Below are 62,202 nucleotides of genomic sequence, written 5' to 3'. Positions count from 1 at the left end.
CTCGGTGGTGTTGTCCTTGATTACCTTTATGCCTTCCTGTGACATCGGGTGGTGTAAGTGTCCTGGAGGGCAGGTAGTTTGCCCCGGTAATGCGTTGTGCAGACCTCACTACCCCTCTGGAGAGCCTTACGGTTGTGGCGAGCAGTTGCCGTACCAGGCGGTGAACAGCCCGACAGGATGCTCTCGATTGTGCATCTGTAGAAGTTTGTGAGTGCTTTTGGTGACAAGCCGAATTTCTTCAGCCTCCTGAGGTTAAAGAGGCGCTGCTGCGCCTTCTTCACAACGCTGTCTGTGTGGTGGACCAATTCAGTTTGTCCGTGATGTGTACACTGAGGAACTTAAAACTTTCCACCTTCTCCACTACTGCCCGTCGATGTGGATAGGGTGCTCCCTCTGCTGTTTCTGAAGTCCACAATCATCTCCTTTGTTTTGTTGACGTTGAGTGTGAGGTTATTTCCTGACACCACACTCCCGAGGCCCTCACCTCCTCCCTGTAGCCGTCTCGTCGTTGTTGGTAATCAAGCCTACCACTGTAGTGTTGTCCGCAAACTTGATGATTGAGTTGGAGGCGTGCATGGCCACGCAGTCGTGGGTGAACAGGGAGTACAGGAGAGGGCTCAGAACGCACCCTTGGGGGCCCCAGTGTTGAGGATCAGCGGGTGGAGATGTTGTTACCTACCCTGACCACCTGGGGCGGCCTGTCAGGAAGTCCAGGACCCAGTTGCACAGGCGGGGTCGAGACCCAGGGTCTCCGAGCTTATGACGAGTTTGGAGGTACTATGGTGTTAAATGCTGAGCTGTAGTCGATGAACAGCATTCTCACATAGGTATTCCTCTTGTCCAGATGGTTAGGCAGTGTGCAGTGTGGTTGCGATTGCGTCGTCTGTGGACCTATTGGGTCAGTAAACAAATTGGAGTGGGTCTAGGGTGTCAGGTAGGTGGAGGTGATATGTCCTTTACTAGTCTCTCAAAGCACTCATGATGACGGAAGTGAGTTCTACGGGGTAGTCGTTTAGCTCAGTTACCTTAGCTTTCTGGAACAGGAACAATGTGGCCCTCTTGAAGCATGTGGGAACAGCAGACTGGGATAAGGATTGATTGAATATGCCTTAAACACACCAGCCAGCTGGTCTGCGCATGCTCTGAGGACGCGGCTGGGAATGCCGTCTGGGCCGCAGCCCTGCGAGGGTAACACGTTTAAATGTTTTACTCACCTCGGCTGCAGTGAAGGAGAGCCCGCAGGTTTTGGTAGCGGGCCGTGTCAGTGGCACTGTATTGTCCTCAAAGCGAGCAAAAAGTTATTTAGTCTGTCTGGGAGCAAGACATCCTGGTCCGCGACGGCTGTTTCTTTTTGTAATCCGTGATTGACTGTAGACCCTGCCACATACCTCTTGTGTCTGAGCTGTTGAATTGCGACTCTACTTTGTTTCTATACTGGGACTTAGCATGTTTCATTGCCTTGCGGAGGGAATAGCTACACTGTTTGTATTCGGTCATGTTTCCGGTCACCTTGCCCTGAAATGAAGTAACTAATCAGCCCGGATTACTTAAAAAAAAAATGTCTTCGGGATTACAGTTAAATGTATTAAAAACATCTGATCATATTTAGGATTACTTCATCTAACATCAATAGGAACATTTTATTTTGTCAGCATTGCTGTCATGTCACGCACCCTAAAGACTTCTCACATGCTCTCAACTCGGCAAGAATCTACTGTCCTGGTGATGGCTTCTTTTGTATTCCAATTGAATGAATGAATGAATGAGTAGGTAAGGCTGCCATACCATTTACACCTGGCCCACTGGTCAATCAGACAGTTGTATGGACTCCATAGAGTTGCTGCTTGATGCTTAGTTTGTAGCCTATTTACAGTGTATTTTCACTCTGTCTCTGAGTAGTGGGAGAGAAAATGCTTTCTGATTGCTCAACATTTCAAACACTGTGTTGAACACATGCTGTTAATGTTGAAAAGAAGAGGGTACCAAGCTTTCTGTTGGTCAACATTTTATTTATCAGCTTATATTCGAGCGAAGGGGACTCAAGTCAGCCATTCATGGTGAGTGCATAAGCTACATTAAATGAAATGTTAAATAGGCCTATCAATTACAACGCAAACTATCAGCAATAATTAGACTATATTTAGAGTTGGCGAACTAACAACTTCCTCAGGTGCTGAATTAGTCCCAAATGAATTATCTTATGTGATATTAGTGTCCAAAAAGATGTAGGAAAATGAATCTCTATATCTTTCATTTGATAGGCTTATTGTGAAACCATCTAAGTATCATCATTCCTGCTTGGACATGTTTATTAGTTTACATTTTTTTTAATGAAATCATACAATTTTAGTAGTCTAGTACACTTAGAATTGAATGGGTTTTGATATGATCATTAGACTACAATTTCTTTCTATTTTCTGACCCCGCAATACAATTGTGGCATGACCAAATCATAGGCTTGTGCCACCAATTGAAAATGTTAGGAAAAAGTAAATATGGAGCCCTGTGTACGCTCTCACACATAGAATATACAATATGTAAATTATAAGAGCCGTATTTCACACTAGTCCCCAAATTGAAAATAGTAATGTTACTAAATGGAATAATTAGTTACATGTTTTTAAAAACCTAAAAAAAAAGATGCCTGGGTGTTATAAATTAAAGTAATTCTAAAGTAATCTGATTACGATACTCATTTTGAGTAATCAAAAGGATTATGTTACAGATTACTTAATTTTTTATGTAACTGTAATCAGTAACAGATTCCATTTTTCAGGAAACTGCCCAAGCCTGCGCATAGTCCACTAAATTATCCTAATTGCACACAGAACTGAACCAGCGCCTCTGCAGAATGTATATTGTGGCAACCCCGAGATATCGTAGAGCAATGGGAGATTGAGCTGGTGCCGTGCGTTTACACAGATCTTATAATTCACATATTATATATTCGGGTGAGAGCATACACAGGGCTCCATACTAACTTGAACTAATTAGCATGTCCAAGCAGGAATGCATGATACTTTGACGTGCAACCTTAACCAGTGATTGTCATACATGTTTGGTTTGACAATAGGCCTACAATTCAAAATAGGGTTCCAGAATTTTCCGATTTTTTTTCAATATAGAGATTAATTTGCCTACATCTTTTTGGGCACTAATATCACATAATATAATTTATGCAGGACTAATTGACCATTGAGGAAGTTGTTAGTTTGCCAACTCTAAATATAAAGAGTTTCATTAAAAAACGCTATAGATTTTCTGAAATTATTAAAGAGATTGGTGTGTTTTTTCAATATCTAGACGTCTAGTCATGACATCACTTGATGGTTTCATTTCAGAGACAAATAATCATGTTTTTTTGCTAAATTCTATTATCCGCCTCATTCTCAGAGAAATAAGTAGTACTGCTAGATTTTATACAGTCAAATGTAACAAATAACTACATTTTTAATAAATAACTGTACAAATGATACATGTCTAATCATGTGACAATTTAAAAAAAAAAATTAAAACGATTTAATACAGTAATATGAGATCTGTATTTGGCATTTTAGTAATTTAGCAGATGCTCTTATGCAGAGTGACTTACAGTAAGTTCGTTCATCTGAAGATAGCTAGTTGAGACAACCACATAACCCTAACATTACATGTACAGTACCTTTGGAAAGTATTCAGACCCCTTGACTTTTTCCACATTTTTTACCTTATTATAAAATATAAAAAATATTTTTTTACATCATCAATCTACACACAATACCCCATAATGACAAAGCAAAAACAGGTTTAGACATTTTTGCAAATGTATACATAAGTATTCAGACCCTTTGATATGAGACTCGAAACTGAGATCAGGTGCATCCTGTTTCCATTGATCATCCCTGAGATGTTTCTACAACATGATTGGAGTCTACCTGTGGTAAATGAAATTGATTGGGCATGATTTGAAAAGGCAAACACTTGTCTATATGAGGTCCCACACAGTAGACAGTGCACGTCAGAGCAAAAACCAGGCCATGAGGTCGAAGGAATTGTCCGGAGAGCTCCGAGACAGGATTGTGTCGAGGCACAGATCTGGGTAAGGGTACTAAAATATTTCTGCAGCATTGAAGGTTCTCAAGAACACAGTGGCCTCCATCACTCCCCGGCCAAACTGAGCAATTATTTGAGTAGGGCCTTGGTAAGAACCCGATGGTCACTCTGATAGAACTCCAGAGTTCCTCTGTGGAAATGGGAGAACCTTCGAAAAGGACAACCATCTCTGCATCACTCCACCAATCAGGCCTTTACGGAAGCCACTCCTCAGTAAATGACACATGACAGCCTGCTTGGAGTTTGCCAAAAGGCACCTGAAGACTCTCAGTCCATGACAAACAAGATTCTCTGGTCTGATGAAACCAAGATGGAACTCTTTGGCCTGAATGCCAAGCGTCACGTCTGGAGGAAACCTGGCACCATCCCTACTGTGAAGCATGGTGGTGGCAGCATCATGCTGTGGGGATGTTTTTCAGCGGCAGGGACTGGGAGACTAGTCCGGATCGAGGGAAAGATGAACGGAGCAAAGTACAGAGAGATCCTTGATGAAAACTTGCTCCAGAGCGCTCCTATGCACACAGCCAAGACAACGCTGGAGTGGCTTCGGGACAAGTCTCTGAATGTCCTTGAGTGGCCCAGCCAGAGCACGGACTTGAACCAGATCGAACATCTCTGGAGAGACCTGAACAGCTGTGCAGCGACGCTCCCCATCCAACCTGACAGAGCTTGAGAGGATCTGCAGAGAAGAATGGGAGAAGCTCAAGAAGACTCGATGCTGTAATCGCTGCCAAAGGTGCTTCAACAAGGTACTGAGTAAAGGGTCTGAATACTTATGTAAATGATGATATGATTATGGAGAGTATGATTATGGAGAGGCTAACTTACTTCCTGGAGAGCAGGGGGCTAGTATCGCCACATCAGAGTGGGTTCAGGAAAGGGAGGGGAACTATGTACCTAGTGCTCTGCTTAGAAGCAGAGGTCAGGAAGGTCCAGGTGAAGGAGACGGTTGTGGCTGTTTTTTTCTCTGTGTAGAAGGCATATGATATGATGTGGAAGGAGGGGTTGCTAATCAAGCTTGAGCTTATATACAGGATACGAACATTACATTTACATTTGAGTAATTTAGCAGACACTCTTATCCAGAGCGGCTTACAGGAGCAATTAGGGTTAAGTGCCTTGCTCAAGAGCAGAACGGAAGGTCTATCCAGGTGAGGGTGGGGAAGTCTAACAGGTATGTATTTGGTGGATAACAGTACACCGCAGGGGAGCATTGGTGAAGCAGTCTAAGGCACTACATCTCAGTGTTAGAGGCGTCACTACAGACCTGGTTCGATTCCAGGCCGTATCACAACCAGCTGTGATTGGGAGTCTCACAATTGGCCCAGCGTCGTCCGGGGTAGGCCGTCATTGTAAATACGAATTTGTTATTGTGTGTGTGTGTGTGTGTGTGTGTGTGTAACCTTTATTTAACTGGGCAAGTCAGTTAAGAACAAATTCTTATTTACAATGACGGCCAAACCCGGACGACGCTGGGCCAATTGTGCGCCGCCCTATGGGACTCCCAATCCTGGCTGGTTGTGATACAGACTGGATTCGAATCAGGGAGTCTGTAGTGACGCCTCAAGCACTGAGATGCAGTGCCTTAGACCGCTGCGCCACTCGGGAGCCCAACTGACTTACCTAATTAAATAAAAAATACTATTTACTCCCTGTAATGTAGGATAGGTCGATGCGTTGCACATGTCACCAAGTACAGTTGTCAGTTGTAACAGGATGTTATTTGGTTTTCGTATGGGAAGTCGAGGTGTGAGGTTGGGGGAAGGTGTGAGAAGGTCAGAGAGGAAGGGGCGTGAACGGGTGGGGGTGTACACTGCACGATAGTTGCAGTTATGAGGGTGGTGAGATGTAGGGTGAGGGTAAAAAGGGGTACACAGATGGCGGAGGTGTGAGTTTTACAGGGGGACAGGGATGGGGGAGGGGTGAAGAGGACACCTGGCTAGGGGTGCTTTGGAGGGGATAAGATTGTGTGTGGAAGTGGAATAAGAAACATTTATAAGAGTGTACAGGTATGGGGCTTTTGGTTTGGGGTAAGGGTGAGAGTTCAGGCAGTAAGACTGGGGAGATGCGTACCTTGTCTGTGTCTGTCTCGTGGATGAGGTGCTTAGCCTCATTGTAAGTATGGTCAATCTCTCCTGGCAGGATCCACTGAGCTACCTCATGGTTATCCAGGAAACCATCCTGACAACACAACACGCATAGAGAGCTGTTACAAACCATCCTGACAACACAACAGACACAAACCTGTTAACTTAGTATGTCCACAGAAAGAGGGGTGTGTGTGTGTGTGTAAGTATTGACATAGCTGGTCTGAGGGGTAGGGTACCTTAAGTATACTGACTTAAAAAGTGATGTTATAATGATGTTATAGTAATGTATAAGGAGAGGATGTTAAGGTGATCCAGTAGCAGCAGACTAGTGTACCTTGTTATTGTCTCTAAACTCTGTGAAGTGTTTTTTCTCCATCAGCACCCAGTCTGGTTGGTTCACTCTCTCCATTCTCAGGTGTGAACATGTCCCCTGTGGTGGAAAGAACAGGTTACAGCTTATACAGTAGGTGTTGTAATTCTAAAGTCTATTCCAGGGGTTATGAGCTAGTTCAGGTGTACAACAAAATTGTGAAATGTCTTGGGGGTCACCGAGGAGAGGTTTGAAAACCACTGGTCCATTCGCTGGGGAGAAAATCACTTTCAAAATCATGCCTACTGTGCACCTCTGGGTTATCTTCTGTTTGTGTATGCATACTAGCACTTTTCATTTAACATATACAGTTGGTTGTGGACCCAAGAATATCACTCATAAATCAGTAATAAAAAAAATTAAATATTTGTTGTTCTCATAAAATGTATAAAGAACCAGATATTATGTTTGGTTGATGACATATTGTATGTTATCTGTTTGGAAAGGGTAGTAGGTTGAAGGAGAGACTAACCAATGTATTCGTCAAGGGTGATCTTTCCATCACCGTTCTTGTCAATGTCTTCTACTGTCTTCTACTAAGTGAAACAGAAAAAAAAATAGCTGTTTAGAAGTGGGCTGGAGAAAAAAAGTGCACCACCTGGATGTTCCTCAGAATTTGATTGATCCTGTGACTATTGACTGATCCCAGTCCTCTGACTGACCTGTATGACAACGGTCTTCATGTGGTCATACTCCTCAGGGAGAAGGAAGGCAGTGAACTCGACCTTGGTGGCGATGCCGTCCCCGTCGTGGTCAGCTGTCCTAAAGCGCCTTTCGTCTCTAGTCAGCATGGCCTTGTAGCTAGCCTTGTCATCCACGTCGTCAAACTACTCATCTGCAAGGGAGCGGAGGACATTCTCAGTCAAGACATGGCTTTGTAAAGCAAAGATCAGGGTCTGTATGTATCAAGCGTCTCAGAGTAGAAGTGCTGATCTAAGATCAGGTCCCCCCTGTCCATGTAATGTTACTTATTATGATCTAATAGGCTAAACTGATCGCTCCTACTCTGTGACGCTTTATTCATACTGGCCCAGAACTACACTGTCAGTGTAAATACTCTTGGGTTGTGTACTGCAGTCAAAGTCAAAGTCTAGCCTACTAAAACCTTTTGAATCAGAGTTTATCAGTGATATGTGTCACTAATTTACCCTCTCTACTACAGATTATCTCTACTTTTAACTCCAAAGGGAAAAATGTGTTAACATGTTCTGTTTTCCACCTGTGTTTGTTTCTTTGTATCAAGGATAAAAGACATGGATATTGTGGTAACCCCTTCCCCTGCCTTTGTATTAACAACACGAACCTAAGATGACACCACTATCAAATAGCTGTATAGACACTACTATACTGTCATGTTGAGCTCTCTCCTCTCATTCCCATCTCATTCTTGGATTGTGTTTGTAGCTCATGATCAATCTCTCCTCATATCACGTGGTAATTATATCAAATTAGACCCTACATAAATAGTATCTTGGTTTGATCCACTGGTGCAGTTCCCCACGGCTCACGAAACCATCCTTGTCTGTGTCGATGCGATCTACGATCTTCCTGCCAAAGGGACAGAACAAGCCAACTAAGCATACTACCAACAGAAGCGAACTAGCCACCTTTCAGAGCCTAGTTCCTCTCTAGGTTTCTTCCTAGGTTCCTTCCTTTCTAGGGAGTTTTTCCTAGTAACTATGCTTCAAGATCTGCATTGCTTGCTCTTTAGGGTTTAGGCTTGGTTTCTGTATAAGGTAATTTCCATGTAAAAGGACCCATGAGCACCAACATAAAGTTCATAGGAGCATATCAAATTGGGTATCAAATTAATGCTAAGAGTATATTTTTGAGAAATGCAGTGAAAATGCAAAATGCAGTGCTCACAGGCAACTACACACAAACAAGATCCCACAAAAACCAGTGGGGAAATGGCTGCCTAAATATGATCCCCAATCAGAGACAACGATAAACAGCTGACTCTGATTGGGAACCATACCAGGCCAACATAGACATACAATAACCTAGATAACCCACCCTAGTCACACCCCGACCTAACCAACATAGAGAATAAAAGGCTCTCTATGGTCAGGGCGTGACAGGAGCACCGATTGGTGTCACCTTGTTAGTCAGTATGTGTTACATCTTTGCTGGCTTGTCTATCTCGTAAATTAGAAGGTGTTTCACCTGTGCTGGCCCAAGTGATATTTAAGAGTGGCTGGCCCAGTGCTTCAGTTGAGATGTGCAGTGTCAAAACCTTTAGTTGGCGCTCCCTATTTGATGTCTAGAAAAACATTCCTTTGTCTGATCTTCCCTGTTTTTGTTTTGCTAAACTTTTTGGTTTGCTTTCTGTCTTTAAGTTTGGTGGGGTTTTTTCATTTGTATGCCTCTGTCACGACTTCTTCCGAAGTCGGTCCCTCTCCTTGTTCGGGCGGTGTTCGGGCGGTCGACGTCACCGATCTTCTAGCCATCACTGATTCATTTTTCATTTTTCCACTGGTTTTGTCTTGTCTTCCTTCACACCTGGTTCCAATCCCATCAATTACATGTTGTGTATTTAACCCTCTGTTTCCCCTCATGTCCTTGTTGGAGATTGTATGTTAGTGCTAGTATGTGTTGGTGCGCGACGGGTTTTGTACCCATTTTATTATTTTTTGTATATTTAGTTTTTTGGAGTTTGTGAGTTCTTATTAAATGACTCCGTTTATACCAAGTTCGTTCTCCTGCACCTGACTTCCCTGCCACCAACACGCACACCTTACAGCCTCTTACTTGGCAAATTTAGTGGGTACTCATGGTGGGTGTCTTTTAGGTCCCAGTTTTTGTTGCTATGCAATTTTCAGTGGACACCCCCATGAGTGTCTTTTATAACCCCTCCTAAAACCCCACCTGTTTAGTTTGTTGTCAGTGAGTCTTTGTTAGATCCGCCTTTCTTTTTAAGCAACATTTTTGGTTTTCTTTCTGGGAACGTAACACATGTTACACCCAAATTCAGTCTTGTTTGGGGCAGAGCTCGTTAAAATAATAGTTGAATAATACCCAAATACGCTAAGGAGGATATTGCATATTTATACCTTTGTGTGAATATTTAGGATACATCACCATGAAGAGAATGACATTCATATCCAAAATTATAAATTTCTGTGTAGTACAGATCAAGGACCCATGATGAAATTATGTTACCGCAAAAAAATACCGCAAAAATTCCGTTACTGGGTGTAAATCCACTTCGCTTACTGTAGTATAATAACCAAAATAGATTTTTTTCAAAGTCAATGTCCCATGTATTAGCCGACACCCCAACCGTTCTGCAGACTTCATTGAATCTTAATTTGGAACAGATATTTACGTTTTTTGAAAGCGTGGAAATAAAAAACTGAGGGAGATTTTACAAAAATTCTTACTGTGTACTTGCTGATGTAAAAAGGGCTTTATAAAATACATTTGATTGATTGAACAAGTCAAGGTTAACAGTATGCTAAGACAGAGGCAGGGGGTGAGATGTCTTCACGTAAACACAATGACTGTAGTCAAACGGAAGAGTGCAAGCGTAGGTGGTTGGAGGAGGGAGAAGAGCAGGGAATGAATGTGTAGAAAGAGAGAAAAAGGATTGAAAGTAAAACAAAAATGATTGAGGATGTAATGTTGACTTAGCCAGATGGGTAGGGCTAGGGATACAGAATTAGTGTATGAAATAATGCACCACAAGGGAATGAGAATGAAAGAAAGAAAGGGAGGGGTGTCTATTGGAATAGGATGAAGTTGTTCATAGACTCTGATTTCAGGTCAGTTGCATTCTCCTCCTAATAGTTATGGATAGGAGTTTAGAGAAGGCAAACTGATCCTAGATATGCGCCTGGGGGTAACTTCTAACCTAGAGCACTGAGAGTGGGGCTGCATCCCAAATGGCACCCTATTTCATACATTGTTCACTCTTTTTGACCAGAGTCCTATGGGCCCAGGTCAAAGGCTGTACATAGGGAATATGAAGCTGGGTCTAAAGAAATACATAACATAAGAAATATTGGCCCTGGTCAAAAGTAGTGCATATTGGCCATTTGAGACGCTGCCAGCCTGGGTGTTGTGTAACATAATGTACCCAAGTTTGTCTTTGCTTTCCTTGGGGTTCAGCTGGTCGAAGGTCTTGGCTTCCTCTTTGTCCAGGAAGGCTTCGTGGTCATAATGGAAACCAGTGGAGTCGTCATGGGCATGGTCACTCAGGTCACTATGGCGATGGACACGCTTCTCTTTAGCGGGCACAGCTACCGCCACACCGAGGATGAGAATGAGGGATGGTAGTGACTGCCGCAGCATCTTCTGTCCTGAGAAAGAGAGAGAGACGCTACAGCTCACTGAACAGAACTTAGCCTACAAACAGACAGAGATGATACTTGCCAGATGATATGGGACTCACTCAAAATAATACATTATTGGTTTATACAATGTTTATTTAATGCAACTTTGATAAATATGGGCATAAAAAAGTTGGTCAAACTTCTTCACCCTATTTATAGGCTACTGTCTTGAGTCCAGACTTGAATTAGAATAACTCAGTCAATGTCTGTTGTCTTAAGTCTTCTGAATAATGAACACAACAATGAATTACATCAATGCCTGTAAATGAAAAAAAGGATGCAGTTAGGTAGCCTACATATTTTATGTCAATGAGTCTAGGCTACTCTTAATTGGGTCGGCAGGTAACCTAGTAGTTAGAGCGTTGGGCCAGTAACCGAAAGGTTGCTAGATCGAATCCCCGAGCTGACAACGTAAAAATCTGTCGTTCTAACTGAACAAGGCAGTTAACCCACTGTTAACCCTCTAGGCTGTCATTGTAAATAAGAATTTGTTCTTAACCGACTTGCCTAGTTAAATAAATACAAATACTCCAATAACGAACTGTACACATTTTTATTTTATACAACCGAAATCCCTCAATTCGTTTACTGGAGCATATGCATGAATAATAATAATACAAAAACGTACCAATTTTTAGCAACACGTCTCAATCACGGTTGTTTCTGGGATTGTAAAGATCTACATGCCTCTTTAAATTCTACAATAAAGGAGGCGGTGCCACGCTTGCTCAGTCGACCATTGCCAAACACGATGACAAGAAACGTAACCAATAGAAACGAGGAAATGGGATTAACGGAGCGGAGACTGATTTCGATTGGCTTTGAAGCGCCATGTTGACACGCGAATGCGCACGGTGCAAACCTCCATACCATAGCGCGATTTTTGTTAAAAATCTTGAAATACTCACTATCAATATTTCAAGATTTTTAACAAAGTTTTCATCAGCAATGTAAAGGGACACCGAGGTTTATAAACATATGGCAATGAATGACAGGCATCATTGTTTGGTCAAACCCAATGCAATTTACATCCATTCATATGAAAACAGAGAGGGTGGAAAACCCCACCACTGTAGCCTTTCCCACTGTAAAGTCCGAAAATGAAGTCCATAATAATATCGGAAAGACAGACTAACGTGATATTTAATAGAAACGAAGTTAGTCTGCATTCAGCTTTGGGGGAAACATTTAATTTTAGAGAGGGTTATTTGATTAAATAATGTATGCTTACGTTGTTCTGGAAACCTAACACTTGAGGGCAGACTTGGATGCCTTTTGAGCAGAACAATCTAAAAAACCAAAGCAGATATTTTTTTCAGCAAAATCCTCCCTTTTCCGTTTCCGGACTTCTTCCTTCCTAGCACATACAGTTGAAGTGGGAAGTTTACATACACCTTAGCCAAATATATTTCAACTCAGTTTTTCACAATTCCTGACATTTAATCCTAGTAAAAATTCCCTGCCTTAGGTCAGTTAGGATCACCACTTTATTTTAAGAATGTGAAATGTCAGAATAATAGTAGAGAGAATGATTTATTTCAGCTTTTATTTTTTTCATCACATTCCCAGTGGGTCAGAAGTTTACATACAGTCAATTAGTATTTGGTAGCATTGCCTTTAAATTGTTTAACTTGGGTCAAACGTTTCAGGTAGCCTTCCACAAGCTTCCCACAATAAATTGGGTGAATTTTGGCCCATTCCTCCTGACAGAGCTGGTGTAACTGAGTCAGGTTTGTAGGCCTCCTTGCTCGCACACACTTTTTCAGTTACTGGCCCAACACTCTAACCATTTGGCTACCTGCGGTCATTTAAAATGAATTCCTTCCTCCCTCCCTCGCCCCTTGCCCTGCAAGTGTAAACTCGTCAGACGTCATTATAATTGTCCACTTAATTTGAGGGCTGAGGGGAGAGTGTGTGTCTTAAGTGTCTGGAATGCAGCCTATTGTTGTTAAGCCCTTTCAGACAAACCACATGATCAAAATCACATCACTTCATTGGTGTGACATCATAGGCTGTATTCCAAACACTTAAAATACACATCCTATCCCCTCAGCCCTCAAATTAAGTGGGGACTTCTGATGACGTATCATGACATCTGACGAGTATACACTTGCAGGAAAAATGGCGAGGGAGGAAGGAATGATATTTAAATAGACCGCCCTTGCCCGGAAATTCGTCACTCGTTCATCCTGCAATGATTGTGTTTTTAGCCACAGGTAGCTTGTGGGTGCTTTATATGCGCTACAGTCAATTATGATTACACGGAACGCAAACCGGCTGCGCGCGTGCGCCATCGTGCATACATTTATGTTGTCCCCCTACACCAAACGCAATCACGACACGCAGGTTAAAATATCAAAACAAACTCTGAACCAATTACATTAATTTGAGGACAGGTCGAAAAGCATTAAACATTTATGGCAATTTAGCTAGCACTTGCTAGCTAATTTGTCCTACTTAGCTAGCTTGCTGTTGCTAGCTAATTTGTCCTGGGATATAAACATTGAGTTGTTATTTTACCTGAAATGCACAAGGTCCTCTACTCCGACAATTAATCCACACATAAAACGGTCAACCGAATCGTTTCTAGTCATCTCTCCTCCTTCCAGGCTTTTTCATCTTTGAATTTATATGGTGATTGGCATCTAAACTTTCATAGTATTACTACGACGACCGGCAACACAGTTCGTCTTTCAATCACCCATGTGGGTATAACCAATGAGGAGATGGCACGTGGGTACCTGCTTCTATAAACCAATGAGGAGATGGGAGAGGCAGGACTTGCAGAGCGATCTGCGTCAGAAATAGAAAGGACTTCTATTTTAGCCCTTGGCAACGCAAACGCTCTTTGACACGCGTGAGCAGTGTGGGTGCAATAATTGAATAACATAGATTTCTAAATGTATTTTGCAACGCTCGTGCACACAACACGAGCGGTGTAGTCAGGGTATTAGGATGGCATGTCTACTTACATTAACTATATAATTATTAATATACACCTACTGTATGATAGCTAGCAAATTAATTAGCTAACTAACGTTAGCCAGTCTATCTGGAACTTCTGAAGAAGGAAAATATTTTATTTCGACAATTTCCAAAAGCTAACCAAAGAACAAACATCATTACTTTTACGAGACATGTTTGTGCATTAGTAGCACCATTTCTAACTTATTTACATTCATTTTTACTTACACTTGTATGTTGACTCCATATTAACGTTAAGGTTTTAAGTTTTGGCCAACTTTTCTTAGCGGATATCCAATCATCGCGAATTGAATTATGGGGCGTTTCAGGCCCCGTAGTGAACATAATTGGACACTCGCAAACTCCATTAAAAACGAGGGTTACGTGGCAAACCTCCATTGCTTGGCTAATCATTTGGACCAATGGCAAATACGGCCGCGGGGTTTCCCCCAAGGGCATAGGGCTGAGGGTTTAGGTCCGAGGGCTGTCTACTTTGAGTTTGAAACGCAGCCATAGAGGGGGACAGAGCAAGCTTCAAACAGGAAGCTCACCTGCAAAGCACATGATAATAAGATTGGTCACATAGGTTGTTTTCTATTTTGATGTTAAGGTTATAAAATGATCATAAATAATGCACTGTGCCACATTGTGATGTAAATGTGCATACTATGCCGGCCTACCGAGTGGCGTAGTGGTCTAAGGCACTGCATCGCAGTCCTAGCTATGCCACTAGAGATTCTGGGTTTGAGTCCAGGCTCTGTCGCAACCGGCCGCGACTGGGAGGCCCATGGGGCGACGCACAATTGGCCCAGCGTCGTTCGGGTTAGTTAGGGAAGGGTTTGGTCGGCAGGGATAGCTTTGTCTCATCACGCACTAGCGACTCCTGTGGCGTGCCAGGTGCAGTGCACGCTGATACGGTTACCAGGTGTACGGTGTTTCCTCCGACATATTGGTGCGGCTGGCTTCCGGGATGGATGGGGCATTGTGTCAAGAAGCAGTGTGACTTGGTTGGGTTGTGTTTCAGAGGACGCATGGCTCTCGACCTTCGCCTCTCCCGAGTCCGTTTGGGAGTTGCAGCGATGAGACAAAACTGTAACTACTACCAATTGGATACCACGAAATTGGGGAGAAAAAAAGGGGGTGAAAATACAAAAAAATTATACAAAAAAAAAAAAAAAGTGCATACTATGGTCTAGTAGTGCCTCAAAATATATAAAAAACGTTTTGTTTCAATTTTCAGTATTTTTTTAGCTGTCCTGCTTTACCAACCAGCTAAAGTAGGACAGCATGGAGTAGCTAAAGTGGGACAGTTTTATAGGATTTTCCAATGGAGGAATGAGATCCAGTTTACATTAGGGACCCCCTGTAGGTTGGGCAGGGCTCTGGTACTTGTAGTACTATGTCCTGTAAATGTTTTCTTGTAATATTGTTATTAGTACTGTTATTTGAGTGAATTCTGTAAAAGTGGGACACATTTTGCATTTACGTCTTCTGTACTCTTCAGAGATCTATCCAACATATTAGCCCAATACATTATACATTTCTGAAATTCTCAGATGTTTCCAAATCACACACAATTGAATTGAATTGTTATTGGGGTACAATTGGGACTATAATAATGGTGTCCCAGTTTATTTAGCCTTCTGTCCCAGTCTACCAAATGCGAACCGAAAATATGCTTTTGACTCAGTGTACACAAAGGGGTTTGTCATGCCTACTGTGAATATGAGAACAATTAGATTTCTTTTGTGATTAGGAAACTTCTTGAGGATGTATTGGACTAATATGTTGGATAGATGTCTACAGAGGTTACAGCAGACGGAAATGCAAAAAAATTCCCACTTATTCCGAATTGACCCTACTTAATTGTGTTATTTAGTCCTACTTCATTTTATTATTTACGTAATTGTGTTATTTACAAAATTTGTCCTTTCATGAATTGTTCTCATTAACTCATGGAATTTAAAGACTTTCTCACAACATTCTGGGAATGGAACCGATTTGCTATCTTAGTTAACAGGAATCCATTAGTTCTCAGTGTTGGACTCCTCAGACAGGACAATGGTTGACAGCAGGTGTTGCTGTTATTGGATAGTTATACACAGGATGCTGTTGAACAACACAGTTGAGACTTTCTCATCCACTCCTCTAACCACACCTTTTTATTATGTCCTCTCTCTCGCTCACTCGCTCTCTCTCTCTCTCTTTCTATCTAATTCAAACTTGCTTTCGCTGTTTCTTTCTCCTTTCTTTTACTATCTCCCTTTTCACACATACCCTGTCTGCCACTTTTTCCCTCCGCTCGGTTTCATTTCTCTCTTCTCTCTTTCCCTTTCCCTTTCCGTCTCTCTCTTCCTCTCTTTCTTTTTTCCTCTCCTCTCTCGCTCCTCTCTTCCCTCGCCTAAGGCGGTGTGTCTAGTTCCATGGAGCAATTGAAGGTGACAGGGGCAGTGAGAGAGGAGGGGAGAGGGAGGGATGGAGGGAGGACGTGCCACACTATAGCCTGGGGGCACACAACAGCAAAGAGATGGAGAGAGGAGGAAGAGAGAGASWGGAAAGAAGGAAAGACAAAAGCAAGGAAGAGGAGGGGAACAGTGAATTGAGTGGGGGATATTTGACATAAAGTGAGAGAGATGGATATAGAAATGAATATTTCATAATTAATGTAGCCCCTCCCCTTTTATGGAAATTCACAGAGTAACAGAATCACGAAGGGAAAAGGACACACACACACACACAGACACACACCCGCATGCACACGTAAGCTTGTGTGTTTTGTTTTAAAGGCTTGATATTAATTTGTCCCGGCATGGTTGCTATGGTGACCTCCATTCCCCTCCCCCCAGCAGTGAAAAAGAGAGAGAGGGAAAGAGAGCGAGAGAGAGAGGGTGACAGGGATGAACTAACAAGAGACTGAAAAAATGTGCCCTAAAGCTGCACGAATATTCAAGTAACACACATACACACAGGCATACACATAGACAGTACTCACACTCAGGGCCGGCTCTAGCCTTTTTTGGTCCCCCTCACCTCACAAGCAAAAGTGATTAACAAAATCAACAGGGGCCCCCTGGAGGTCAGGGCCCCTGGGCACATGTACTGTGTGACCGGTCAGTATTCGGCCATGATTACTACAAGTTTAGATAGCTGGCAAGACAAATTTACAAATATAACAATTGTTAGCTGATTGAGTGACTGTCAATGACTGACATAACAAGAAAAAACTAGCTGATGCACAAACACATTTCAAACTTGCACCTTGTATATTCTACTATTCTTACTCTCAACAGTAAATTGAGACCACGACTGAATTTCAAAAAAACACTATATATACACAAAAGTATGTGGACACCCCTTCAAATTAGTGGATTTGGCTATTTCAGCCACACCTTTTGCTGACAGGTGTATAAAATCGAGCACACAGCCATGCAATCTCCATAGACAAACATTGGCAGTAGAATGGCATTACTGAAGAGCTCAGTAACATTCAACGTGACACCGTCATAGGATGCCACCTTACCAACAAGTCAGTTCGTCAAATTTCGGCCCTGCTAGAGCTGCCCCGGTCAACTGTAAGTGCTGTTATTGTGAAGTGGAAACGTCTAGGAGCAACAACAACTCAGCCATGAAGTGGTAGGCCGATTCTGTGCTTCCAGCCTGTTGGCAACAGTTTGAGGAAGGTCCTTTCCTGTTTCAGCATGACAATTCCCCCGTGCACAAAGCGAGGTCCATACAGAAATGGTTTGTCGAGTTGTGTGGAAGAACTTGACTGGCCTGCACACAGGCCTAACCTCAACCCCATCAAATACCTTTGGGATTAATTGGAACGCCGACTGCGAGCCAGGCCTAATCGCCCAACATCAGTGCCCGACCTCATTAATGCTCTTGTGGCTGAAGGGAATCAAGTCCCCGCAGCAATGTTCCAACATCTAGTGGAAAGCCTTCCCAGGAGAGTGGAGGCTGTTATAGCCGCAAAGGAGGGACCAACTAATTAATGCCCATGATTTTGAAATTAGTTCGACGAGCAGGTGTGAGTACTGCCAAATTCTCTAAAACGACGTTTTACGCTTATGGTTGAGAAATGAACATTAAATCCTCTGGCAACAGCTCTGGTGGAAATTCCTGCAGTCAGCATGCCAATTGCACGCTCCCTCAAAACTTGAGACATCTGTGGCATTGTGTTGTATGACAAAACTGCACATTTTAGAGTGGCCTTTTATTGTCCCGAGCACAAGGTGCACCTGTGTAATGATCATGCTGTTTAATCAGCTTCTTGATATGCCATACCTGTCAGGTGGATGGATTATCTTGGCAAAGGAGAAATGCTCACTAACAGGGATGTAAACAAATGCACAATGAGAGAAATAAGCTTTTTGTGAGTATGGTAATATTTTATTTCAGCTCATGAAACCATCACTTTCCATGTTGTGTTTATATTTGGGGGGATTGGGGCTCTAAGTGACTGCTTATGACTGGAGCCTGCCCTGCACACACTTGTGCATACAGGTATACACAGAAGATACAGTGTACATGTATGCCCATAAACGCACTCACACAAAGACGGCATGCATAGAAACATCTAAAACACATTTCCAGAGATATCTTCTAGTCTTCCTTCATTGTTTTTGGAAAACAAAATCCCTTATTTTTTCTGTCATCTATCTCTTACCTCAGATTATTCTCTGTAGCCAGTGACAGAGAGAGAATGACAGAGAGAGAGGGAGGTTGAGATGGGAAGGAAAGAAGGGAAGGAGGGAGCGAGAGAGCGCAGAGTTTTGTCAACCGGAAATAAAACATGTTGGCACCCTCCTTCTCCACCTCCCCCCTTCTCCCGTCTCTCTCTCCCAGTCATACTTAGGTCGTCTTGTTTTTTCTATAGTCTTCATAACAACAACATGCTCTTCCTCATTCCATTCTCTCTCTGTCTTCTATAAGTAGTTGTTCTTGAAGTAGTTGTGCACTTCTGTTAAGGTTGTATTTCAATTCAATCAATTCAGGTCATTAGAAAATTCCAATTCAAGACGTGAAAACTCATCCTTATTGAAAGTAAATTAGGCACTTCTGACGATACGTAAAAGCTTATTAAAAGAGCAGTGATACTATCAAGAGCAGTGTGCGGGATCCTTCTTTTTTCGGCACTTCCTGAATTAAAATGGAATTGACCCCAACCTTGTGTGTTACGAAAAACAAACAATCCAGTCTACCTCCCCCAAAAATATCTGTTTGTAGTGTGTTTTTAGAATATCAGGCAAAAGATGCTGTATTATGACTGTAAAACATAGTGAGCTCTCTAACTCACTGAATAAGACTAAAGATGGATAAAGGGGATTTGAGTAATATTGTTCTCCTGAATACATCTCCACTATATTCTATTGTATTACAGATATATTACCCTACAGGACTCAACATACGTTTGCTCAAACTGTAGATGCATTCTCTCTTCTCATTGTTGTACTGTCAAGGGCTCTCTAGTTCTCTGGGCTAATCCAATGAAATATGCAAATGGGGTGTCACGAGTGACAAAGTGCAGTCAGAGAGAAACCAAGCCAAACATGCCGTAGCACGCGTATTTGGCAGCTTGTACTGTGTAGGGTGTGTGTATGTGGGGAGGGGCCTCACGTCGTAGTCCGTAAGGATAGCAACTGACCAAGTTGGTGTGTGAGGGTGTCACTGGTGTGTGTGTGTGCGTGTAAAAAATAATCAAAGTACTGTGTATGAAAGTGTATACCTCAAAGTGTTTGTACTATTGCTATAACTGTGTGTTCTTAGAATGCGACCCTTTCTTTCTTATTTGCACATGAAAATGTATGCAGTTTCTCCAGAAAGAGCCAGAACTGGGCCAGTGGTCTCTCTCTCTCCCTGTCCTCTGTATCCGAAAGGTCAGAGTTTCTCTCTACAGTCCAAACCCTTTGGAACACTATAAGGCCAAACACATTTCAGTTTTAAAGCTTTACCTTTTTATGAATGTCTTATACACCTGTATTAAATAGGTTGCTATTCATAGACCGTTTATATATCATTTGTTATATATATCTATTTATTAACAAGTAAATACCGGTACCTGCCAAAAAATATTCAGTACAAGGACATGTAACCTTATAGATCATGAGTAATATGGCTTTTACATAAAATGGGTACACTATTGAATAATGTTTAGAAGCCATCCTTCAAATAAAGTGTTACTAGGCCTTGTTTTAAAATTGATATAGGTGATCGTCATCCTCCCTTCATCCTTCACCCTCCCTTCGCGTTTCTTCCATTCTCTCCATACCTTTACCACCCTCCCTCCCTCCTTCCTCTCGTCTCTCTCTCTCTGTCTTTCTCTCGCTCTCTCTCTCCATCACCCCTTTTCCTGGCATTAAGTCCAGACCTGACACTGACACTGAGTCTGTGTGTCATCCCTCTCTTCCTCCCTCCTCCTCCTTCTCTCTCCCTCTCTCTCTCCCTCTCTATCCATCGCTCCGAGGACCAGAGTGCCTGCAGACTTGTTTCTCTCTCCCTGGCCCACTCCCCCCTCCCTCGCCTCCTCTTTTTCGCTCTGTCTAACTCTCTTCATCTCTACTCTGGCTCGCCTCCCTGCGCTCTCTTTCTCTTTGCACACACGGTCAACAAAAGCGAGGTCAGAAGAGAGGGATGAGGGTATAACGAAAGAGAGGAAGAGAGAAACCTTGGAAACAGTGGAGAGACAAGAGAAACGCAAGTTTGGAAAACCATCGGCATCCTCTCTCTTGAGTAGGTGAGTGTCCTTTCACTAAACTTGCCAACCAACACTAATGTTGCGGGAGAGAGACAGACACAGACAGAGACCGAATAAGAGAACAAGACAAATTTGGACGAAACATAAAGGAACTATTTATGACAGACAGTGAGAGATAGCAAAAGTACCAACTAGACTAGAGAGGGTGAAACCACACGGAACCAAGATAACTTGATCTTTGACTCAACATAGAGATACGGAAAGGCACTGTGAGCCAAATAGGTAGAGATACACCCCGCTATAGCAAGATTTATGAATATATGGCCAGAGAACTAGCTCTCACTCGCTGATGTTTCAGGGTTTCTCCTCTTCTTCTGTAATGTATAACCTTTACCCACTTTACTTTGTATGTATTCAAGCTAAAGGTCTGCTAATAATGATGTATGAAATCTGCCTGTCCGGTGTCTTATGCTTTTAACCGGTATGGCTCTGTGCTGGTTATGATACCTGGTTGTAGTCATTGTTGGGAGTCCATCAATGCACAGCACACTCACAACTTTTGGATAAAAGGCAGGATTTATTTCTACTAATTGTCTCATCCCCATTTATTTCAGTCTTAATCATAATAATTGACTAATGGATCAATGAATCAACTGTAAAATGAAGTGTATAGTGTTAGAGCATATTTTGCCCCACAACATGATAATGTGTGTCCAGTGTTGTGAGTTGTTAGTCTCTTCCATCGTTACTGTATTTGGGTCTATTATTGCGTGTTTTTCCAAAGTCCATTGAGTCTTGTGTTTAGTTTTTCTATTTCTCTTTCATCATGTGTCATTAGAGTATAGTTACAGTGTTAACGACAGTGTTGTGAGTATTTCTGCTCCAATTCTATGTATACCGGTATCACTATCACACATAGTCAGTGTGTATTGTTGTATGTACTTTTGTCCCTTCTTTCAGTGTACCATATTAATGTGAAGTTAGGTTTAAGGTTAGAGTAATGTCGTGTTGTGAGTATTTTTATCCCCCCCCCCCTTCTCTGTGTATTACAAGGTGTAGCCAGTGTTGTGTGTAATTCTGATCCCCTGTATCACTTGTATAGCTTTCGTGTTGTGCATACATATTTCCTCTCCCCTTCTGTCTGTGTGTGCATCATAGTCAGAGTGTGTATAATTATGTGTGTAATGTTGTGAGTATTTTGGTCCCTACATTGTGACTGTGTATCATTAGTGTAGTTAGTGTCTGGGGTTGTGTTCTGCCTGTGTGGTTAATGGTAGCTGACAGTGGTACTCTCTCCTCTCATGCGTGTGTGTATAGTCAGTGTCAGAGTGGAGGGGATGTAGCTCCTAATTACTGAGTGTGTTTGTAATGAACTCCCCGTGTGTTGCCGTGGGAGGCTAATGCACAAGTGTGTGTGTGTCTCTCTTTCTCTCCAAATGTACACTACAGTTCAAAAGTTTGGGGTCACTTAGAAATGTCCATGTTTTTGAAAGAAAAGTGCACAACTGAGCAAGAGGATAAGTACATTAGAGTGTGTAGTTTGAGAAACAGATGCCTTACAAGTCCTCAACGGGAAGCTTCATTAAATAGTACCCACAAAACACCAGTCTCAAAGTCAACAATGAAGAGGCGACTCTGGGATGCTGGCCTTCTAGGTAGAGTTGCAAAGAAAAATCCATATCTCATACTGGCTAATAAAAAGAAAAGATTAAGATGGGCAAAAGAACACAGACACTGGACAGAGGAACTCTGCCTAGATGGCCAGCATCCCGGAGTCGCCTCTTCACTGTTGACGTTGAGACTGGTGTTTTGCGTGTACTATTTAATGAAGCTGCCAGTTAAGGACGTGTAAGGCATATGTTTCTCAAACTACACACTCTAATGTACTTATCCTCTTGCTCAGTTGTGCACCGGGGCCTCCCGCTCCTCTTTCTATTCTGGTTAGAGCCAATTTGCGCTGTTCGTACAGCGTTGTACGAGATCTTCAGTTTCTTGGCAATTTCTCGCATGGAATAGCCTTAATTTCTCTGAACAAGAATAGACTGACGAGTTTCAGAAAAGGTTATTTGTTTCTGGACATTTTGAGCCTGTAATCGAACCCACACATGCTGATGTTCCAGATACTCAACTAGTCTAAAGAAGGCTAGTTTTATTACTTCTTTAATCAGGACAACGGTTTTCAGCTGTGATAACATAATTGCAAAAGGGTTTTCTAATGATCAATTAGCCTTTTAAAATTATAAACTTGGATTAGCTAACACAACGTGCCATTGGAACACAGGAGTGATGTTTGCTGATAATGGGCCTCTGTACGCCTATGTAGATATTCCATAAAACAAAATCAGATGTTTCCAGCTACAATAGTCATTTACAACATTAACAACGTCTACACTGTATTTCTGATCAATCTGATGTTATTTTAATGGACCAAAAATGTGCTTATCTTTCAAAAACAAGGACATTTCTAAGTGACCCCAAACTTTTGAACGGTAGTGTGTGTACCCTATCACTTATTTCCTTTACCTTTCTCTCCTCTTCCTCCCCCTCTCTTCATCTCCTCCTCCCCATGTCTTCCAGTAGTTCTGATCTCTGTTCTGATTGGAGGAGAGAAGGTGAAGGGGAAGTGTTATGTGTGAGAAACTCAGCATGCTGAATCTACAGAACACCTCCAGCTGGACTGGGCCAAACAACTGGTACCATCAACCACACAGCACGGTACAGATAGTGTGTGTGTGTGTGTGTGTGTGTGACTCGTGGAGTCAGCTAGGGTGAGCTGGAGAATCTTCCACATGACTGAGCAGAAACAGTGTGTCAACAGCTACAAACACACACACACACACACACACACACACACACACACACACACACACACACCACACACACACACACACACACACACACACACACACACACACACACACAACACACACAACCACACACACACACACACACACACACACCCCTACAGTGACAGAGTGCACAAACACAAAACACTGAATGTATACGTACATGTAGAGATATGGAGAATGCATAAACGCTTGTTACACTCAGGCAGACAGTAACAGTGGACACACAAACACACACACACATTTCACCAAGAAAATAGCTTAAATTGTCCTTCTGTTCGAGAACAATCTCTCTCCCCCTTTCCATTAGATGGCTGTGTGGTGGATGACGTGYGRGTGCGGATGGTYGGAGGAGGAGAAGGAGTGCAAAGAGAGAGGGATGAMGRAGAGGACGCCCAGCATCACCTCCAGCTGAAGAGAAAGCTCCAGAGGAATCGCACCAGTTTCACCCAGGAGCAGATTGACGCGCTGGAGAAAGGTCTAACCCCAGCCCCAGGCTTCAGTTGAGGCCTGTGGAGATTCAATTAAATTATAGTAATAAACATGAAGGAAAAGCTCCGTTTAATGCCACGGGCATGTGTGTGTTAATGTGATTTTAATGTGTGTGTTAACAAATTTTTCTCCACCTTACAGAGTTTGAACGGACACATTACCCGGATGTCTTTGCCAGAGAGAGATTGGCAGCTAAAATTGACCTTCCAGAGGCTCGCATTCAGGTAACCAACCATTCACTCTGTCTGTTTAACCCTCCGTCTCTTTATTCTTATCCTTTACTCCACCTAGTGGCCATATTAGAGCATGACAGCTACCAAATTAGTACCTGAGCAGTTCTCAAACCATTCCTCTGGGACCAACAGTTTTCACATATTTGTTATATTCCAACACAAACACACCTGAATGGTTACAGTTTGGTTGATTAATTGATTAACAGGTGTGGTTTTCCAATCGGCGAGCCAAATGGAGGAGGGAGGAGAAGTTGCGCAATCAGAAGAGGTCAGGGGGCGGGACTTCCTGTTCTCAGGCACACGCCCCCCTCAGCACCTCCTTCAACACAGGTGTCTATCACTCTCACCATGGCAACAGCTCAGGTAAGAAACCATTCACTTTTTGAAATATGTTTGTAGGTGTACAAGGGTGTGTTTGTGTGTTAATGTACAGTATGTGTGTATTACTGTATACAATATTATTTTAAAACATTTCTGTGTTTCTTGATGAAGCCTCAATGCACAGTCGCAGTGACAACTCTCTCTCAAGCTACGGCTCTCTCTCAGTCTTCTCCAATATGCAGGTAAATTCAACAAATGTTTATTTTTTATTGTGCTATGAACCCCATGTCGTTCATTGTTAACATGACTATTGGTCCTTCATTTTCAACCAAAACTTTCACTGAATCTTTGTTCTGTCTCATCAATCTTATCACTGGTTAACAATCTTCTCTCTTTTCTCTTCCTGCATGTCCTGTTACTGTCCCTCTCTCCTCTTCTCTTTGCTCTCTCTCTGTCTCTCCAGTCATTGCCACCCCAGTCCGCTCCTTCTTACCCCTGCATGCTCCCTCCCTCCCCCTCCTCTCCTCCCCCCCTGGCCCGGAAGTTTGACTCCCTCTCTTACCCCTCTCCTCACCTGCCTCCCCCTCACGCTGCCAGCTCCAACACAGGTGAGTCTCTGCAGCATGTGTGCATGTGTGTCTGTGAAGATCTAGTATTTAGTTTAGGTACCACTTTGCTAACTCATCCTTCTTGTCTTTGTTTCTCTCTCTCTCTGTCTCTCTCTCTGTCTGTCTTTGTCTCTCTATCTTTGTCTCTCTCTCTGTCTGTCTTTGTCTCTCTCCCAGGATATCTCTCTCCTGGTGTGTCGGGTAGTGAGCAGGACTTAGGTCAGTACTGGACCAGACTCCAGTGAGAATAACACAGTTACGGCATGACACTAGACCACCACCAAACCTGCCAGTATCTGAAGATCCACCTATTCACTGTGACTGTGACAGACTAAGATACGCAAACACCCAATCCGTAACAATCCAAAGCGATTACAATCAGTCATTCTAATAATGACAAAAACTACCAATAAAAGTATCAATGACCTGCAACAGCCAATGACAATCATGGATGGCCATGGAACCACCAATGACAATCTAGTATGGGCCTGAAGCAGCCAATGACAATCAAGTATTGGTACTGGACTAGTATTTACAATTTAGCTTGAGCTCAGTGCACAATGCAATCAAATGATGAACTGGAGCTGGATCCCAGCAGATTCACTCACTCATTCACTCACTCACTCAGTCCTTTTGATGTTTGTTCATCAATCAAGCATTGAAATGAAATCCCCAATCATAGTCAAGCATGGATTTCATTTAATCAATGACAGTCGAGCAGGGATTAATGTAACCAATGACCTAGGAGAGTCGAAGACAATCAAAAACCAATACTAGTGAATAAGGATATTACTGTGATGCCATATTTTTGTCCTCCTCCTCTCTCCATTCCTTTCTTTCAATCTGACTTTTGCAATCCTACCCCTTCTAAAATCCTTTCCTTCACCTGTACATTTAGCACTGTGTGTGTGTGAGTGCGTGTGTGTGTGTGTACGTGCAGGCATGAGTGAGTGTTTGTATGTGTGTAGTTGCATTTTGTGTATGTGTGTGTCTTTAAACTGCTAATAATTTTTGTGTATTCCCTTTTTGTGAAGCTGTTTGAACAAAGAATAAAAATCTAAATGTGAAACTAAACAATGCCTGTTCTTTAACAGTAATTTATCAGTAACAAGACGGTTAGCTTGATTAATGTAAGAGTTGGAATGTGCATTGCTTTTATTTTTAAATAAATCGATCCAAGTGAATTTACACCACATATACTGTACAAACAGGGAAATAATGGCTGGAAAGAGAGAAATCCTGATAGTGGCTTTCTTTCTGAACGCGAAAAGACTTTGGCTAATTTCAATGTGAGAATATTTACCAAATCTTCAGTAACATATTGATCTATGTTAGTGAACCACCCCTCAGAGACTTCTGGTGGAGCTTGTGTATTCTATGGTCTTTATCTTTTGTTTATTTCTCACTCTGTCACTGAGCAGGAGCATTTCCTGCCTATGTGACTGTGGATTTCCTGTTTTTGTTACTCACATCACCACACCCACTGTAAATAATGCCCTGACTGACTGACAAACCAATTCTCACAAGGACATGAAACACACTCGTACAAACTTGCAAATGCACGCACACACATATGAATGTGCACACTCACACACACAGGCATGAATGTGCACACACACGCGCATGTACATACACACACACACATACCCAAACTGTGTATATGTATACCGTATACTGTTCTTGTAATCTTGATATTCACAATCAACACAAACACTCAGTCACAGCCATATTAGGTCCTATATGCTAACATAATTATTTGTGGGTTTCCGTGGCAATGTTTAAATTTGTGTAATTAGATTCAGTTAACGAGGTATGGAGATTCCGAGAGGATGTTGCACGCAAGACACTCTTAACCCCTGCTCAAACAACCACATCCCCACTATCCCCTATGGACTGTCTCTACCTCCTAACCCACCCAACCCATCAACTCAACTTCTATCAGAGATCACTTATCTACTGTCGGTCTTTGAACATGGCCCTCTGTCTATCACTATCACATATTTTCCCATCCCGCTTTCTACTCCCTTCTTCTTGGTCTTGCCCACTCAAACACCTCTCGCTCTCACTCTCCAGCTAAACTTGACCTCACTTCAAACCACTTTCAACTTTGAACATACACTCTTGAACTTCACAAGGGTCACTGTATGTGTTTGTATTCACTCTCTTGTGACATTTCCAGAGGACAGGAAGAGTTTCCTTGGTGTAAAAGAGCACTGCTGCCTATCAGGTTTTAGAGTGAGTTCAGTCAAAGTAACCAAAGAAGCATACATCATCTACCCTTATACTGTATGATGGTAATGAACACAATCCACCAAGAGTTGTGTCTCTAGGGTGAATTTTCAACATTGACATCTATCTCTCTTTTCACCCCCTCCTTCCTTCTCTCACTCATTATCTCTCTCTCTAACTTTCTCATTACCCCCCCCCCCAGCTTCCTGTCACAAAGGAAATGCCTCACCCTGCTGGCTGGCTCCCCATTGGTCCTGGCTCAGAGGAACAGTGATTTGGGGGGAGATAGGGAGGGCCTGACAGGGGGATAGATAGAGGGAGCAGAGACGTAGAGAGGGAGAAGGGCACGAGACAGGGCATTGGGCGGACAGGAAGATGAGTGCCAAGCTAAATTAAAGGGGAGAAAGAGAGAGAGGACTGCTTAATGTGTTCAACATGACGGCGAGGGAATGGCTTTGAAGGCGTACGCGGTAAGAGGAGCACTACAAGAAGCATGTCAGGAAACTGTACATGCAGAGACTTTAGAAAACAACAGAAAGAGAGTTAGTGAAAGAGAGATAGGCTGGCTGGAGAGAGAGCTCCATAATGTTTTTGTTAATTACATTGTATTTCCGTATCAATGCAGCATTTATTTGTATGTTCTGTTCAGTATTTGTTTGAATGTACTTTGTTTATGTACTTCTGTTTGTAACTCATATAACCTGAAGGCGGTCAGACGTTTTTCTATCATTTCAGATGGAGCATGGTCTTATCAGTAGTGTTTTTATTATTCCTTCAAACCTGTCTGTCATGCAGTACTCTCTCGCTCTCTCTCTCTGTACAGTCTCTCTCTGTACAGTCTCTCTCTGTACAGTCTCTCCCAATCCTTGTACCAGTGTCTGATTTTAAGCTGACGCTGGGCAGGGTTTGGGGGGGGCCGTGCTGAGGATTCTGCAACAAGTGTGTGTTTGGGTGMTGGGGGGGGGGGGGGTCATCAAAATTAAGAGAGCATTTCATAAGACTCTTGAATCATCATCATAAACAGCACCACCTTGCTTTTGGACCTCACAACGATTCCATGCCATTGATGTTAGATACATGTCATGTATTTATTGATGAGTATATGTACAGCCTGTACAGGCTACTAATAAATAGTACGATACATAATGAAAAACTGTTCTGTTTTTTTTTTATTACTTTTTGATATTTTATAACCTAAAATTGAACTAAATCCAATGAATCTGTAGTTAGAAAAATGTTGATTGATATTTGAAAGCACTGTAAGGAGCTGAGAAACTCTTTTCACGCCACTTAGATACAGCTACGACCAGAAGTGACTTTTTCCTAGCAGATTGGGAGAATTTACGCGGCAGATTGTGATAACTAACATAACAGGTTAGGAAATGTAGGTTAAGGTTAGGAAAAGGAGTAGGGTTAGGTTAGCTCTCCTAACCTGCTACGAAAATCACTTCTGGCCTTAGCTGTATCGAAGTGCTGTGAAAAGAGTGTGTAGCTCAGGGGTTCGCAAACTTTTTTGGCCCATGACCCCATTTTGATATCTGAAAATTCTCAGGACCCCAACCATATGAAAATAATTCTGTAATTAACAGCCAGTGTTTACTTTTTCATTTGGGGCTATGGGAGTCAATTGAAAAACATTCTAATATTATTTCTGATTGTCTTCTCAACTCACCTTCACATACCTTTAATGTGTGGCTATAACAGTAAATTGGAAATTAGTCTGACATAATCTTATCTCACCACCACTAATGAGATGGGTATGCGTGATGCATGTTGCGTCAGAGCTTCTCAAAAGTCAGGGGGCGTGGTCGACAGTGCGCACCTCATCTCTGCTGTCACATCCAAACTGGATCGATATTTGGTTTTAATGCAGACTAGAGCACTGATGGTGACGTCAGTGATCTTCGGGTCGGAAAGCCGGAGCTCTAGAAAGAGGCCCGAGATTCCGAGTTGGAATGACCGTTCAAAATGATTTTTCTCAGTCGGAGATAGTTTTTTTCCCGAGATCCCAGTTGTCTTAAAAACACTGAAGTCGGAAGTCTGAGATTTCCGAGTTCCCAGTTGTTTTGTACGCGGCATTATTGCTCAGAGGGAGACGGCATGGTATTCCCTTTGAGACAGGAACACAGGCTGCGGTTCACTCATAAAAGAGCAAAGCAAGGGAAGTTTTCAACGTAAGCCCCTCAGCCCTCGTTTTTAGTTTTGCGAGTGTACAATTATGTTCACTCCGGTGCCTGGAACTCCCCATAATTCAATTCGCGATGATTGTACATTTGCTAAGAAAAGTCAGCCAAAATGTAAAAACGACAAACGGAGAAGTCAACATACAAGTGTAAGTAAAAATGAATGTAAAAAAGGTTAGAAATTGTGCTACTAATGCACATGACGGCACAAACGTCTCCTAAAAGTAACTATGTTTTTGTTTGGTTAGCTTTTGGAAATTGTAGAAATAAAAAATGTTCCTTCTTCAGAAGTTCCAGCTAGGCATGCTAACGTTAGTTAGCGAATTCATTTGCAAGCTATCATACAGTAGGCATATATTAATAATTATATAGTTAATATAAGTAGACATGCAATCATAATTGACTGTAACAGATATAAAGCACCCACAAGCTACCGGTGGCTGAAAACACAATCATCGCGGGATGAACGAGTGACAAATTTCCGGGCAAGGGTGGTCCATTTAAAAACCATTCCTTCCTCCCTCGCCTTGCAAGTGTATACTCGTCAGACATCATGATTCTACGTGTGTCTTTTAAGTGTTCGGACTGCAGCCAAAAACTCCTCCGTAGTGACCCGTGAATGCATTCGGTCACATGACAGCTCGATCAGATGTTCAATTTCCCTTACCCACATGTCAACTGAGCCAGGATCACAGTCAAACGGATTGGGAAGTAAGTCCCAAAGTGCTCTTCCAAGCGTTGGAGGTGAGCAGTCATCACTCGTGTGGGACACTTACAATGATGTTTTCTGTTAGAAACATGCACAGCCGAGGGAATTGGGCATGGTTAGCTTTTGAAAGACTCTCCAATAAGAATTATTTCCTCTGAATCGATCACTCGGTTTTTGTATTTCCCTTGCATGCTTGCAAATACTGTATTAATTTTAAATAGGCAAGGAAACACATTTTCTTTTCATTAGACAGAAAGTCAACGTATTTTTTTTTTTTTTTACATCCATAGTGAAAGACAACAGTTCCTCTCTCGATGTGAAAAATCTTTCCAACACTCACCCTCGATAACAAAAAGAACATTGTCATGCTCTGATCCCATATCTCCACCTTGTTTTGCGAACATGCATGCGTGCAGTTGATGTGGTTTGATGTTGTTTACAATCGAAGTTACCTGCTGCAGTATGTCTCCGAGGTCTGTGCTTAGCTCTTCTGCCGCCAGTTGCGCTCTGTGTATCATACAATGCGTCCATATGGCAGAGGGAGTAATAGATGGAGCCCCATCTATGCAAAAGCCCACCATTCGATCCCATGGAATCTGGTTTTCGTCAATATATCCACGCAGCACACATCAAGTGTTTCATACTCGGGAATTGTGAGACAGAACAATATGTCCTCATGAATAGCATCCCCCCCGACATGTACAGTAAACAAAAGTCAATACATGGGCATCTTGGTCCTCACAGCTAACGTCCATTTGTTGAGCATAAACTGGGGAGTTTGAGTCCTTCAGTCAGAGTTTCCTCTTGATTGCTAGTAACAGCATAAATTATTTGTTCAACAGTGTTATCTGACAAAGGTATTGATGTGAGATCCTGTGCCTCTGCCTCCCCACACATTGTTTTCACCATATCAATTGTGGCCAGTAATATCAAAGTCCCTGCAGTAATGTGTGGTTTCATAGCGTAGCGGGCCTAGCCATGAACCGTGAGAATGATGCAACATTGAAGTGCAGCCTTTTTCCATGATCTAAGGGCGCTCTCTGGTTGAATTTTATCTTCTAGATAAATTCCTTAATTTTTTTCTTCAGGATTTTGACATTTCTCCTGCAAACCCATTTTCATACCAGGCGACCCCACATAGTTTGGGAGCTGCTGGTGTAACTGTATCGAAGTGGCATGAAAAGAGCTCCCACTTTAAGAGAGCGGACATCTTTTATGTCCAAGCCGTTGTTTGCCGGAATTGTAAAAGGTATGGACATGTAACAAGTGTGTGCCGAAGAAATGTTATTGAAGAATCTAAGGGTGTACGATGTTATTGTGATGGCAGCCACATTCCCAATCCCCGGAGTGCCCGGTTAGGTTAAAGTAGTATGAAGTGACAAGGGTCAGGACTATACAGCAGGTCTCCTACACGTTGGCACGTGAAATAGTTGAAGGAGCAAAGGGAGCTGAAGAAATGGCGGTGGATGATCCGCAGACTGTGGAGATTCAGAGTGTTGTTCAACAGTTGAGGGAAACTGATATGCTGATTGTGACGGTCGTTTTTATGGTCTTTATTGCACATTTGATTAGTTGTACTGCACAAACGAACAAAAAGTCAGAGAAACTGAACATAATACTGCCCTACCAAGCAAAGAGGCAGTAACTGCTCATAGCGTGGAACTGAGAAAAACTGCTTTTATTTACCTTTGTTTCACAGTAGTTTCACATTGCAGTTACTGCTAATATGACCCCCATTTTTTTCCAAAAAACAATACGAGGCAGGATACTTGTCCATATGATTAAGCATGTATTTAATGTAGCAAAAATGACATCATTTTTGACCAAATGAGCAGTTACTGCCTTTTTGCTTGGTAGGGCAGAATAGTTTCTGTGGCTAAAAGGTTTTTGGGTTTCCAGGACTTTTCCGAAGATGCTCTTCCTTCTCAGGCACCAAAGCCGGTAGAGGATGGGCGTTGACAGTTTAATCTGAATAAATTAGTACATTGAGTTTAGTTTGGTTTATTTAGTTTAGTTTTATTTTGTTAAATATTTGGGCTGATAATCAGACAAAACAGTAGGTGGCGGCATGCACTTATAGCATTTGTTTGCGGACCGTAGTAATATAAAAGAAGAAGACCCCGTACAGTAGGTGGCGGCAATACACCAATAGGTCTAGTCTGCCATAAAACTTTAAAGAAGAAGAAAAGAGTGGACATGTGCAGCTGTTACGTTTGGTAGAAGCGGATATGGTGCTTGAACCTCATGGCGGTGGAAATAAGGATGAATGGACTTAGGTCCAGAAGAATGGAAAAAAAGCTAAATTGTTGTGGGAAATAATCTGTAGTTCTGATAACACCCCATTGTATCTGGTAGGAGTAATTTTTGTTGTTGAAAAAAAAAGGATATGCCTGTCACGAGATGGATTGGTAGATAAATGGTTAAGTGGGTGGCGGGACTGGTGTGATCATAGGCGCCTGCAGTGAGTTAGCTAATCAGATAGGTAGCTGGGGATTGGCTGTCATTTCCTTTAAAAGCTCTGTGTTTTGTGTTGTTCGGTGCTGAGAGTTGAGAATGACTTTCCGTGTCTATGTCTTGGGCCTCCCGAGTGGCGCAGTCTAAGGCGCTGCATCACAGTTCTTGAGGCGTCACTACAGACCTGGGTTCAATCCCGGGCTGTCACACAACCGGCCTTAAACGGGAGTCCCAGAGGGCGGTGCACAATTGGCCCATCGTTGTTAGGAGAGGGTTTGGCCGGGGGGGCTTCACTTGCCTCATCGCGCTCTAGCGAATCCTTGTGGTGGGCCGGGCACCTGCAGGCTGACTTCGGTTGTCAGTTGAACAATGTTTCCTCCGGCACATTGGTGCAGCTGGCTTCCGGGTTAAGCGGGCGGGTGTTAAGAGGCGCTGTTTGGCGGGTCATGTTTCAGAGGATGCATAACTCGACCTTCGCCTCTCCCCAGCCCGTTGTGGAGTTGCAGCGATGAGATAAGATCGTAATTGGATCGCAATTGGATATCACGAAATTGGGAGGAAAAAGGGGTTACAAATGTGTGTTTGCTGTGATTGCACTGGACCAGTGTCTGCGGGCGAGAAGTCTTACCAGCTAATTCGAGTGAGCAAGTGGGCGGCTGCGCTGATGATGAACTGGGACTGTGGAGCTGATTGGTGATCTGAGAGCAGAGGCCTGAGAGAGGCATTGGTACAAAACTAGGAGCTTTAGCTCCGCCAAGTAAGGGATGTGATTCTTCCTGTGTTACAGTACTTTCTCTCTCTGGGCTGTTTCGCCACGCCACTGAAAATCACTATTGTCGGCAGGTTTCCCTGCCGTTTGTCTTCTCGTTCAGCACCGGAGGCGGGGCCATCGGTGACATCGCCAAGCAGTCTCAGACCGGGCGTGTTCTAGGACAGGGAGCTGTGCGGATCTGGATATCGCTAGACTGACACGTTTACTATTGTATTGTTGTGGGGATATGGTTCTCATCGGACCCTAGAAATCCAGAACCAGTCCCCACCCTGTATATGTTGTCTTGTCCTGTCTGTCTTTCCCCCTCCCTATTTTGTCATTTAGAGGGGTTGGCAGAGTAGAGTAGGGCCAGGGTTGGGTCCCATATTGTGTGCAGCACCAGAGTGAGATTGTAGTGCCTTTCACCATATTGTTTGCAGTGCCTTCCCTTAGAATAACTACCTTGTTGTAGTGCCATATCAGAATAATTCAGTGTGCATTGGAGTGAGATGTGTTGTGCCTTTCACCAATATTGTTGCAGTGCAATATCAGAATAATGCAGTGTATCACTTTTACATGCCTGATACTTACCTGAGGGAGTACGGGGGAGGGTAACCTTCCTGAGGGGAGGCTCTTCTGTGTCGACACAGTGCGGGAAATCGTGGGTGCTGTGGGAGGTGGGGAAACAGGGTACAATCCATGTTAACCTATGAATTGAAAATAAAAAACGTACCTTGAGCATACTTACCTGTCCTGATCTTCTGTCTTGGGGTTGTGTGCTGGAGAACATTAAATCCTGTGTTGGGTGGCGTTAAAAGGGGTTCAAACTAAACTGTGACATGCCCGACTTGTGGAACTCGTTCGAAACATCCAAAATGGAGAAAGCATTGGGTAAAGTAGAATCAGTGAAGATCACGAGAAGTAGGCTTGTTCTGGTTTCTGCGGATCAGGAAAAAAAGGGTGTTGGATATCAGTTGAGTTGATGGATATTATGTATCATGCATTGCGCTAAGGCGCAGGGCACTTGTCAATGGAGAAATGTCTGGAGTCTCGGATGATGTTGACATTACTCTATTAATGAAAATTCCAGGAGTGTTTGATGCACGTTTGATGAATCATATGGTTAACAGCAGGAAGGAGAAGCGTTGGTCTGTTCTAGTGTTTTTTTGTTATGTGAAGTCTCGTCTTACTCTAGTGCAGCTGGGATGTGCGTACTATTCTGTCAAAGATTTTGTAAACAGACTTTAGAATGTTCTTGCTGTAAAATATTTGGAGATGCAAGAAGTGTCTGCACACGAGAGAAGCTGAGATGTGGGAAAGATCACTATGAAGGACATGTTGTGTGTTTAGTAGAAGAGAATAGCCAAGAAGCAAAATGTAACTGTGATGAAGAGCACGAACTCAAATCAAACATTATTTGTCATATGCGCCGAATACATTTGAAATGCTTACAAGCCCTTAACCAACAGTGCAGTTCAAGAAAGAGTTTAGAAAATATTTACCAAATAAACAGAATGAAAAAATTATAAAAAAGTAACACAATAACCAGGCTATATACAGGGGGTACCGGTACCGAGTCAATGTGCGGGGGTACAGGTTAGTCGAGGTAATTTGTACATGTAGGTAGGGGTGAAGTGACTATGCATACATAATAAACAGTGCAATCCTTGGAGTGCCCTATAAGGGTGAAAGAGTGAGGTTGCCAAAATCAAGGCATGAGAAAGTCCTATGCAGAGGCTGTCAAAAGGGTAGAAAGATTGAGTATTTCTGAAGATCCGGTGGTAGTGAAAACCGGTAGGCCTACACTGCAGCCTGAGTATCACCAGCTCCCTGTGCAAATGGGTCCTAGACTTCCTGACGTGCGGTCCCCAGGTGGTGAAGGTAGGCAATATTACATCAACACAAGGGCCCCACAAGGGTGCGTCCTCAGTCCCCCCCTGTACTCCCTGTATACCCATGACTGCGTGGCCTCACACACAGTTCCAACTCCATCAGCAAGTTCGCTAACAACACGATAGTAGTAGGCCTGATTACTAACAACGATGATATGGCCTACAGAGAGGAGGAAGGCACTCTGACGGCGTGGTGCCAGGTAAAAAGCCTCACTCTCAACATAAGCAAAATAAAGGAGCTGATTGTGGACTTCAGGAGGAACCAGGCTGGGCACGCCCCCTTCTTCATCAACAGAGCCGCCGTGGAGACGGTCAAAAACATAAAGTTCCTCTGCATACACATCTCTGAGGAGCTGAAATGATCAAACCACACAGACACCGTGGTGAAGAAGGCATGACAGTGACACAACCTCAGGAGGCTGAAGAAATTTGGCTGTCCCCGAGGGCCCTCACTATTCAACAGGAGCACCATCGAAAGCATACGGTTGGGCTGCATCACAGCCTGGTAAGGCAACTCCACCGCCGCTGACCGCAAGGTTTTACAGAGGTCAGTATGCTCAGCCAAATGCACCATTGGGTGCACACTGCCTGTCCTCCTAGACATCTACAACACCAGGTGTCGCAGGAAGGCCAAGAAGATCATAAAGAACCTCCACCACCCGAGCCACGGCCTGTTCTCCCCGCTTTCATCACTCAGATTCGGGCAGTATAGGAGCAACATGGCAAAAGCTATCAGACCAGCCAATAGATATTTTTTGGAACGTAAACAATAAAACTAATTTAGAACAAGTGGCCCCACTCTACATCTGGCTAGCTAGCTGCACCAGAGAACTCAACATATCAAGTGCATGTTACAAGCAGAAACAAAGTTTACTTATAAAGACTGAAAAGCTGGGTTACTTGTAGTCTAGTCAGTGTATGGAGAAGTTGGAGGCAGAGCTAGCTAGCCAGACACTTCAGAGGACTTGGGCTACTTGGCCTAGGTAGTGGTGAGAAGCAACTGGCATAAGGGGAGCTGTGCAGCGGACACCTTAGCCTCCTTGTATGACCTGCATAGACAGTTGGACAACTTTTTTCCCAGGGTGTAGGGCTCAGATATTACCTCAAGGACATTCAGAGACTTGTCTCGAAGCCACTCCTGCATTGTCTTGGCTGTGTGCTTTGGGTCGTTGTCCTGTTCGAAGGTGAACCGTCGCCCCAGTCTGAGGTCCTGAGCACTCTGGAGCAAGTTTTCATCAAGGATCTCTCTTTACTTTGCTCTTTATCATTCCCTCAATCCTGACTAGTCTACCAGTCGCTGCCGCTGAAAAACATCCCCACAGCATGATGCTGCCACTACCATGCTTCACCGTAGGGGTGGAGCCAGTTTTCCTCCAGACGTGACGCTTGGCATTCAGGCCAAATAGTTCAGTCTTGGTTTCATCAGACCAGGGACACTTGTCTCTCATGGTCTGAGAGTCCTTTAGGTGCCTTTTGGCTAACTCCAAGCGGGCTGTCATGTGCTTTTTACTGAGGAGTGGCTTCCGTCTGGCCACTCTACCATAAAGACCTGATTGGTGGAGTGCTGCAATGATCGTTGTCCTTCTGGAAGGTTCTCCTATCTCCACAGAGGAACTCTGGAGCTCTCTCAGTGACCATAGGATTCTTGGTCACCTCCCTGACTAAGGCCCTTCTCCCCGATTTGCTCAGTTTGACTGGGCGGCCAGCTCTAGGAAGAGTCTTGGTGGTTCCAAACTTCTTCCAGTTAAGAATGATAGACAGGTGTGTGCTTTTCCAAATCATGTCCAATCAATTGAATTTACTATAGGTGGACACCAATCAAGTTGTAGAAACATCTCAAGGATGATCAATGGAGACCGGATGCACCTGAGCTCAATTTCGAGTCTCATAGCAAAGGGCCTGAATACTTATGTAAATGAAGGTATTTAAGTATTTTTTATTAATTTTTGGGCAAAAAAATCTAAACCTGTTTTCGCTTTGTCATTATGGGGCGTTGTGTGTAGGTGAGGGAAAACATGTATTTAATCCATTTTAGAATAAGGCTGTAACGTAACAAAATGTGGGAAAAGTGAAGGGGTCTGAATACTTTCCAAATGCACTGTATTTATGCACATTCAGATCAACCACACGGTGACGCCGTAACAGGCACATGTTTATCTCTTGATCTGTTTGACAGAGGGATGACTCAGGGATATGAGTCTAGCTAACCTGTATAGTATGGTTCAGTTTGGCCGCATAGTGGCGCTGTTGGAAAGGAATCATTGCATGAAATAATTCAATCAAGTTCATTGGCTCATAACGGTCATATTGTTTGAGCAAGAGTCTTGGAAAATATTGTGTTTGAAGATCTATAGACGCTATATACCCAATTTGGTGCCGATCGGTCCAGCGGTTCTGTAGAAGAAAAAGTATTAAACATAATTGAAAATAGTCCAAAACACATCAAAAGCATATTATATTGTATGATCAGTTTGATTTTGAGTTCAGATACTTGGCATGTAAACAGTACAGAAGTAACTCTTCCCAGGGCAATGTGTCAACGTTTTCCTGATGGTGGCACAGTGGGTCCATAGCTGAACCCTGGCATTGCTGCTTGTAGCTATATTTGATTTATTGACTCTGAAATGACATCCTATTCCACGTGCCTAAAGTATTGGGGAATAGGGTGTAATTTAAGATGTAACCCTAACCCACGGTGTATGATGACGCTCAACACACCAGTGTTCATTTTGGCAGCTATTTTAAATGTAGTCTTAAAATATATTTTAGTCTCAGTCACATTTTTGTAATTTCATCCTTTGTTAGTTTGAGTTATTATCAGTAAACAAAAACTGGACAATTGTTGTTTAGTTTGAGTCATTTAGGTAAATATTTTTTTCTTTAAATAATTCATAGTTACCTCTTATGTGCACATTCAGATAGCCTTGTCCAACTAGGCCTACTATCAATCACCTCGCATACCTTAGCTGGCAACATTGTAACCAATGCCAGCCATACATACATTAACCATAGGCTGCTATAGGATATAAAGCCTACAGGTTAACAATTTAGCTCTGATTTTCTCCCCATCATAACCGTCGAGGGGGGTAAATAAGTGACTTCCTTGAAAAGGGGAGAATATGAGCTTTACAACAATGACAGAAGTATTACTGTGCTCATAATATTCAGAAAAAAGCATTCCTTTTTCCAATGCTCATAATATTCAGCAAAAAGCATTCCTTTTTCCAATCGGAAAAAGCAACCGCAACTCGCTTTGCCAACCGCGAGAGCTCTACATGAAAACAGCGCTTATGGCAAAATAGAACTTCGGATGTGATCAGAGCAAAATGGGTTATATGAAAGCAAAGATAATCAAATACATTATTAGTTTGTTACAATTGAAATGTCCTGGCTGTGCATCAGTTCACAAGAAAGACAGACGAGATTGAAGTGACCTAGAGCTGTGTGTGTGCGAGAGCCAGATCAACTCAATCAACTCGCGCAACATAAAGATGTTATCGGCCAATGAGAGGATTGCATTATGTATTCTACACAGGTATGCATGCTTATGATTGGACAACGGCTTGCATTCACAACACTTAAAAGACACACCCTATCCCCTCAGGCCTCAAATTAAGTGGACACTTCTGATGACCTATCATGACGTCTAACGAGTATACACTTGCAGGGCAAGGGGCGCAGGAGTTTTAAGGAAGTTTCCTTTAAAATTATTCATAAATATTATCCTGCCAACCACTATATGAAGAAGTTTAAGTAAAACATCAACTAAAATTGTACCTTTTGTAATGACCACCCAGAAACGGTGTTGCATCTTTTTGGCATTGTATTCATGTAAGAAAACTGGCAAGACATCAGTAGATTTATAATTGAACACATTTCTGAAGAGTTTATTTACACAATTGTGGAGAGATGTACTGCTTGGATTCTTTACCTACGATAGAAATAAGCTGAAACAATTTTATGTAATTAATTTCATTATTCTTTTGGCCAAATTTCATATTCACAAATGTAAATTTACAAACAAAACACCACATTTTCTTACCTTAAAAAAATTAATTGAACTGTATTTTAAGACAATTAAATATTCTACTAACAAAAAAGCTGTTTGAATAATACATTTATGTATGTCCCTTAAGGTCCTTGTGTAATGTGATATTGTACCCCAAAGCCCAATTGTCCTTTGTATATTATTTATATATATGTGTGTTCCCACATGTACTTCCTGTATTAATTTGTTAAAAAAATGAATATATATGTAATAAAAAAAAGGGGCGAGGGAGGATGGAATGATATTTAAATAGACCGCCCTTGCCCAGAAATTCGTCACTCTTTCACAGTGTTGCCAACTTAGCGACTCGGTTGCTATATTTAGCGAGTATTCAAACCCCTCTAGCGACACATTTTCAAAAAAGCGACTAGGGACAAATCTAGCGACTTTTTCTGGTGTTGTTGGAGACTTTTGGAGACTGACGTGAAAGCACGTATCGTTCTTACTCTTCTCAACGAGCAGCGGGTGCTGCCGTGGGCCACACCCCCGTCCCAAAGCACTCACAGGCGGCCCAGTCCTCTCGCAGCAGTCCGTCCCAGCTGCAGTCAGAGCAGATGTTCACTCCTCCGAGTCCAGGCTGCAAATGAATCGCGCATGCGGGAAGCCACCGCTGGCTGATCCCGCCCTGGCTTACATAAAAAATAAAAAATAAACTGAATTAGGGCCAGACTAGTTACCATAAATTTCTCACATTGCCATTGCCAGTTTTTTTCTATTGTCTCTTTTTGGTCCATTTAGATTGTTAATGTACTGTAGATTGTATACAACAAAATGTTAAAAATGTTACGTTAAAAATGTTAATGTTTTACTGTGACTTGTTGTAGGCTCCTAAGTGGACCATAAGGTTAAAAACCAAACCAAATTAAGAAAATTAAAAACTAAGTAACTCCGCCAGAGTGTCTCTTTTGGGTCACTTTTGCCAGTCCCAAGCCCGGATAAAGCAGGAGGGTTGAAATTGTGACATAAAAAAAAACAAGAATCGACTGAAGAAAGTTCATTTGTAGTTCTAAACATATTTAGGGTGTTTTTTTACTCACTTTTTGTCTCTCCCACGACGTTATTCCTCTCTCCTACAGCGTCCATCACAATTACATGCACATGGCCAAATATGCAAATTAGGTAATGACGTAATTTAGCGACTTCTAGCGACTTTTAGGACAGCCAGTAGCTACTTTCCTTACTGAGGAGTTGGAAACACTGGTCTTTCTGTAACGGGTGTCGTCGTCTGATGAGGAAGAATCGGACCAAAGCGCAGCGTGGTAAGTGTTCATGACTTTTATTTAACTGAACACTGAAACAAAAATAACAAAGTGAATAACGAAACAGTCCTGTCAGGTGCAGAAAACATTAAACAGAAAATAACTACCCACAAAACACAGGTGGGAAAAGGCTACCTAAGTATGGTTCCCAATCAGAGACAACGATAGACAGCTGTCCCTGATTGAGAACCATACCCGGCCAAAACAAAGAAATGCAAAACATAGAACAATGAACATAGAATGCCCACCCAAATCACACCCTGACCAAACCAAAATAGAGACATAAAAAGCTCTCTAAGGTCAGGTCGTGACACTTTCATCCCACAATGATTGTGTTTTCAGCCACCGGTAGCTTGTGGGTGCTTTATATGTGCTATAGTCAATTATGATTGCATGTCTAATTATATTAACTATATCATTATTAATATACGCCTACTGTATGATAGCTAGCAAATTAATTAGCTAATTAACGTTAGCCTGCCTAGATGGAACTTCTGAAGAAGGAAGATGTTTTATTTCTACAATTTCCAAAAGCTAACCAAACAAAAACATTACTTTTACGAGACGTGTTTGTGCATTAGTAGCACAATTTCTATCCTTTTTACATTCGTTTTTACATACACTTGTATGTTGACTTCTCCATTATGAGGAGTTTCAGGCCCCGGAGTGAACATAATTGTACACTCGCAAACTCGACTGAACGAGGGCTGACGGGCTTACGTTGCAAACTTCCCTTACTTGGCTAATCATTTGGACCGCCCGCCAAGATGATGACGGGAATTCCCCAAGGGCATAATAAGGCAAGGGTAGGTGGACCAGGGTGTGTCTTTTATGAGTTTGAACCGTTGCCGAAACAGATGAAAATGAACTTCATGTCAAAATGAATGTCTATTAGTCCCACGTGGACTTATCGTCTCGTTATATTTTTTCAACTAAAATGAAAAGCAACTGGTAATAGTTATAGTTTTTTCAGGGTGTCTCGTAATCGTAATTTTGTTTTTGTCAGGAACAATAGGTTCTTGATGACCATTTTCCGTCATAGTTATTGTTGATGAAATTAACACTGCAACACACCTGATTCAAAGTTGAATGTTTAGTTGATCATTTCAAACAGGAGTGTTGGAACAAAAGCTGTAATTAAAGCCTGCAACATCCAGTAGCTCCCCAGGACCAGAGTTGGAGGCCCATTTTCTACACTCATACTATTCTCTTCTCCCATCCCTCTCTGTAGCACACCCTCCTGAGTTCTATGAGGAGGTGGCTGAGACTCTGGACAGGATTGCTCAGTGGTCCCACAGTATGAAGAGACCCCAAAGGTCCAGCCACGACCCCTGCTACCACCCCGGTCAGTCCTCCCCCTGGTGAGTGGAAACACACACACATGCTATGCTGCTGTATGGCTATTCTTTTATTTTTACCCATCTATCCATCTCTCCTGTCCTCAGAAAGAAGAAATGCTACGCCAGCTCGTCCAGGTACTGTCTATGGAAGGGGAAGCCATCAACTACAAGGTGAGGCTTCTGGTGTAGAACTAGATCTAAATCACCTGACACTGCATTTACTAACGAACTACCTACACCGTTACGAACTACATACCCTCGTATGGTGTGCCCCCCCCCCCTGTCTATCATATCCGTCCTTCGCCAAGCTCCTGGACACCTTCATCAGCCAGGAACAGGCCCTGTCCGTGTCAGAAGTCTCTATGTATCTCTAAACCCTTTTTGCAAAATGGAAGTTAGCCCTAACCTTTAATACAGATTTAGCTTAGCTTTTTCATTGTTTTCCATTTCTCCTAAAAATATAAATATGTGAAGAATATATACATGTATTTGATAAGAGTAACTTGTTTGGTTGTATAGACTGGTTGGTTGTTTAGCAACAAAACCGATACCTGCGCAACTATGGGGCAAATCAGACAGGATTCACTTAGATTGTTGTAAACTATATTTCGTCTCCAATGTTTATTGAAAACATAGATACATTTGCACAATGAGCACTTTTTGTGGTGTTGGTTAGCTAGCTAGGGAATTCTGACCATGTTAGCATAGAAGTGACATCAGTCAAAACACCTCAAAACAAGACATGGTATCAAGAACAAGATAAAACTAGCTGAAACGAGCCACCTACGATTCCCCACATGGCATCTTGTCATTGTTGCTAGCCTTCTGGCCATCCAGAATCGCAACAACACACGGATTTCTGCCCCATTGAAGCATGCGCATCGTTTGTGACATTGTAAGATAACCCCTCTTTTAAAAAATGTAAATGTGGACATTGGCGCCCCCTGTCTGTTTAAAGGTTGTTTCCAAACACAACCACCAAGAGGCAGAAGTCACTGACCACAGCAGGCATCTGGTGCTGATTTTCCCTCAAAATCTAATCCCACACCTTCCATTTTCCATCTGCAGGAAAGTATCGTCCAGTTTGCTAGAGATTTTGGATTACGAATGACAACCCTACACCGTCAAGGCAGCTCGGAAATACTCACTACTTCCTTTGAACGGTGAACACAGGAATACTGTATGAACTCTAATCTATGACTAAGGCCTGGAGTTGTTTCCGATCAGGTCAGGTAGAACTCAGGGCCCTTCCTATGACCTCAGTCTCTCCTGTCTCTCCTGTGATGAGAGACGGAGGAGGCATTAGCTTTTTATAACACTACGACACGTGAATTGTCACAATTGTATTTATGTCTGAGAATTATGTGTACTTATACAATAATTCTTTTTATCAACGTTTTTCTATAGACATATTTTACAAAAAAACTGTACAGTGTAGTCATCGGTTTGGTTTGGGTTTCATTGCTTGGGGTTATGACTGCAGATCATAATTAAATAGCAGACTTTCATAGTCCATTTATAAACGATATGTGATATATATTTCATTAGAATGACGAACCCTATTGCAAGTCAATTACCTCTTCAGTTGTCTATTGGACGGAATAAGTATATGAAAGCATAGGCTCGTCTCAACTATAAGAGAAGTTAATTCATACCGACAACACCTCATACGCACAATATGGAAAACAAGTTGTTTGAACTATTACCCCATTCACAATCAGTCATACATGTATTTGACATATATACATGTATTTTACAAAATGCTCAAGTTCACAAAACAACTACCACTTCACATGCATACAAATTACAATGTATTTACATTTTATTTGCTTTGGTAAGGCTCACTTTAAAACGTGTAGTTTAGACTTCTGTTTAAAATATGCTGCAGTTGAACATAATACTGTAAGTGTTTCTTTGGGGCAAGTCACACTGCTTGTCCATGGACATCAGGGCAAGCACTTTATATTTTCACTACTAAACAATATCATTAGTATCGCCCAATAGTGAAAGTGACTAGTAGCACGTAGTCCCCAATAGTTACAAATAATGTCCTTCCTTATACATGATAAGTAAAGGGCTGTATTCCAGATGATCAGATCTCTCAAAGCCAATTGAATTACACTTCGCCAGGCGTTGTGAGATCTGAGCAACATGACCGCAATGAAGACGACCTGGAATGTGCCCCATGGTTTTTGGTGCAGTGTTCTAAGAACCATCAATCCAGATGAAAATAACCCTTCAAATGGGTGATGTGTTCTCATTCAAATATATTTTATTAAACTTAAACAGAATTGAACATGCAAAAAAGGATGATTTTGATCTGGATCTAATGTTCTGAAAAACCACCCCAGCAGCTGGTATATAAACATTCAAGACCCAGCTAACACTTTTTTTTAGTTCCCACAGCGGTGTGGAGAAGTTATTTTTCAAATAACCGAAGGAAAACCTTAAAGAAACGTTAGATGAACTCTGTGCCAGCTAGGGAGTCTCTCATTCAGCCTCTCCTGTCTGTGAAGGACCAGTCCCAGATCAGTCCAGGTACTTCTCAGCACGGAGGATCTGGCAGTACATCAGCAGGGAGAAAATCAGAGCGAGGATCTGAAATGACAAGAGAATGTTTGAGTTATAAAATGGTGACATATATTTCACAAAACCGGATAAGTTAACTGTTTGCCAGATAACTTTCCTAAATGTTCAGATTTTTTGGACTCAATGTTTGAAGCTAATATTTCTTAGTTCACTGAGCTCATATTTCTTAGTTCATCAAGTTTAGATATGTTACAACAGACTAAATATTCTCAATAACCCAGATTCAAGCTTTCTTCATAAACATGCTAGTTAAGGTATATCTGGGTGTTAAGCAAATTTAGTTGACTAACAATGATCCTGCTTGGTGGAAATTGATTGATCAATTAATATGTCGTAGTTACCTGGACAATGCCGATGCAGACTCCAAACACCAGGACAGAGAGGATGTTGTCCAGGAGCCACTGTCTGGCCTTCTGATAACACGGCTGAGAGGAGGAAGAGGAAACCGTGGGAAGAGAGAAAGACGAAGGTGAAGGAGGAGAGGGAAGGATGGGAGGAGGAGAGGGAAATGTGAGAGGAAAAGGGGAAGAGAAAAGGAGCAGTAGATGAGGGGGAGGGTGGGGGACAGAGAGAGAGACGGGGGTTGGGTAGAGGAGAGAAGAGAAGAGAAGAGAAGAGAAGAGAAGAGTGGAGGACAGATGTGAGTGAGAAGGAGAGCAATGTGTTGATGAGAATTGAGTGTTGAAAGAACGCAGTCGAGAAAATAAATTGTATTATCACAGTCAGGGTCATTCTTTACATTCTTGTAAGTGTGAGCGCACATGCACATCGTACAGCAAGACACGTAGGCAGCTGGGAAATGTCTTGTGAGCAGGCTGTTGAACCTTGACTCTCCCTCCTCCCCGTCCCCCCCTACATTTGAGAAGTGGTCTGACCTCGGTCCATTCTTCAACACATTGGTCCATCCCACCGGAGCAGCAGGAATAGGGGAGCGTTCCGTTGATCACGAGGTACCAATCTGTTTTGTTGGTCACACCGCAGCACTTGAACTAAGAAACAAATATTGCATTTGTTATTATCTCTGTTGGTTTGTTTGAAAATGTGCCCCTAAAAAATGTGTCCCTGAATCAGCAACTGCACAGCCCCTCAGACTCACTGATACTATACAGTATGTACATGGATGTAACTTTCTAGCCAATTCAGGAGATTTAAAGGGATAGTGCCAGATGTTGGCCCCTTTTCTACTTACACAGAGTCTGATGAACTCATGGATACTATTTTTATGTCTCTGTGTCCAGTACGAAGGAAGTTAGAGGTATTTTCGTGAGCCAATGCTAACTAGTGTTCGCGTAATGGCTGGAAGTCTACTGGAACAGCTACAGTAGCATGCTGACTGGTTAAGTAAGGTCCCTGAAAAGGGACAATCTGCAATTGCTACATCCATATTTGGACATATAAATGAATGATATGTAGCCATTGATTCTTGAAGAATATAACTTATAAATGCCTCATAAGCTTAGTTCAACTGTCGTACCCCACCAGAACCCCCCAAAATATAAGCTTGTTTTACTCCAATGTTTGTAAACAAAGTAATACAATGGATGGTCAGTTCTGAGGGTTATCCTACAAAGCAGGTTTGAGGAGTTAGGAGGTAACTTAGGTCAACTCTGAGTTCAACTAGGTATAACCGGTCATACGAATGTAGCTCACCTTTTGCCAGGTACATTTCTATGGCAACGAATCAGTCACAACTCACGGCTAACTCCATTTACCCTGCATGAAATGACTGAGCTGCGAGTTGAGAACGAGATCCCTCCCTCTTGCAAAGATTGCATCATCATCCCCTTCATTTGAGGAAGTTGACTGATTTTAAATATTTTATTAATCACTTTTTGGTTAAAATATAAAATTACACATTTGGTAATGACAGAACGCAATGTAATGACATAATGCAACTTCACGCAATGTAACACGCACTGCGTGTATGACTTAATAAATATTGATAGGAGTGGGGGGAAAAAGGAGTTTGTGCATTGATAAGCATATTAACGATATTTAATACAATAACGGCACTTCTAAAAGCCTATTTCACGCTGCTGAATTTGCAAGATAACTTTACTTTCATTTTGATTTCGGCACAATTGAAAATATGGCACTGACTCGCCCACGGATTGATGTTTCAGCATTGTCTCAATGAAAAGTTGGGTGTTCGACTAGCCATGTGCGACATGCACGCGCAGTTACAAGTAGAGGTCGGCCGATTATGATTTTTCAACACCGATACCGATTATTGGAGGACCAAAAATCACCGATGCCGATTAATCGGCCGATTAATTAATTAATTTTTATTTGTAATAATGACAATTACAACAATACTGAATGAACACTTATTTAAACCTAATATAATACATCAATAAAAATCTATTTAGCCTCAAATAAATAATGAAACATGTTCAATTTGGTTTAAATAATGCAAAAACAAAGTGTTGGAGAAGAAAGTAAAAGTGCAATATGTGCCATGTAGGAAAGCTAACGTTTAAGTTCCTTGCTCAGAACATGAGAACATATGAAAGCTGGTGGTTCCTTTAAACATGAGACTTCAATATTCCAAGGTAAGAGGTTTTAGGTTGTAGTTAATATAGTATTTATAGGACTATTTCTCTCTATACCATTTGTATTCCATATACCTTTGACTATTGGATGTTCTTATAGGCACTTTAGTATTGCCAGTGTAACAGTATAGCTTCCGTCCKTCTCCTCGCTCRTACCTGGGCTCGAACGAGGAACACATCGACAACAGCCACCCTCGAAGCAGTGTTACCCATGCAGAGCAAGGGGAACAACTACTCCAAGTCTCAGAGCGAGTGACGTTTGAAACGCTATTAGCGCGCACCCCGCTAACTAGCTAGCCATTTCACATTGGTTACACCAGCCTAATCTCGGGAGTTGATAGGCTTGAAGTCATAAACAGCGCAATGCTTGAAGCACAGTGAAGAGCTGCTGGCAAAACGCACGAAAGTGCTGTTTGAATGAATGCTTACGAGCCTGCTGCTGCCTACCATCGCTCAGTCAGACTACTCTATCAAATATCAAATCATAGACTTAATTATAACATAATAACACACAGAAATACGAGCCTTTGGTCATTAATATGGTAGAATCCGGAAACTATCATTTCGAAAACAAAACGTTTGTTATTATCGCATATACCCTGACTGCATACAATGAACGCAAGAGAAGTGACACAATCTCACCTGGCTAATATTGCCTGCTAACCTGGATTTCTTTTAGCTAAATATGCAGGTTTAAAAATATATACTTCTGTGTATTGATTTTAAGAAAGACATTGATGTTTATGGTTAGGTACACGTTGGAGCAACGACAGTCCTTTTTCCGCGAATGCGCACCGCATCGATTATATGCAACGCAGGACACGCTAGATAAACTAGTAATATAATCAACCATGTGTAGTTAACTAGTGATTATGATTGATTGATTGTTTTTTATAAGATAAGTTTAATGCTAGCTAGCAACTTACCTTGGCTTCTTACTGCATTCGCATAACAGGTAGGCTCCTCGTGGAGTGCAATGAGAGGCAGGTGGTTAGAGCGTTGGACTAGTTAACTGTAAGGTTGCAAGATTGAATCCCCGACCTGACAAGGTAAAAATCTGTCGTTCTGCCCCTGAACAAGGCAGTTAACCCACCGTTCCTAGGCCGTCATTGAAAATAAGAACGTGTTCTTAACTGAGTTAAATAAAAGGTGTAAAATAAAGGTGTAAAAATATATATATATATACGTATATATATATTTTTTTTAATCGGCCAAATCGGTGTCCAAAAATACTGATTTCCGATTGTTATGAAAACTTGAAATTAGCCCTAATTAATCGGCCATTCGGATTAATCGGTCGACCTCTAGTTACAAGCCTGCTAGAGTTAGCGGCAGGTGGACGAGCAATATCCACCATTGTAGTATGGATGAAGCCTGAGCTGGAATGTGAAGCTAATTGAAGCTGGTTAGCTTTAGATAACTCTGAGTAGATTGAGCGTGCTTTGTAGGATACCCCTCTAGCATCCATAGCTCTGTCTATAAATTTGAGAGTGGTTACGTTTCTCCAGCCCATCATTCAGATTTTTCCTGAAACGGGAGAGGGTACAGGGCCGGATTACCAAAACGGGCATGCAGTGCACGTGCCCCGGGCCCCTGACCTCCAGGGGGCCTCCAAACCCCCCAAAAACTTGACATTTTTAATTTTGGGGGTTTTGGGGCCCCCATCAGGAGGTCGGGGGGCCCCCAGATAGCATATGATAGCAAAATGTGTAGAATTGCAGGAAATTAGCAGTTAAATTGCACAATTCTCTCTCAGCCTCATGGTAAAATGTGAACAAAAGCATGGGATGGCCCACTGGGCACGCACTGGTTGAATCAACCTTGCTTCCACGTCATTTCAATGAAATTTAGTTGAACCAACATGGAATAGTGCCCAGCGGAGAGCTATAAAACAGAAAAGTGTAGAATTGCAGGAAATTTGCTTTAAAACAGCAACATTTTCTCTTAGCCTCAAGACAAAATGTGTGGAATAGCATTATAAAACTAACCCATCCCACTCACATTAGAAGTTCAAAACGAGAAAGTGTAGGCTGTATAGCCTATCGAAATAATGACACAAATTTTAAATAATTTAACCAACAGCTTCAATTCGTCGGGGCATGGACTCTACAAGGTGTTGAAAGTGTTTCACAGGGATGGTGGCCCATACTGACTCCAATACTTCCCCCAGTTGTGTTAAGTTGGCTCTTTGACCATTCTTGATACACATGGGAAACTATTGAGTGTGAAAACCCAGCAGCATTGCACCGGTGCACCTGGCAACTACTACCATACCCCATTAAAAGGCACTTAAATATATTTTCTTGCCTCATTCACCCTCTGAATGGCACATATACACAATACGTCTCAATTGTCTCAAGGCTTAAAAATCTTCCTTTAACCTGTTTCCTCTACCCTGATTGAAGTAGATTTAATTAGTGACATCAATAAGGGATTATAGCTTTCACCTCTCGATTCCCCTGGTCAGTCTGTCACGGAATGAGCAGGTGGTCTTAATGTTTTCTATACTCAGTGTAAGTCCTACCTATCCTCGTCAGTCAGATTAAGTGATTTATCACGAAATACACAAAATATACACAGAACAGACACAAGCACCATATAAAGTGACAAACTAGAGATTGGTGGGTTTCCCCTAACCCCCATCCCCCTCTACCATTTTCTGCACATTGTCCCATGACTTCTTCAGTCCTTCGTCTGTCAAGTAATCCTTCATCCCCTTCTTTAACTCATCCTGAGCTTTCGTGTCCAGCTAAAAGAAGGGATGGAGAGGGAGAAAGAAAGAAAGAAAGAGAAAGATGAAGTGGGGGCCTTCATATACTTGCAGCATATGAGACAGATATAGGGGATAATGTAAAGGCTTCTAGAATGTAGATGACTGTACCACCTCTTTGTCTTCTGCATCAACCTCTGTATCGGTATATCGTTTTTTTTTTAAACACTGGTTGTTAATTTAGTGGTAATATAGTGGTAAAACTTTACTAATGACCCCCATTTGGGGTTGTTAAACATCAGTGGGTGAAACTAGATCTTTGTTAGTGGCCAGGAGGGTTGTAGATGGATGGTAGACTGGACTCACCTCGTTGTGAAAGATATGGAGGACCAGGGTTAGAGTCACCTCTGTCAACACCAGGAGCAAAAGGATTACAAAGAACTGTGTAGAGGGAGGGAGAGAGAGAGGGATGGGTTAGGGGATGAGAATAGATATTTAAAATTATTTGGACCTGTGCGTGTGTATGTGGTTTTGTGTGCTGTGGTAAGTTGACTTGTAAAGGTATTTAACATGATTGAGGTTGACCCATGTTTTGTGATGTCATGGGGACTCACCGTCATCAGCAGGCAGCGCTGCTCCTTCAGGGCGCCAAGGCAACCCAGGAAGCCTGTCACCATGGTGACGCCCCCAGCGACCAGAAGTAGGTTTGCTGCAGAGAGTGAGGGAAAAGACAGCGGGAGGGAGGAGAACTCGGACTGGGTGAATGATAGCCACACTCCCACTCCAAACAGGCCACACCCTCCCAGCTACAGAGGAGAGAGGAGACACAAAAGGTGACTTAGGGTGAATCCCAATACGCAGTGGTAGTTCTTTCCAAAATCAAAGTTTGACCCATGTTTTCAGTACTCAAAAGTAATCTATTTGTTGGATAAACTTAGATTTTCGAGTCAGAAGTAGTTGCATCCATAGTTAGAAGATAGGACATAGGAAAGGAAGTTTTTGCATTGGGACTCACCCTGCCTGTTGTGACTGGTCCCAGATCTGTATGTGTTTACATGTATAAAAGCACTTACATATGGGATCATGCTACCCTGTGTTATAAGTTGTGCATTTTAAAAGCTAAAACAGAATGAGATCATCAATGCTGCCTGCTTGACCTACATACGTAGAGATTTGGCAGGAGTCTCCCGTTGATTGTGTTTCCATATGTTCCTAGCAACTAACATACAGTACCAGTCAAAAGTTTGAACACACTCATTCAAGGGTTTTTATTTATTTTTTACTATTTTCTACATTGTGGAATAATAGTGAAGACAACAAAACTATGAAACAACACATGAAATCATGTAGTAACCAAAAAAGTGTTAAACAAATCTAAATATATTTTATATTTGAGATTCTTCAAAGTAGCCACCCTTTGCCTTGATGACAGCTTTGCACACTCTTGGCAGTCTCTCAACCAGTTTCACTTGGAATGCTTTTCCAACAGTCTTAAAGGAGTTCCCACATATGCTGAGCACTTGTTGGCTGCTTTTCCTTCACTCTGTGGTCCAACTCATCCCAAGCCATCTCAATTGGGTTGAGGTCGGGTGATTGTGCAAGCCAGGTCATCTGATGCAGCACTCCATCACTCTCCTTCTTGGTCAAATAGCCCTTACACAGCCTGGAGGTGTGTTGTGTCATTGTCCTTTTGAAAAACAAACGATAGTCCCACTAAGCACAAACCAGATGGGATGGCATATCGCTGCTGAATGCTGTGGTAGCCATGCTGGTTAAGTGTGCCTTGAATTCTAAATAAATCCCTGACAGTGTCACCAGCAAAGCACCCCCACACCATCAGACCTCCTCCTCTATGCTTCACGGTGGGAACCACACATGCGGAGATGATCTGTTCACCTATTCTGCCTCTCACAAAGACACGGCGGTTGGAACCAAAAATCTCACATTTTACTCATCAGACCAAAGGACAGATTTCCACCGGTCTAATGTCTATTGCTCGTGTTTCTTGGCCCTTAGTAGTGGTTTCTTTGCAGCAATTCGACCATGATAAAATGGCACCGACAGATAGGGCAGTTGTACTTTTAGCTACCAGGGCAATACATTTTGCAATATTTTTTTTAATGTGTTATTTCTTCGATTATTAGCCCAGATTTTTTTGGTGTTATTACATACAACCGGAAAGAACTTTCGGCGGTAACTCACCAACATTTAGAGCAGGAATACGACTTTCCCGAATTGGATCCTTTGTTCGTATCCTCCAGGGCAATTTAACTGATTCCAGAGGCTGATCTAAAACACAGCCGGCGGAGAAGAGGTATTCGGAGTGGACTCCTAGTCGCGCATACCACCCACCGCTTCCGAGTATATTTTCTCGCTAATGTTCAGTCTCTGGATAATAAAGTTGACAAGCTCAGGGCTAGGATCTCCTTGGAAACATGGCTCTCTCTGGATATACTGTCTGAGTCCGTACATCCAGTTGGGTTCTCAGTTCATCGCACGGACAGGAATAAAGATCTCTCCGGGAAGAAGAAGCGCGGGGGTGTATGTTTCATGATTAACTACTCATGGTGGGATTGTGATAATATACAGAAACCCAAGTCCTATTGTTCACCCAACCTAGAATACCTATCAATCAAAAGCTGGTCGTATTACCCCCCAAGAGAATTCTCTTCGGTTATAGTCACAGCCATGTATATTCCCCCTCAAGCCGATACCACGACGGCCCTCAAAGAACTACACTGGACACTATGCAAACTGGAAACCACATATCCTGAGGCCGCATTTATTGTAGCCGTGGTTTTTAACAAAGCTAATCTGAGGAAAAAGCTACCAAAGTTCTACCAGCACACTGACTGTAGCACTCGCTCTGAGAAAACGTTGGACCACTGCTACTCAACATTTCAAAATGCCTACAAGGCCCTCCCCTGCTCCCCCTTTGGCAAATCTGATCACGACTCCATTTTGCTCCTCCCTTCTTGTAGGCAGAAACTCTAACAGGAAGTACCCGTGCTCGGACTATTCAACGCTGGTCTGACAAATTGGAATCCATGCCTCAAGATTGTTTTGATCACGAGGACTGGGATATGTTCCGGGGAGCCTCTGAAAATAATAGTGACGAATTCACGGATACGGTGACTGAGTTTATCAGGAAATGTATAGGAGATGTTGTACCCACTGTGACTATTAAAATGTACCCAAACCAGAAACCGTGGATAGATGGCAGCATTCGCGCAAAACTGAAAGCGCGATCCATATGGCCGAATACAAACAGTGTAGTTATTCCCTCCGTAAGGCATTCAAACAGGCAAAACGTCAGTACAGAGACAAAGTGGAGTCACAATTCAAAGGCTCAGACACGAGACGTATGTGGCAGGGTCTACAGACAATCACAGACTACAAAGGGAAAACCAGCTGGCCACGTCGCGGACATCAACGTCTTGCTTCCGGATCAGCTAAACACATTTTTCGCCCACTTTGAGGATAACACAGTGCCACCGACGCGGCCAGCTACCATGGACTGTTGGCTCTCATTCTCTGTGGCCAACATGAGTAAGACATTTAAGCTTGTTAACCCTCGCAAGGCTACCGACCCAGACGACATCCCTAGCCGTGTCCTCAGAGCATGCGCAGACCAGCTGGCTGGAGTGTTTATGGACATATTCAATCTCTCCCTATCCCAGTCTGCTGTCCCTGCATGCTTCAAGATGTCCACCACTGTTCCTGTACCCAGGAAAGCCAAGGTAACTGAACTAAATTACTATCACCCCGTAGCACTCACTTATGTCATCATGAAGTGCTTTGAGAGACTAGTCAAGGATCATATCACCTCTACCTAACCTGACACCCTAGACCCACTTCAATTTGCTTATACCGCCCCAATAGATCGACAGACGATGCAATCTCACTGCACACTTCCCTATCCCATCTGGACAAGAGGAATACCTATGTAAGAATACTGTTAATTGACTATAGCTCAGCATTCAACACCATAGTACCCTCCAAGCTCATCATTAAGCTCGGGGCCCTGGGTCTGAACCCTGCCCTGGGTCCTGGACTTCCTGACGGGCCGCCCCCAGGTGGTGAACGTAGGAAACAACACCTTCACTTCACTGATCCTCAACACAGGGGCCCCACAAGGGTGTGTGCTCAGCCCCCTCCTGTACTTCCTGTTCACCATGACTGCGTGGCCACGCACGGCCCCAACTAAATCATCAAGTTTGCAGAGGACACAACAGTAGTAGGCCTGATTATCAACAATGATGAGACAGCCTACAGGGAGGAGGTGAGGGCCCTGGGAGTGTGGTGCCAGGAAAATAACCGCTCACTCAATGTCAACAAAACAAAGGAGCAGATTGTGGACTAAACGGAACAGCAGAGGGAGCACCCACCTATGCACATTGACGGGACCGCAGTGGAGAAGGTGGAAAGCTTCAAGTTCCTAGGGGTACACATCACTGACAAACTGAAATGGTCCACCCACACAGACAGTGTGGTGAATAAGACGCAACAGTGCCTCTTCAACCTCAGGAGGCTAAAGAAATTTGTCTTGGCACCTAAAACCCTCACAAAATTTTACAGATGCACAGTTGAGAGCATCTTGTCGGGCAACTGCACCACCCGCAACTGCAGGGCTCTCCAGAGGGTGGTGCGGTGTGCCCAACGCATCACTGGGGGCAAACTACCTGCCCTCCAGGACACCAACAGCACCCGATGTCACAGGAAGACAAACAAGATCATCAAGGACACCAACCACCCGAGCCACTGCCTTTTCACCCTGCTACCATCCAAAAGGCGAGGTCAGTACAGATGCATCAAAGCTGGGACTGAGAGACTGAAAAACAGCTTCTATCTCAAGGCCATCAGATTGTTAAATAGAAATCACTAGCACCTTAGAAGCTGCTGCCATATCTACTGTACATAGACTTGAAGTCACTGGCCACTTTAATAATGGAACACTAGTCACTTTATTCATGTTTACATATTTTTGCATTACCCATCTCATATGTACACTACCGGTCAAACGTTTTAGAACACCTACTCATTGAAGGGTTTTTCTTTATTTTGACAATTTTCTACATGGTAGAATAATAGTGAATATATCAAAACTATGAAATAACACATATGGAATCATGTAGTAACCAAAAAAGTTTATTTTAGATTTTAGATTCTTCAAATTAGCCACCGTTTGCCTTTTTTTTTTTTTTTTTTAACACGTTATTTTACCAGGTAAGTTGACTGACAACACGTTCTCATTTGCAGCAACGACCTGGGAATAGTTACAGGGGAGAGGAGGGGGATGAATGAGCCAATTGTAAACTGGGGATTATTAGGTGACCGTGATGGTTGAGGGCCAGATTGGGAATTTAGCCAGGACACCGGGTTAACACCCTACTCTTACGATAAGTGCCATGGGATCTTTAATGACCTCAGAGAGTCAGGACACCCGTTTAACGTCCATCCGAAAGACGGCACCCTACACAGAGCAGTGTCCCCAATCACTGCCCTGGGGTATTGGGATCTTTGTTTAGACCAGAGGAAAGAGTGCCTCCTACTGGCCCTCCAAACCACTTCCAGCAGCACCTGGTCTCCCATCCAGGGACTGACCAGGCCTTGATGACAGCTTTGCATTCTCTCAACCAGCTTCATGAGGTAGTCACCTGCAATTCATTTAAATTAACAGGTGTGCCTTCTTAAAAGTTAATTTGTGGAATTTATTTTCTTCTTAATGCGTTTGAGCCAATCAGTTGTTGTGACAAGGTAGGGGGTGTACAGAAGATTTGGTAAAGACCAAGTCCATATTATGGTAAGAACAGCTCAAATAAGCAAAGAGAATCGACAGCCCATCATTACTTTAAGACATGAAGGTCAGTCAATACGGAAAATAAGAACTTTGAAAGTTTCTTCAAGTGCAGTCGCAAAAACCATCTAGCGCTATGATGAAACTGGCTCTCATGAGGACCGCCACAGGAATGGAAGCCCAGAGTTACCTCTGCAGCAGAGGATACGTCATTAGAGCTACCAGCCTCAGAAATTGCAGCCCAAATAAATGCTTCACAGAGTTCAAGTAACAGACACATCTCAACATCAACTGTTCAGAGGAGACTGTGTGAATCAGGCCTTCATGTTCGAATTGCTGCAAAGAAACCACTACTAAAGGACACCAATAAGAGGAAGAGACTTGCTTGGGCCAAGAAACACGAGCAATGGACATTAGTGGAAATTTGTCCTTTGGTCCGGAGTCCAAATTGGCGATTTTTGGATCCAACCGCCGTGTCTTTGTGAGACGCGTTGTGGGTGAACGGATGATCTCCGCATGTGTATTTCCCACCGTAAAGCATGGAGGAGGAGGTGTTATAGTGTGGGGGTGCTTTGCTGGTGATAATGTCTGTGATTTATTTAGAATTCAAGGCACACTTAACCAGCATGGCTACCACAGCATTCTGCAGCGATACGCCATCCCATCTGGTTTGGGCTTCGTGGGACTGTCATTTGTTTTTCAACATGACAATGACCAACACACCTCCAGGCTATGTAAGGGCTATTTTACCCTTACCAGAGTGCGGCATCAGATGACCTGCATCAGATTATTTGTTTAACACTTTTTTTTGGTTACTGCATTATTCCATGTGTGTTATTTCATAGTTTTGATGTCTTCACTACAATGTAGAAAATAGTTTAAAAAATACAAAATTGAATGAGTAGGTGTTATAACATTTTGACCGGTAGTGTATATACTGTATTCTATTCTACTGTATTTTAGTCTATGCCGCTCCGACATTGCTCATCCAAATATTCCATTCCTTTAGATTTGTATGTATTGTTGTGAAATTGTTAGATTTTACTTGTTAGATATTACTGCACTGTTGGAGCTAGAAACACAAGCATTACACTTCACCTGCAATAACATCTGCTAAACGTGTACGTGACCAATAAAATTTGATTTGATTTGATGAATACCTGATTCACGCAGTTTCCTCTGAACAGTTGATGTTGAGATTTGTCTGTTACTTGAACTGTTAACTTTTAACAAAGCACACCTGTTAATTGAAAGGCATTCCAGGTGACTACTTCATGAAGCTGGTTGAGAGAATGCCAAGAGTGTGCAAAGCTGTCAACAAGGCAAAGGGTGGCTATTTTGAAGAATCTCTAACATAAAATATATTTGTTAACACTTTTTTGGTTACTACATGATTCCATATGTATTTTTTCATAGTTTTGATGTCTTTACAATTATTCTACAATGTAGAAAATAGTAAAAATAAAGAAAAACCCTATAATGAGTAAGATGTGTCCAAACATTTGACTAGTACAGTATGTCCAGAGTTATTGGAGTGTAGTTTTATGTCTTGGTGGCACCAACTAGAGGCTTTATCATGTGTTTTCCCACTTTGTGACCCTTTTTTTTTTTTTTACTCCATGGCCCAAGACTTTGCACTTTATTATATCGAATTCAGAGTTTGTATTCACATCCTTGTGTTGTTAGGCAATACTGTACATTATGTGTGGTGCACGGTGAACTTGTTCCCCAGCCTAAGGTCATATTCACGTTTATCTGGGATCACAAATATATTAATTTGGGAGACAAATAAATAGACCAAACTTGAACATAATAAAAACAGGATCACAACAAAACCAGTACAAAACTAGAACAAAGCCAGAGTGGAACAGACCAGAACTGAGCCAGAACAGGACAAGAAGAGAGCTAGAGGAACACCATAATACAACCACACAAACAGGACTAGACAAAGACCAGAAACAGATCAGAACTGGAATTGGAGCTGAAAAGCCCAATCTGTGATTTCAACAGCCTGTCCCTCCCACTTTGTTTGGTAAGTTATATTCTTCAAGATTCAAACAATGGGTATACTGTACTATATGTTATTCATTTAAATTACCATTGGACAGCAGAAAATCTTACAGATTGTGCCTTCAAAAAGCTGAGGCATGCCAAAGAACAGAGATGTAAAGGTACTGACCCAGAAGATGAGGTTGAAGACGAACATGAGGTATTTCACACAGCACAGGCACCTCCGAGAGGCTGACATCCTGTCAGGGAGAGAACAAATTATGTTATGTACTAATATCAAGTTCAAGACAAGACTTGAGAAGTTTAATCTACTTAACTCTACTCAAGTATACCTTGGACATGCAGCACATTTGAGGTGTGGTTGTGGTGGCAGATGGTTTTGTGTATTGTGGTTAGTTTACTTGTAAAGGTATTTATATGGTGTGGCTGCGGTTAGTTGTGTGTGTGTGTGTGTGGGGGGGGGGGGGGGGGGTCTATGCCTGTGTTGTAGTGTTCTTAGCCAGCCAGTACAGTGTGTATGGTGGAATTGTTTCCTAGGCTGTGTTCCTGAGTGGGTCTGATACGTCACACAGCCACTGTGGTGGAATCTAGTGACTTGTTCCACACACAGGAAGTCAGCTTGTTGGAGCGGACAGGAAGGAACCTCCCTTCTCCTGCCGGACTGCTAATTGTGTGTGTGTGTTTGTGCATGTGTGCGTGCCTATTTAACTCATGTGGGGCGGTCATGGAAGGTTATCATGACCAGCCAGAGACATGATAAACATGACTCATAACACGACTGGAAGTAGAGCTCATTCTAAAGGCATGCTAATGCCAGAGGGCAGAATAGTGTGGTAGAATAGACTTAAAAAGACTTTGAACAGAATGAAACAGAGGAGTACGTCTTTTATTAATAGTTGTAAAGTAAGAGTCAGTCTTTGAAAATGGGGAACAATACTTGATCAAGCAAAAAGACATTCATGTTAATAGTGTGAACAATGCAAAAGCATTTTATGCGTTTTTATTTGTTCAACGCTTAGAATGGACATAACTGGAGGCAGACCTACAGAAGAAGAAAAAAACTACTTTGGCTTAAGTTCTGATGTAAATGATATTACATATAAATTAGTCTCAGTCTTACACAACCAATTTATCATAAATCAATATATGCCATTACTAGGATTCATGCATACACTTACAAGGCATACCTGCAATGGCCGAGACCTTTAACGTGTGTGTGTGTGTCCCCACAAGAATAGTAAACAAACAAACATTTGACCAACTGGGGACATTTTGTTATTCCCCATGAGGTCAAATGCTATTTCTAGGGAGTTTAGGGTTAAGGTTAGAATTTGTGTTTGGGCTAGATTAACGTTAAGGGTTAGGGTTAGGAGCTAGGGTTAGTTTTAGGGTTAGGGTTAGCTTTTTGGGTTAGTGTAAGGGTAAGAATATGAGTTAAGGTTAGGTGTTAGCCAAAATAGGATTTTGAATGGGACTGAATTGTGTGTCCCCACATGGTTAGCTGTACAACAGTGTGTGTGTGTGTGTGTGTGTGTGTGTGTGTGTGTGTGTGTGTGTGTGTGTGTGTGTGTGTGTGTGTGTGTGTGTGTGTGTGTGTGTGTGTGTGTGTGTGTGTGTGTGTGTGTGTGTGTGTGTGTTTTAATTAAGTCTACTGTACCTGTCTGACGGTTGACTCCACAGGCTTGATAGGAAGACAAATGCGTAGAAGAATTCCAGACTAAGGGACTCCTCTTTTGTTCTCTGGACTCTTCTCCTTTGTTGAGTTGATTTAACTTCAACTCAATAACATAAGTTTTGATTCAGTCCACTTTGTTCTGTTTTAGACGGTCCTCCAGATTAGAAAGCTACATTAGTTTTCCCTCTTTGTCACCCTCCCCTCTTGGTATGGATTGTTCTTAGGATAGAATTACAGTTTCTTGCGCTCTCTCTTTATTTTCCTCTGTTCCTTTCTCTCTGCCCACTGTAGAATTCTTGTCAACTTTTAGATAAACTCTGTCCTCCCGTAAAACTTTAACTCCGATAGACTTATTAAATGTATCAACTATCTCTAAATTTAGAGTTTGTTTATCCTTTCTCCCTCTTTTCAATTCACAATACAGTTCTCTCTCTTTCTCTCTCCCTCGCTCTCTCTACTTCTCAATAACTTCCAGATGCGACTGTGTTGTTGCCGCTCTCTTTTCTCTCTTGCTCCCCCCTCCTCTCCTCAGTATTTTTGCCGTCCCTCCTCCAGCGCCCCTTCTTCCTCCTCACCTCCGTCCCCTTACTCACCACATCTCTCTCCCTCCCTCCCTCTCACACTCTCTACCTCTCTCCTTCTCTCTCTCTAAACAAACATTATTCTCTGTCAGATTATCCTATTCAGCAGAGCAAAGAGACATTAAGGCGTTTCTTTGAAAGAGTTGCAGATTTGTTTCTCTTCCATTTCCTCTGATTCTGTTGTACGCACCCCCCTCCCCCAACCCACACACACACTTACTCCCCTTCCTGAAAAAATAGTTGAAGAAGGTTGAGGGGTGTAGTGGCCAGGATAAAATGTTATATTTACCAAGGATCAATTACTAAAAGCGGTTGTTGTGTTTTTAAGTTTAATTTGTGATCCCATCAGAGGGGTTCTGTGACTGAGTTGTTTGCCTGAACAACTGTTTTTGATCTCTGCTGTTATCTCTGCCAGACGTTTGCAACAGAGGCAACTTCCACAAAAACAGACCAGTGGAACGGAAGACCTGTGTGTCATCACAACACCCGCTCTTTACTGCAGGTCACATAATTGAACTGTGCTCTGATCATAAAGGATCAGGGAAAGAGCACAAACATAGTGGCCATAATCAGCAACACATATTTGATTTTATCTTTATTTAACGAGGCAAGTCAGTTAAGAACAAATTCTTCTTTACAATGACAGCCTACACCGGCCAAATTCGGGCGATGCTGGTGTAACAGTATAGCTTTCGTCCGTCCCCTCGCTCGAACCAGGAACCCTCTGCACACATAGACAACTGACACCCACGAAGCATCGTTACCCATCGCGCCACAAAAACCGCGGCCCTTGCAGAGCAAGGAGAACAACTACTTCAGGTCTCAGAGCGAGTGACGTCACCGATTGAAACACTATTAGCGCGCACCACCGCTAACTAGCTAGCCATTTCATATCGGTTACACTGGGCCAATTGTGCACCACCCTATGGGACTCCCAATCACAGCCGATTGTGATACAGCCTGGATTCAAATCAGGGTGTCTGTATTGACGCCTCAAGCACTGAGATGCAGTGCCTTAGACCACTGCGCCACTCGGGAGCCCCAAATCAAATCAAGTAAACAAAGCCTTTTCTATGGGACAAATCCTAACTTCCACTGAAGTTGAATACTCACTTAGTCATGCATTGATGTCAATGGGAGACTAAGTGAAAATTTGTCTCAGTGGAAGTTCAGATTTGCACCTATGAATTGAGTGCTATTGATTTAAGCAGTTCCAGAAATAAAGTGCATTTGAAGACCGCAAATTGTTAAGCAAAAAGTATTCATATTCTGTCGCGTTCAACTTCATTCTAGAACATGCACTCTGCACATCTAAAACTTTATTCAACAAAAAAATGTTAAGACAAAACAGCATACAAAATACCAAGGGTAAAACTTATGACCATACACACAATCACTTCTATCTTCCCTGAGTTATGTTGACAGAGCACACAATCACAGATACATACAATGTCAAAGGCCTTTTCAGTAGTACAAAAATATTTTTTACTTTTACATTATCACCTCGAAAAACTTTTTATGGAAAACTCTTCTATTTTAAACTGCAGCGGTTAGACAGAATGCAGCTCCTCCATTCTTCTTACCTCTTTCACTCTAATTGTCTTTCTTTCCATTCCCTTCTCCCCTCTCCATTTCTTTTTCACTTTCCCCCTCTCCGCTTTCCCCTCCTGTCTTTTCTCAGTTCGATTTTGAAAGTGAAGGAGGAGCCATCCTCTCTTGCCCCTCCTCCACTCCCTCATCAATGTACAGCAGAGGCTCCTTCTCCTCCCATTTCTCTGCCTCCTTGCTCCCAGCCACCCCTACTCCCCCATCAGGCTCACCCCTCTCTCCCTCAGTCTCGTTGGCTATGAATGTGCTCAGAACCACATCCGTTCCAGCCCCCTCTCTCTTGTTGTCCTCTGGGCTCCCTCCCTCCTCCCCACCCTCATCCTCCTTCCTGTCCCCACCCCCTAGCTTCACTGGCCCTGCCCAGGCGTCTTCCTCCGCCCCTTTCTTCCGCTTGGAACTCTTCCCGTTCCGGAAGCTGGACACAAAGTGCGCGGTGTGGCTCTGCCTCTTTCGTCTGATGACCAGACATACACAGTAGCCCACGCCCGCGAATATAACCACGATCAGAAGAGCGACGATGATGACCCATAACAAGCTGGGCTGACCTGTCTTCCCCCTGATCCCAGCACTTGTAGAGTCTGGATCTGTGGAGGTGTGGGTGGTAGCGGGGGTCGTGGCATGGCCGGGAGCGGCATTGACCGATGGGGAGGTGGGTGCAGTGGTAAGTCCCTCTGTGTGGCAGGCAGTAATCTCTGAGGCAGTGTGGATAGGTTCAGGTGTGTAAGTGGAGTCCTCCGTCAGACGAGGGGTGGTGAGGGGCCAGACTGG

At 42.7% G+C, this 62,202-nt stretch overlaps 3 protein-coding genes and 1 pseudogene across 6 annotated transcripts in view; 1 reads left to right on the top strand and 3 right to left on the bottom strand.

Annotated features, from left to right (window-relative positions):
- Nucleotides 1–3,331: 3,331 nt before the first annotated feature.
- LOC111971258 (calumenin-like) lies at nt 3,332–7,906 on the bottom strand (annotated as a pseudogene).
- A 12,338-nt stretch (nt 7,907–20,244) lies between these two features.
- On the top strand, nt 20,245–26,124 carry pax10 (paired box 10). Its single transcript, XM_070446277.1, is given in 9 exon segments — nt 20,245–20,586; nt 23,125–23,245; nt 23,248–23,271; nt 23,704–23,871; nt 24,027–24,109; nt 24,325–24,481; nt 24,611–24,681; nt 24,903–25,047; nt 25,225–26,124. Coding segments are annotated over 8 exon segments (786 nt in total). The 5' UTR covers nt 20,245–20,586; nt 23,125–23,175; the 3' UTR covers nt 25,293–26,124.
- A 14,449-nt stretch (nt 26,125–40,573) lies between these two features.
- LOC111971473 (tetraspanin-4) lies at nt 40,574–61,403 on the bottom strand. 2 transcript variants are annotated; one of them, XM_023998260.2, is made up of 8 exons: nt 59,228–61,403; nt 57,740–57,809; nt 50,378–50,569; nt 50,130–50,204; nt 49,707–49,802; nt 45,358–45,490; nt 44,843–44,926; nt 40,574–44,510 (listed from the first exon to the last, which is right to left on the bottom strand). In XM_023998260.2, the coding sequence occupies exons 2-8, from the start codon at nt 57,806–57,808 to the stop codon at nt 44,458–44,460; spliced, it is 702 nt and encodes a 233-aa protein (XP_023854028.1). In that variant the 5' UTR covers nt 57,809; nt 59,228–61,403; the 3' UTR covers nt 40,574–44,457. The 2 variants fall into 2 exon arrangements, with proteins under 2 accessions (XP_023854028.1, XP_023854029.1); XM_023998261.2 differs by having other exon boundaries at nt 45,377–45,490.
- Nucleotides 59,255–62,202, bottom strand: part of LOC111971471 (leukosialin-like) — a 4,750-nt gene continuing 1,802 nt past the window's right edge. Inside the window, exons 2-3 of one of the 3 annotated variants that reach the window (XM_023998259.2) lie at nt 61,410–62,202; nt 59,255–59,342 (exon numbers count right to left, since the gene is read on the bottom strand). The exon at nt 61,410–62,202 is cut by the window's right edge and continues 1,077 nt beyond it. In XM_023998259.2, the coding sequence (XP_023854027.1) occupies nt 61,504–62,202 (699 nt within the window). In that variant the 3' untranslated portion in view covers nt 59,255–59,342; nt 61,410–61,503. Of the gene's footprint in view, nt 59,400–61,409 lie in introns of all 3 variants that reach the window. The other 2 variants (XM_023998258.2, XM_023998257.1) reach the window with 2 other exon arrangements.

The sequence above is a fragment of the Salvelinus sp. IW2-2015 genome, linkage group LG13 (genome assembly GCF_002910315.2).
Source record: "Salvelinus sp. IW2-2015 linkage group LG13, ASM291031v2, whole genome shotgun sequence".
Taxonomy (NCBI): domain Eukaryota; kingdom Metazoa; phylum Chordata; class Actinopteri; order Salmoniformes; family Salmonidae; genus Salvelinus; species Salvelinus sp. IW2-2015.
This window is presented reverse-complemented; position numbering and strand designations above follow the sequence as displayed.

Bases quoted from the DNA above. Each gene is read 5' to 3' on its own strand.
- LOC111971473 (XM_023998260.2), bottom strand. From the start codon at position 57,808: ATGTCAGCCTCTCGGAGGTGCCTGTGCTGTGTGAAATACCTCATGTTC. The intron at 49,803-50,129 runs GTGAGTCCAGTC...CCCTTCTTTTAG, and splicing joins TCCATATCTTTCACAACGAG to CTGGACACGAAAGCTCAGGA. The intron at 45,491-49,706 runs GTAGAGGGGGAT...TTTGTTTCTTAG, and splicing joins GGGACAATGTGCAGAAAATG to TTCAAGTGCTGCGGTGTGAC.